The sequence below is a fragment of the Strix uralensis genome, chromosome 3, assembly GCF_047716275.1.
Source record: "Strix uralensis isolate ZFMK-TIS-50842 chromosome 3, bStrUra1, whole genome shotgun sequence".
NCBI lineage: Eukaryota > Metazoa > Chordata > Aves > Strigiformes > Strigidae > Strix > Strix uralensis.
The window spans coordinates 85,671,214-85,742,841 of NC_133974.1; the positions used below are offsets into that span (position 1 = coordinate 85,671,214).

At 40.4% G+C, this 71,628-nt stretch overlaps 1 protein-coding gene across 7 annotated transcripts; it reads left to right on the forward strand.

Moving 5' to 3' along the window:
* The first annotated feature begins 430 nt into the window (after window positions 1-430).
* Window positions 431-59,607, forward strand: MTR (5-methyltetrahydrofolate-homocysteine methyltransferase). 7 transcript variants are annotated; one of them, XM_074863206.1, is made up of 33 exons: window positions 431-524; window positions 6,096-6,310; window positions 8,347-8,436; window positions 9,240-9,309; window positions 10,243-10,335; window positions 10,428-10,534; window positions 11,799-11,858; window positions 15,384-15,478; window positions 19,474-19,574; window positions 19,924-19,985; window positions 20,821-20,888; window positions 21,975-22,051; window positions 23,181-23,293; window positions 24,742-24,882; window positions 25,544-25,729; window positions 26,319-26,498; window positions 27,497-27,613; window positions 27,713-27,853; window positions 30,993-31,082; window positions 31,690-31,842; window positions 32,402-32,509; window positions 36,184-36,284; window positions 38,258-38,325; window positions 39,177-39,297; window positions 42,235-42,316; window positions 43,080-43,178; window positions 44,763-44,838; window positions 46,027-46,182; window positions 46,883-47,079; window positions 49,550-49,750; window positions 50,717-50,909; window positions 51,665-51,777; window positions 51,910-59,607. In XM_074863206.1, exons 1-33 carry the CDS (start codon window positions 485-487, stop codon window positions 51,994-51,996), a joined length of 3,801 nt encoding a protein of 1,266 aa, XP_074719307.1. In that variant the 5' UTR covers window positions 431-484; the 3' UTR covers window positions 51,997-59,607. The 7 variants fall into 7 exon arrangements, 3 of the variants coding, with proteins under 3 accessions (XP_074719307.1, XP_074719309.1, XP_074719308.1); XM_074863207.1 differs by having other exon boundaries at window positions 457-524; window positions 6,099-6,310; XM_074863208.1 differs by lacking the exons at window positions 46,883-47,079; window positions 49,550-49,750; window positions 50,717-50,909; window positions 51,665-51,777; window positions 51,910-59,607 and having other exon boundaries at window positions 46,005-46,135.
* The last annotated feature ends 12,021 nt before the right edge of the window (window positions 59,608-71,628 follow it).

Here is a 71,628-nt window from a genome sequence, read left to right on the forward strand (position 1 = left end):
TAATCGCCACACAAGTGTTGTCGGCATTTGAAAGACATTCCCCGCCCCAGATGAGGGGACAGTTCATTTTGTTTAGCCCTGCCTGGCGCCAGAATCATCCCCCAGTCACGACAGGCGGATCTAAAGCTATCGCCGTTTAACGTTAGGAGCGCGCGCTAGACTACCAGGCTTTGCTTCCTCCATCCAGCCCTACATTTAAGAGCTGCCGCCCTCAGGCTGCCAAGGGGCAGCAAACCGCCCCCTCGGCCGAGTTTTCAGCCTGCTACTGCGGGGACAAACACCCACATCCCCCCTCACACCGCCCGTCCCCCCTCGGGCCAACGGCGCGGGCCGCCCGCGCTTCCTGCCCGCGCTCTGGGCGGAGCTCGCGCGTCAGGGGGTGACGCGGCGGCGCTGCCTCTCGTGCTGCCCTCGGGGGTTGCGCGGCGGCCCCGCGGGGCCCGCGGCGCGGCGGGGGGCGCAGCGGCGGCGCGGCGCGGGCAGCATGGCGCTCACGGGGCCGGAGGGCGCCGCCGACCCGCCGGGTAACGGGCGCGAGCGCTGGGGTGGCGGGGGCGGCGCGCGCGCGTGCACCGGGTGGCGGGGGGGGGGAGATGGCGGCAGCGGCGGATCGGGGCCCGCCACCGCATCCCTTCTCCCGGGAGCGGCGGCGGCTGGCGTGCGAGCGGGCGGCGGGCGCTGCGGTCCTGCCGCCCCCGCCTCAGCTGCCGGTGTTTGGCCGCGGGTCGACACCGGCGCAGGCGCCCCCTGGGGCGGTCCTGACGGGGCTCTGTCGGTTATCCGCCGCCTGTACCTGCTGGAAGAGCCGCGGCTGGCGGCTCGGCGCGCACTTCGACGGGTCGCGCCGGCCCGAAAGCGGGGGGTTGGTGGCGGCAGTGAGGAAGGGCGCTTGTGGCGGGAGCTCCCGGGCGCTGCGGGGCCGGGCCCTCGGAGTTGGCTTCGCTCTCCCTCGAAGGGGTCCGGAGGGTGCTGGGACACCCGCATCGCCCCGACGGACACGCTGAAGCGGGAAAAACAAAAACCAGCTGCGTGAGAGGCTGCAGCTTGGTAGTGGGAACGAGGTGTGCTCCAGCTGCTCCGGGGCTCTACGCCAAAAGTGCCATTTCACGGGTTAAACAGAAGTCGCTTGAAGGGGAGAAACAAAATGAGCTGCACGTTGTCGGTTTTAAAATGGACAGTTCTGTCAGTGGCAGCTTTCAGTGGTGCTGCAGAGATCCCGGGCACTTCCCTTTTTAATATTTCTGAGGGAATGCCTGCTGCTGAGCCTGCACTTCAGCCTGGGCTTTCATCCCTCAGCTTGTCAGACGGGCCTGCCCGCACTGCTCTCAGTGGAGCTGTGTGCGGCGCCGACTGTAATCAGTTTTTGTGGTCTGAGGTTTTTCCAGGTTCCTCTGGCAAAGCTGATGTGAACCTGCCCTGCCCTTTCTCCCGTGCCGTTTGAGGTCAAGCCATGACTAGCAACTGTTCTGCTGCTGCAGAACCGAATGGGTTTGTCTGAAATGGGAAACATGGAAGGGTGTTTCAGCAACAGCCTGAGAAGTGGTGGCAGCAGGAGAAAAGTTCTGCTTAGATGGAAGCAAAATTTGCATGCTGGTAGTGTTTGTGGAGCCCGACTGAACAGGCAGAAGGCCGTTGATGATGGTGTGTACATCTGGCAGGGATGCAAAGGATCTGTGTTCAGGAGCAGGCCGTTGGGAAGCTGAGCGGAGTGTTTCTCCCCAGCCTTTCAGTGGCAGGGCACGCCACAAAGCAAGACTGTGCTGGTCTGGAGGCCGGTTTGTTTCCCTGTGATTCCTGCCTGTAACAAATACTTAATAATCTCTTGTGAACAGTTTTGTGTCAGGAGATGGACGGTTGTGGTTATAACACAGAAAGCTTTCTGAGCCTGGGATTTGCATGTTTAGCTAGACGTGGTGGGCACAACTAACAGGACTCTTCTATTATTCTGAGACTTTAGTGACTTTTGTGGTTGTCATTTGCCTTTCAAGCTAACTTTGTAAAGGCTTCAGCTACACAAGTGTCTGTCTGCTATGCAAGACCTGAATGGTTCTTAAAACAAGTGCTGACACGGAAAATGTCAGCAAGGTGCACACAGGTACCCAAGGTAAAGCGGCAAGATCCAATGCTTCTCTCTTTGGACAGGCAGGTTAACAAATAACTTAGCAGTAGGGTGCTGCTGCTCACTGTTGTAGAGGACCTGTCTGCCATCTGTTGCTACAGTTCAAGAAACTCTTAATGGTGCCAGAGGGCATCCAGTTGAAGAAGATTTAATTAATTAAACACCAAGTAATGCTGAGGTTGTCATGAGCTGTCTGTGGCAGGCTGATAGCAGGAACATCCTTTCTATCTACTATTGTAATTTCTGTGTGCAGCACAGTAATTTTTTGAACGGTGGAGAAACTTGTGCTTGGCGCTGCTACAGGGCAGTGCTGGTTTGCTGAATTAGGATGTGCAAATGTGGACCTGGTCAGCCTAGGAAAAGGGGTACTGTAGGTGCCTATAGCTCCTTGTAGTTCTTCAATTTGTGTTGTTTCACATTAACATGACGAAAGTACTGTAATACTGTCGCAGCTGGGTTAATCCTTTATAAAGAACTTTGGAAGCAACTTGTAGTGCTTTATCCCCTTGCAAGTACTTGTATACCAGACTATACTAAGAATAATTTTTTAACTGAAACGCATAATAGTAAAAAAAAAACCTTTGGAGAATCATTGCAGTCATCAGAAAAATGTGCTTTTAAGCAAATTGCAAGCTTTGAAGTCCTGTTTTGTGTGGAGAACATGCATTTACCCCTTCAATTCTGCATATATGGCCTGTATGTGAGTTGGGTTGGGGTAAGGAGATGAAGGAACATCACCTGGCCTTATCCCCTGAGCTTTTGTCATGCTTTGAAAATGGAAGGTTACAATTGGGCAAATTTTATAATTGTTAGTTATAGAATGACTGGAAGGGTGAAGAGCTGTGCCAGAGGGACACCTTGTGTGGTATGTGAACTTACTTACCTACCTGTCTAGAAGGCATAGAAGTTGCAGCTGATAGAATTTCTTCTTTCCAGACTAGTAATTCCCTTGTTCATGTGGTTTACCTTGGGGAAGTGAAACATGAGGATTTTTTTATTCTGTGTTCTGTATCCCATTGACTTTTTAAGCCCATGCTGTTGGGTCACTTGTGTCTTGGTATGGTCTGCTAAACTAGTGCCAGCCCTGGAACACCCTGTGGTAACGTGCTTTATATTTTAAGTTTCAGTAGGGTGTAAAACCAAGGTAGTTTGTCCTGGGTCCTGTTATCACTGCTGGTTTGCTGCTATTTCTGTTATAGCTGTAGAGGCAGTTTTTTTCCTGGACACTTCTGAATGGAAGAGGGAGTCAGTTTCCCAAAGTTCACCAAAGTTCCCAAACATCACCAGTAATGTTTATAAAACAAATTTTTAACTTCTGGATGAACAGATGTAGGAGCAGGGTTTGTAAACTAACAAGCCAGAAAAGGGTGACCTGATTTTTCCCTGCTTAGGAATTTCTCCAAACATTTTTTCATTTATTCTGTAACAAACTCTTGCACCCTGTCTGTGCTGGAGAGGGGAATTATGTGAGTTGAATGCTGAATTAAGATGATGGTACTTCTTCAGCAGAGCTGATTCATAGCCTCCTCCTTGCTTTTCTCCCAAGGGCAGAGTTCAGCAGTTTCTAGCATGGCTTTATGGATTGAGCCTCTCTGATTTCTGGGGTCTTTCTGGATCTGTCTGCAGACTTTGTTTCCAACTTGAAAATTGTGTCATCAGCGTGCCAGAGCATGGCTTCAGGTAGTGCAGGCTCCTGATGGAAGAAGGGTCAAATGTTACCCATAGCAAGGACAGGTAAATTGGATTTTGGTGAGCTTGGAGATATGCCATCCATTTGTAAAACAGAGTCCGTGTACCTCTGGCACTGATGACCACCTTCATGATTCCCACCCTATTTCCTGTAGCTTTTTGAGATGCTGCTGAAGAAGCACAGATTTTGAAAGCTTCTTCGGAATAAGGCTCTTGCAGAGCTGGGAGCAGAGATGAGGCAGAAGTCTGTGCTTCTGTAGGCAGAAAACTATACAATTTGCATCTGTTCAGCGAGGCAAGCTGTAGAGAAAACAAAATGGACTACGTGAGGTGCAGGATTTAAAACCAAACTGTAAATCTTTGTTTGCTTCCCAGTGTGTATGAGGAGATTGTTGGGAAGCACGTAGGTAAAAGGGAGAGAAGTCTGTAGAAAGGAGGACTGGTTCTGGGAGGGCTCTGGTGGCCTGGCTTAGCTGCCTGGGCTGCAGCTCTCGACCTGAAGGAGTTGACTTTGGAGGCTACATTAAAGCAGAAGCAAGCGCTGATGTGTATGTCACATTGGGTTGTAGCTCTTGCGGAGCACAGGAGTTACGCTCCATGGGAGTCTGCACTGCAGACGTACTTTGATACAGTTCTTTGGGTCGTGCTTCTGAAAGCCTTTAGCTCAAGGACTGATTTTATTTTCATGAATTTTATGGTTTAACATGAGTAGGTTTAAGCTCTTGTATAAGAACCCACTGAGCCTGCCTGTGTGGTGTTAAAACTTTCAACTTGAAAGGAGGGTGGCTTGCTTTTTTGTGTTTTAATCTCCCTTCAAATGCTTCATACTTGTTATAGAGCAAATTTAATTTGGCTTCTCTTCTTGCTGAGACTAGATCTGATTTAGAGCTGTTTTTCCGGAGTGTTGATATAAATGTAACCATGCAATACTTTACTCTTGGCCTCATCTTCTCTCTGGCATATTCATTTTTAACAGTACTAATGTCAAAACAGGAGTTGCATTACAAGAATGCAGGAGGAAAAAAAAGTCACATCAGTTAGCAGTTGCCAGTGATTTTTAAGTACTACTGCGTGTAAGTTGTAATGAGACATAAGGATATTTTTGTGCTTCAGAAATCATTCATTTTTACAAGTGTTTTGGTGATAGTGCATAACCAAAATGCAAAACAGGTGTTTATTCAAAGTGAGTAAGCCCAAGCTGAATGAAGGAGGGAGATGAGAAATAACACATCATTCATCTACATGGTTGTGAAAGATAAGTAGGGTCCCACGCTTGTAAATTGTATTTTTCATAAAGAGGCTGTTTGATTATTTTGTTATATGTGTGCAAGCGTGTCTTCGTTCTGAAATGATTCTGTGTACGTTCTAAAGAGGAAAAGTAGGGTTACTTTTGTTGAGGTTTTTGAGGTTCTGTGGTGGAATTTTTTTTTTAATGTCTCAGATTATAGTTTTGGCTTTTTGTTTAGTGTTTGGGATGACCTTTCTGTGGGATCTTAAAGCCTTACAATACTGCATCTTCATTCCTAATGTTAGCTCTGAAATTTCTACAGTTTTCTGCTCAGTCATTGTTAGACTTACCCTGTCCAGTATCTTATAATTAGCATGTCATTTGCCTGATTTGTTTTCTTCTGGCATTGTTGTGGAGCAGAAGATCTTGCTGTGTTTGTGCAAAAGAAAGTAAAACCTGTTATCTCTTGGTGTGTGTTGGTGTTTGCCTACTAACAGAAGTGCAAAATTGTTATTTACTACTTTAGTCTTAGAAAGAAGTGAATTTGGGACTCAGCTGAAAAACTGTTTTTGCTTGCTGAGTTTATTTCTCTTTATCATTATGGAATGGGCAATTAAAATAGATTTTTTTTTTTTTTAATGGATTTTACTAGTTTCTGGTTTGCACTTGTGTACCACTTACAGTGCAGTGTCCGGTACCAAGAGACAGCTTGGCATTGCTGTTCAAATGTTGCTGTGATGGAAATTATCACACTTTTCAGTGTTTGAGAGTAGTTTATATAGAGAGTTTGATGTATGCCCTTGTGAACTTTTGATACTCTTTTCTCCAGGTGACTGTACTTAGGTGAAGGACCAATTGAGTCTAATTCTATTTAGATAGATGCAGCTGTTACTTGACATCAGGTGATTGGAGCTGTGGGTGAAGTAAACCAATTGCTGTTGATTTCAGTAGAGGATTTGTTATTTTATTCTGTTTCTTAAATGAGAAGAGCTCAGGTTGTACAAGTGTATAGCTAGGGAATTTCAAAGCTGCTTAAATATTGGATTTATTTTCTTACAGCAGATCCCCAGAAAAGTGTGGAAGATGAAATTGAATCGGTTCTGCAGGAGCGGATAATGATTTTGGATGGAGGTATGGGTACCATGATCCAGCAACATGCCCTGTCAGAAGATGATTTCCGAGGGCATGAATTTAAAGATCATTCCAGGTCCTTGAAAGGCAATAATGACCTTCTCAGTATAACTCAACCTGATATAATCTGTGACATACACAAGGTAGGTGGTTTTGAGTTCTATCTTTTGACAAGAGAAGGAAGAATTTGGCCTCTGTGCTCCCCTTTTCTATGCCGCAGGCTACTGGCTCTCCTGTGTCTTTTGGGGATAGGGAAGAGAGTGCTAGGTAACCATGCGAAAAAGAACGAGCAGATTTGACTGTTCTGGTTGTGTGAGCACAGTGTTCGTGTCTTGGTTCCTGATGTCACCCAGGCAGTGTTGTTTTTACATCCCTTTTTGACTTATGTCTCTGATGCATTGCTGTGAATTGTAGATTCTGATTCATTTCACTTTTCTTTTCTCCTCAACCAGCACTTGAAATGCATTTAAGTAGGACATATCTGAATTCTGGATGCGTGTTTCTATAATTGCGTATTAAAGAGCTGTTAAATGTGGCAGCCTGAAGCCGGCCTCTCCATAGTTAATGAATATATGTGCTTCCACAATCTTATTTTTTCCCTAGAATATTGATGTGTGGCCCAGAGAATAAACCAGTCTAGGATTGATCATTAGGAAATTGCAAATAGATTTTATTATTCTCCTATGTTCAATTAGGCTTTAAAAAACAACTTTCCGAGTGTTATATTTCTTGAGTTGAAGGTATTTGTAGGTCTTACTGTAACAATTGGATCATTTGAATAGCCTTGCAACTTGTTGATACTCAGTTGAAAGCTCACATCTGTTCTGGGTTTTTCCAATTTTTTTATTAAAAAGATCTGTATTTCATTGATTAGAATCGTAACTGGCTTATGTTCATTAAATTTGGTATGTAATCTCTAGTTTTATATTTACATTCTAACTGCCATTCTTTGGATTTTAAGAATGATGAGTAGAAAAGAGTCAAGAGTCTCTGACGTATAAAAATTTCAGGAGGAAATATTTGCAGATGGGGTTCAGTCCCTAGACTGTCAACTGAGCTGTAGTCGTCATGAACCTTGGAATTTATAATAGCTTGTGGTTTTAGTTGGGTAGGCTGGTTTAACAGTTGAATTTAGCAGGTTTAGCAAAGCAATAGTGATGTGACTTGAGAACGAATGTGTTGAGTCAAACCAAGTAGGCTGCTATCATCCTTCCAGCAGCCAGTTGTAGGTGCTTTAGGAAGAGTGTAAGAAAAGAACAAGTCTGTGGTGGTGCTCCTGCCTGTAGCAGCTTTTGAGTCAGGGGCTTTCTGAGCCATGGGTGGTGACTTCAGATTTTATAGCTACCAGTGGTTATTTCTTCTAAGAACTGGACAGAACTTGAAATAATACATGAAAATATTTCTACAAAGTAACTATAATCCCACTATGTGTATGGTGGTGGTGGTGGTTTTTTTTTTTTAATGGCCCAGTGAGTCAGATCTCACAGATATCAGTAACTTGAAAAGTAAATGTTAGCTGTACCTTGTCTGGCAAAGTAAGATTCAGTGGTAAGAGAGGTGATGTATTTTCAAAGGCAAAAATGATCTTCCTGCTCTGAGCATACTCTTTCTTTCTGTGGTGGTATACGATAAAGTTGAAGGGCTTTTGCTAAAATGACAGATCTGAACTAAACAAAAGGTAGTACAAAGCTGTACACATTTAACATCTTTCTTGAGTCTAGATGATTTTCAGAAGTAATGAAGCCATTCTGTCCCAGTATGCTCTTGTGCTGTACAGCTCCCTTCAGAATGTTTACATTTTCTAATCCTCAGTTGTTTAATTGGTGCCTTTTCTGAGTCTGCCCACAGCAGCCCGTGCTTGCTGATGGCAATTGGACTATGTCCAGACATGTCCCTGTGCAGAAATCTAGAATACTCTCCAGGTGCTGGACTCTGTAAATGTCACCTGTTAATAGAAAGTGTGGCTGATACTAAAACTCTGAAAATTGGTTGCATGGAACACTTCTATCGCTTTGGCCCTGTGCCTTTGAGTAAGGCCTTCAGAGTTTGATCTGCTGCTTTGAATTAGGAGATGATTTGTGACTTTTTGTCAACTGAATGAGACAAAGTAGTTGGGTTGCTTTCATTCCATATCTCACTTCTGGAGATGTTGGGAGTGTTTTTCTTTCATGTCTTGCAGGAATACTTGTTGTCCGGCGCTGACATCATTGAAACTAACACTTTCAGTAGCACCCGAGTTGCACAAGCTGATTATGGTCTTGAGCATTTGGTAAGAATGCGAAAATATTTACACATTAAAATATTAATCGAGATTTTTGTCTTAGCAGCCAAGATCAGCTTAGTCCCAGAGTCCGTTGGTATTGTGTTTACTGACTGTGTGCTGCCTCTTGAGCCACGTGATGGGGTTGTAACTCATTTCCGCTGCTGTGGACAATTGTACTTACTGTGTGTGACAGTCATAGTGTGCCTCTTGTTGACGAAGGCACGGGCAATAATAATTTGTCCTAGATTTTGTTTGAGTAGTCACAGAATGTCTCAGTTCTGTGAACAGAGATGTTTTGCTTCAGTCCTTCCAACTTACCAAATGCCACAATGGAACTGTTTTTTTCCTGGATGTTATTTTGCGTGTTGTTTGTGGTGCCTTTGTCATAGCTATTCTGTGTTACGTATTGTTTGAGAATTTGAGAAATATATACAAGAAAATACTTGGAAATATGCTACTTCAATAAAAAGTGAATTTAAAAGTAGGTTAATTTCGTCCTTGAAGTCCTATTCTTCAGCTTCTGTTGACTTCAGCGGGATTTAATTAGTATCTTACAGAATGAAATTTTTATTATTAGCAGCTGTACGCTGGGGCGTACATGGGATGAGACCTGCCATGTAACTCTGTTGCTGAGATGATTAGAGCTGTTCCTTTTGAAGTTTTGTAATAGTGCTTATATGCATTTGTATGGTTTAGAGAGCCTTCAGAGTGTACTGTGAGCTACTGAATGGAAGTGCTGTGTGTCTTTGAGGATGAGTTGTGCTGTACTGAACTAAAGGTTACTCAGTAATTGTCTGTAATTGCTCTAGGCATATCGGTTAAATAGAGTCTCTGCACAGGTGGCCAGAAAAGCAGCAAATGATGTAACTGCTCAGACAGGTAAGCAATATTTATTTTAATTTCTTACTCATTTGTGATTTTGACTGTCTTGCTACAGTCTTTGAAATGCTGCTAACTAGACGATAGCTTGATGGTTTACATCATGGGGTCATAACTCGCAGGCATTACAAGTTACTTAGGTTCGTACGGCACAAATCTTTGTACTACAGTAGCTGATTGTAGGAAAATGTGGATTGCCAGTTACTCCTAGTGTAAGTCTCACGGTTTGACTTTACTAAGCGCATTCCAGTAGCTGCTGAGTATGTGACTGTTGTCTGTAAATGTACAGTCTTTTACCTTATTGGCTTTATGTGAGAGGGTTATAGCTCATTTACACTGCTGTAGACAATGCTGTCTTTCAGACAAGTAATCTCCTCTTGTATTCTGGCATCAAACTGTATTTCAAGATAACAGTCCTGCTGCTGCTGTCAAGATAACACCTTACTGATGTGATTCATAGGATGCAATAAAAATGTAAGATTTGAAATATGCTTTAAAAAGAAGTGGGTTTTTTTATGAACACATGCCAGAAGATTCAAATCAGGCTATCTAGTGAAAAATGCCAGGACAGTTCTATACTGTGCATTTAAAGTAATTGAATGAAGCTTCCTCTGTCAGAGACAAATGATACTTAGAAGAAAAATTAATTGACCCAATTGCCTTTTTTATAGATGTTCTTCTGTCTCTTGTGTATACACTGAACATCTTGTTGGATAGGATTAAAGCAAAGAAGTCAGCTGTGCTGGGTAATCTTGTGCTGATCAAAGTCTTGATTTGAGACAGGAGTTTCCTGTTTTATAGTTCTTCGTCCCTGAATAATATGCATGTCTTGGTGTCCTTGGAGTTTTTTTTACATTGGCATGGCTATCATTGTAAAACCAGAGGTAAATTGTGTGATTTGGTTTCTTTTTTTCCTTCTGTGTCTTGGTTTAGGAATTAGGAGATATGTTGCTGGAGCCATGGGTCCAACAAACAGAACACTCTCTGTGTCACCATCTGTGGAGAGACCAGATTACAGGAACATAAGTAAGCATTTATAACCATCAAGTTATTTAATTTAGGTGGTGGTCTTGAAAGAAATGCCTCCAGATGAAATTAACATCGTTGCTGTTCTACAGCTTTTGATGAACTAGTTGAAGCCTATAAGGAACAAGCCAAAGGACTTTTGGATGGAGGAGTTGATATAATGTTAGTGGAAACCATATTTGATACAGCCAATGCCAAGGTGAGACTCCTGGAAAAAAATACTCGGTAATAGAAGTATTTGGTGTAGTACCTAAGGAAATTCAGTGTAGTACTTGTAAGAGCTATCAGCTACTGCTTACTAAATACATGAAAAGACTCTTTAGTCATTAGTAAACAGGTAGAATGTAAGCAAATGGTTTTTAACCAGCCTTTTCCAGAGTTTTTCCTTTGCCTTTTAATATGTGCTCTTAGTATCTTTCTGGCTGTTTGTGCCAGCTGTCTTCTTATTCCCAGAAGCTGTGCTGTGTTGCAAAACATCTCCAGACGCATCTGATGTTTGAATTTTTCAGTGTAAGCACGTCTGTCCAAAGGGTGCTTGTGATGCATGCTGGAGAGGGTATGTCCAGTGTGTCTGATTGCGGGTGCGGGAAAGCTTGTGAGACAGTCCTGTTAAAATGTGTTATTTTGGGGAGCTCTGACACTCTGCCATCAGCTTTAAAAAAGAACAGTTGGGAGTAGAGAATTAGAAGCGTAAAACAGGAGGAATAAAATGTTGAAATATGCCACAATTTGTGTGATTTTGACACCTCCTTTAATAATTGCTCGGTGCAGATGGGAGAGTTGTTAGGGCGCTTAAAACCGTCTTACAATTTTTCATGGAGAAGTCTTTCTGGAAATGCACACAGCATTTCTTCAGGCTTGTGCCACAGGCTGATTAACATGTGCAGTGGCATGATTTTCCCTTTGCAGATTTGACCAGTCAACATGGAGGTTTGGTTAGGATCCTATAGGCTTAACATAGTGCTGAGCTCATGTCCACATGCAACTTTCTTACCCTAAGCAGGAAATGTTCAGGACCTTCCAAGGGGTCACAGCAGACCTTACTGTTAAAATTTGTGGTGGTTAGAATCCTTTACAAACTGCATGTCTAAACAGATTAAAGGGCAGTGATGTGTGCGGTGGGGGTTGTGCTGCAGATGTGAGGGAGAAGTATGTGCTGATGTAATTTGGGTTTCAGAGTAGTTTTGGTCTTATTTGATTAACCCATGGTACTTGCTTTCTGCTTGTTACCAAAATGTGTTTTGGAACATCCAAAAGATGTTAGGTGTAAGGGTAAAACCTCTTCAGTATAGTAAGTTCTTGCAGGCTACATGAAGTGGCAAGTTTCGTAAACAGCCATAAAAAAATACTAAAAAAAAAAAAATAAAGGAGGGGGGGCAGGGGCAAAAAAACCACACAAACAAAAAACAAACTGAAGAACTCCTGAAATGTCCATTAATATTTTGCAACTTATTCTTCTATAGGCAGCTCTTTTTGCACTCCAGACATTGTTTGAGGAAGAGTATGCTCCCCGACCCATATTTGTAAGTATGTATTATTTAATGTTTTACATATACTTAAGCTTGATTTGTGAACTAGCGGAGATGGCAGTTGATTAAAGTGTTTTGAAGTGAGGGGAATAAGTGTCTTGGAAATGTACTTTTTTCACATGATTGTGAAAGGAGAAACTCTGATGTGAAGAGCTTTATCAAATCAGCCTTGGGTATCTCTGTCCAGCTTAACAATCTGAAGGCTAAGGAATGACTTCATTCCAGTGTGTATTCATTGTGTGTATTTCCACAGGAAAAGGCCTGATGATTATTTTTCAGGCTTGCTATTTTAAGGATAATAAGAGCCAGTGCTTCAAGGATTAAATTAAGCAAATTCTGCCATAATTTAAAGTAGAATATGAGTGGACATTTGAAGTCCGAAAAGGTCTATCTAACTCCATATTCTTTCTCTGACATGTCTTTTCCTGACAGTGGGCAGTCAGGAATGCATAGGAATTAGTACACAAAAAGAATAAGCTTATTTTAAAAGTTCTGATATATTCCAGTTTTCGGCAGTTTGCAGCCCAGACTTTCTGATCTGCAGTTTGTATCTGTTCGTATCTTTTTGTTGAATCTGTTTACTCCTTCCTTGAACCTTTGCTCAAACCTATGTGGGCCCCAGGCATCAACAAAATAATCTGTCAGTAACTTTTGCAGGTTATGAATGCACTGGTTTGAAAGTTTGCTTAGTTTTGGACATTCCACCTGATAACTTCTTTTGTGTCTTGCCATTTGTCTCTTGAAAGTGACAGTGAGCAGCTGTTCCATGTTCCCTTTGCTGCGTATTCATGACATTTATATTCCTCTGTGAGAGCCTACTTTAGTCATCTTTTTTCATCCTGAGGAGTCCTTGTCTGTTTAGCTGCTCCTTTTATTCATTATTCTTGTCACCTTTTTGTTTTTCACTTCCTCAAGTCAGAGGGGAATTAGAATAGCATGCAGTAGTCAAAGTGCAGACGTCAGGGATTTGTATGATAGCCCAGTGATGTCCTCTGCCTTGTCCATTCATTTCTTTGTAGTTCCTGACGTTTTACTTTCACAGAATCACAGAATCATCTAGGTTGGAAAAGACCTTGAAGATCATCCAGTCCAACCATTAACCTAACACTGACCGTTCCCAACTACACCATATCCCTCAGCGCTATGTCAGCCCGACTCTTAAACACCTCCAGGGATGGGGACTCTACCACTGCCCTGGGCAGCCCATTCCAACGCCTAACAACCTGTTCTGTTAAGAAATGCTTCCTAATATCCAGTCTAAACCTTCCCTGGTGCAACTTGAGGCCATTACCTCTTGTCCTGTCACTTGTTACTTCGTTAAAGGGACTCATCCCCATCTTTCTGCAACCTCCTTTCAGGTAGTTGTAGAAGGCGATGAGGTCTCCCCTCAGCCTCCTCTTCTCCAGACTAAACAACCCCAGTTCCCTCAGCCACTCCTCATACGACATGTGCTCCAGACCCTTCACCAGCTTCGTCGCCCTTCTTTGAACATGCTTGAGTAATTCAATGTCCTTTTTGTAGTGAGGGGCCCAAAACTGAACACAGGAATCGAGGTGCGGCCTCACTAGTGCTGAGTACAGGGGCAAGATCACTTCCCTGTCCCTGCTGGCCACACTATTTCTGATACAAGCCAGCATGCCATTGGCCTTCTTGGCCACATGGGCACACTGCTGGCTCCTGTTCAGCCGGCTGTCAATCAACACCCCCAGGTCCCTCTTTGACTGGCAGCTCTCCAGCCACTCCTCCCCAAGCCTGTAGCGCTGCTGGGGGTTGTTGTGGCCCAAGTGCAGCACCCGGCATTTGGCCTTATTGAAACTCCTACAGTTGGCCTTAGCCCATCGCTCCAGCCTGTCCAGATCTCTCTGCAGAGCCTCCCTACCCTCGAGCAGATCAACACTCCCACCCAACTTGGTGTCATCTGCAAACTTACTGAGGGTGCCCTCGATCCCCTCGTCTAGATCATCAATAAAGATGTTAATCAGGAGTGGTCCCAAAACCGAGCCCTGGGGGACACCACTCGTGACCGGCCACCAACCAGATTTAACTCCGTTCACCGCAACTCTTTGGGCCCGGCCATCCAGCCAGTTTTTTACCCAGCGAAGCGTGTGCCCATCCAAGCCACGAGCAGCCAGTTTCACCAGGAGAATGCTGTGGGCAACGGTGTCAAAGGCCTTACTAAAGTCAAGGTAGACAACATCCACAGCCTTTCCCTCATCCAGTAAGCAGGTCACTGTGTTGTAGAAGGAGATCAGGTTTGTCAAGCAGGACCTGCCTTTCATAAACCCATGCTGACTGGGCCTGATCATCTGGTTGTCCCGCATGTGTTGTGTGATGGCAATTTACTGCTAGTGAGCTTTGAAATTGCATTATAAAACTTTCTTTTGCTACTCAGATTAGTTTCTTGAGCAGTAAAGGCTAGTTTGGGGGTTTCATTATGTAGAATTTTTCCCGTGTTCACAACTTCATACTTGATCAGCCATGAGTTTCCACTTTTTTTATCATTCAAGTCAGCATTGAGAGTTTTCTGATTACGTAGAGTTGACTTTTTGTCTTCACTGTCCTGAACAGATTGGTCATTGAGCTTGGTTGCTTCATTCTTTGCTCCCTTTCCAGTTCAGTTTTGTTGAGAATAACAACCCTTAGTACAGCTCTCTCTAGGATTCCCCTGGTCACCTCCCTTCACTGAGTAGTTTAAAGGAAAGTACTATCAATATTAAAGCATGTTTTGGAGTAAATAAGGGATTTACTGTTGCATGAAGTCTTCTGAACTCATTCCATCTTCTGGAAAAAAGATTTGTAGACTTGGGAAAGCTTTCCTGGCTCATTCAAATGCCTTCTGAATTCTCAACTTTGTAGTTGTTATTTGGGGTCAAGTCATTATTTAGTATTTGCACATGTCTCTCTGTAGTAGTGAAGAAGTATGATTATCCAGGTTAAGACTTCCATCTCCACAATGTATTTACAATATCTGATACTCCCTTGTGGCAAAAGGAGTAACTTGTTTTAAAGGCTAGTCCTCTACCTCCCCTCCCTGCCTCCCCCGCCCCAAACAACCTAATAGCAGTCATGAGACCTGAAATACCATAAAGGGGCAGGTAGGGAGAATGAGGAGGATAGGAGAGGAGCTGTGACTGCTGATAACTGCCTTAACAGGTACCTCCTGCAGATTGGTTCAGAGGCCATCATGAGAATGATACTGGGGTGCTAATTCTACTTTGCTGCTGAATGGTTCATGGTAGTTTCCTCTCTCTTTTTTTTTTTTTTTTTTTTTTCTTTTTCCCCCTCCCTTTTTTTCTTTTTCTCCCCCCTGAGGAAGGGGGGGTCAAAGGTTTGCCTTTCCCCTAGCTAAATATTTAAAAGTTTATAGGGAGGAAAGAGTTTTATTTTTCTGTTTGGCTTGTGCCTCATCACTTTGAGTGGAGCACAGGTCCCTCTGTTTTGAGTTTTAGCAGTTCAGCCATTTGAATTCTTGTTTTTGCTGTTAATATACTTCTTCCTCTGTGTTCAATTGATATTTAGGTTTCTGGAACCATTGTGGATAAGAGTGGGCGTACCCTCTCAGGCCAGACAGGAGAGGCATTTGTCATTAGTATTTCCCACAGTAAGCCACTTTGGTAAGGAAATATATCTTTCTCTTAGTAAGTTATCTGTAGATTGTGATTGTTTTCTATTTTAACCCCTTGCTTGCAGCTGAATGGAAGCTATACTAGCTGTGATCATATTTAATCACGTGTACTGCTAACATGTTCTGATATTGTTCCCTCAGCAGAAATTATGTTTCCAAAGAATGCTGAATTTGTACAACATTGTTCTAAATAATCTGGGGTTTTGTGTTTACAACAGTCGCTGAAATCACAGTTAGGTCAAAGCATTAAAAAAATACAATTCTGAAACTGTAGTTTGCCATCTCCTGCTGTCTCAGGTTGTGCAAGGAGCTAATTCCTGGTATGGGCAGGGCTTACATCTCTTTCTTAGAGGGAAGCAGTGCCAGCTCAGAATGTTTCAGGGTGGCTTGGAAGAGAAAATCCTAAGATTGCACTCCAGTGTTCTTTTTACTGAACTGTTACAAAGATGTATATATTCCCTGAGTGTTTTTCTCAAGGATATGCACTGTTGTTTTGAGAGCTCCTGATGCCTTCATTTACTTGCATTCCTTTCTGTTCAGGCAGAAAAGTTGAAAGTATGAGACTAAGATCTGTGAAAATGCATAATATAGCAGATTTTGGTCATTGTGCAAGGTTTTGCCTGTTAATTTGAATACCGTTCCCTGTTTCTCTATTCTTTTGTGTTTCTATGCCCTATTCTACCTCTTTCTTGTCTCCCCTTCCCTCTTTACCATTTTTTCTCTCAGGTTGGTTCTTCGCACAGTAACTTACACCAGAAATAGATGGGTTTTTTCCTAGAATATTCGAACTTAAAACATTTAATTTGCTGTTAGCAGTGTATGCCATGCACATTGTGATGAGCCATTGTTTGTTTTTACAACAAAATTCCAGTGAAAACGTGCAATCTGTCATCTCAGTGATACAAAAGCAGAAGACTGCATTCACAGCTTTCCTGACTGCCCTTGAGGCTCCACTTTCCCAGACCAGACGGTGCTCCAGAAGTAACATATGGAGCCTCCTGGAACAGGGTGGTAGTTGACTCCTTCTCTCAGCATCACAGCCTTGTGATCCATATTTGGCATGAGTCTGTCTCAGATAATCTTGCTCATAACTCACTTGCCTCTGAAGAGGAGAGAAGGGCACTGGAGCAGAAATCAAGACTTTATTAAAGCATATTTCATAAAAGCTATCTTATGGGTCTGAATGGTTAGGGCCTGTTTCTCATTTATGCAAAGACTGCTATACAGGACTGTGGCAGAAGGCTTTTAGTTATCGGAGCAGATTGCATTTAATGTTTCTGTTGCCAAATTGGTACAGAGTGTCTTTAGGGCTGTGAAAAAGCTGATTAATAGTAGTATCCTAGGGATCATGTTACATGTGTTCACAGGTTTCCACCTGGGTTTTGTATGTCCCATTTAGGGTGATGTGTTGTCCTTAAGTCAGTTCGGTTTGGAGCCCTCCGAAAAAGTGTGTACTCTGTGTCTGGTTGATACAGGTAGTAGCTGAGAAACTTGTGAACTTTGCATAGTAAGTGCTGAAAGATGTGTGGCAAGCTGCTTGCTGTGAAAGGTGGCGTGAGTTCCCTTCGTGTTATTTTTGGATCCTGTGGTTGTTTCTACTGTGGTAGCATTAAGAAGACATACGCTGTGTTTAGGGGTCTAATGTGGTGTTCTGGTCCCAAGGGCACTCTGCAGCCTTAGCTTTCTCAGGAGCTGATGTGTGACTGCTGTGAAGTAATGAGTAAAGGAGGGAGGTGATGTTTAAGATGAGGGTGTGATGGTTATTACACTAGGGTAGCAGTGATAGCATTCCAGCGATCTGGTTCCAGGCTGCTGGCGTTTAAGGCATGGTTAACACTTTGCTTTTCTCAAATGTTTTCTTTCCTGATGCTGTTGAGTGCTGTGGGGAGATGATGGTGGCCACAGAAGCTGCCTTCTGTTTCTGAATGAATGTGCATGTCTGTGCCTAGTTTGACTTGGCAGTTTTGAAACAGGTAATGCCTGGATGGTGTCGTGCTCATAGATGTATTTATCAGTAACCCCTGTAGTGGGTAATCAGGCAGTCTGAGGGCCAGTACCCAGTAAGCCAAGTGAGAACGTCAGAAAGTGCTTGTTTAATGAGTATGCTGGCTGCTTTTGCAGTATCTCCCTGGTAAGGTGAGGTAGAGTGACAGGTGAGTTTGTACTCAGAACCAGGGACAGAAGGATGTTAAATGTGGTAGGGAGAGATGAAGCTGCCTAATACAGGAGAAAGCTTAAAAAGATGGCATGGGGAGTGTGAGCTGGAAGCTTATAAATTGAATGGCTTAACAGTAGGAAATACAGCAGGAAACAAATTGCATTCATCTGCATTTGATAAGGACAGTCTTGTTAACCATTCTTACCTTGCTTTGCTTTGAAAATCCTGAGGGATAAGCTCCCACTTTGAAATAAATTCCAGAGCCTCATTGCCATAATTAGTGTATTCCCTGTGCATGCTGTTTGTATCCAGGGGATCTGTAAGAAGGCTTTAAATGTATGTAAACGCCAAATAGGGAAATGAGAATAAAGGGGTTCTTTTAAAGTTTTTCTGTTTAAATAGAATGGGCCTGTGTGAGATGCATTAGAAAAAGCACTTCGAAGGTAGAGCTGGCTGTTTGAAAAACAAACCTATATGTCCCCCCCCCCCCCCCCCCGAACCCACAAAACAACCAAAAAAACCCCCCCAAAACCCCAAACCAAACAACCCCACCCCTAAGCTATTGGAAGAAGAGTTTGTGTATTGTTTGGTTTTGGTATGTGGCTGTGTGATATTCAAGGCCCCAGTTTTGGATGTTGCTGTGAGCCCCCCAGATCTCAAGGATTTGTCATTCTTGTCCAACAGGTAAATTTGTCTGCAAGCATTTACTGCTGCTGCTTGTACAGTTACCAATCCCCTGCCCACTCCTTGAAAACAGGAGAAGAGTCAAAAACCATTTTGTGCTCCCAGTCCTGTGCAGGGCTTTATTGCTTTTGACCTCTGAGAAACTAAGTGGACATATGCGCACTTTATTAACTTGGCTACCTCTGAGGCAGCCTCTGTGGCTCAATTAGTTGGAAGATATGGCTGTTATCCATTCCTGTTTCAGTGGGTAGCTTGCATCCTCTCCAAGACTGTTATTCCAGAAAGGAGAAAGCTTTTTTACATCTTCCTCTTCCAGCAGCACTGTGAGGACCTTTTGAGTTTTGCAGTGCTAATAAGATGGTTTCTAGAATGGTGCAGAGCGATCAAGAAACATATGTACAAGATCTCTTACATACTTTCTGAAAGAGAATTTTCCTGTTTTAATATCAGTGTAGATGTTTTGAGTACAAGTCACGTTCATGTATCTGTCATTGAATGGAAGAAAATGTGATTGTACCTCATATACCGATAAAATTGTTTGAGAAGCTTATTTGTGCAAATATACTTCTGCTGTAGTTCTGTCTTGGTTACTGAGATGTAGCAGATTCAGTTGCCCAAGCTTTGTGCTGCCATGAGGCATCTTGGGGGAGGCACTTGGTTTCTTCCAAGGTTGACATAGTTTATATATAATTTTAAAAGAATGATGAGTAAGCAGCTTGAAGGAGGTCTTGCTTTCTCAACCTATTTCATGCTTCTTCCTGTAACACAAGGCTCCTTTCCAGTCTGTCATTCTCATTCCACTTGTTCTCTTTCTCACCTAGAAAATACAGAGCCATCGTGTTGCTGCAGTTGCTGTCAAAATGCTGCCACTTTCTTCCTGGATGTTGAAATGAAATCTTGATTTACTGTTCCCAGTTCAATGCAGGGCAGCCCCCTTCCCCCTTGTGCTTTCCTTCCACTGAAGGTTCTCCTTTTACACAGTCTTGCTGTATTGATGATGATGATTAAAGAAATTGGAGATCAGGTTGGTTTTGTTGTAGATGATTGTGGGATTTAGCAGTTGCCAGCACTAACATTTGTCTGTTTCATGTGTAAAAGGTGTGTTTTTACCTCAAAATAATTTTCAAAAATTTATTTTTCAGTATTGGCTTAAACTGTGCTTTAGGGGCAGTTGAAATGCGACCCTTCATTGAAACAATTGGAAAATGTACAGCAGCCTACATCATCTGTTACCCCAACGCAGGTGTGTTGGTCCACGTGTTCCTATGCTTACAGGCAGATGAAACTTAACTAAACTGTTCCATCTCGTTAGCAATAATAAGAGTTGAATTAGCTTGAAAAGGTGATTGCTTTTACTATTAAAAAGAGATTAAGAATATTTTAAACTGCTGAAAGTAACTGTTATTAGTTCTGTGACAGTGAACCCAGAATGCTCTCTTGCGTAATTAATCTATTGAGTAATGATTGCAAGGGTGATGAGGCATTTTAGTCCTCATACACGTGTAGCTACTTTAAATAAGTCTTTTATGGAATTTAATTGTGTTCTTGTGGGATTTAAACAAATTGTAATACTAGAAAAATTACATTTCAAGGTCTTCCCAATACTTTTGGTGGTTATGATGAAACTCCAGAAGTGACTGCCAAGCATATAAAGGTATGGAATATTTGTCGTGAGTGTGTCATATCTGACATACTAGTAGACAAGAATTCTTTGCTTGTATTTTATGTGTATTTGTTACAGTATTGTGGTTGTGTTTTTTTTTTTTTCCCCTCAAATGGCTCTATATGTTATTTGGATTGCTTATAGATAATTTGGTGAATGATAGTGATTTGAGATAACAGGTTAGGAAGAACTACTTGGGAAACTCTGAAAACCTTAATTACTTTCATGTCCTACACTAAGTAGCTGTCCTGCAGCTTGATCTGTGGATGTTACTCATTTGCACTCCTGTGTTGTTACTTTTACATCTGGGAATTATTCAAAAAGCTGAGTGATTGTTATGAACTTGGCAGAATTTGAGAGTTGTCTGTATAGGAACCATTGGTGGTGGTGGTGTTCCAGTGCAGGGTGTCCTTCCACATGCCATTTCAACTGTGCAAGACAGAACTGTGTGTCTGGAGCCGCAGTGTGTCAGTGAGAACACAGTATCTGCTGTATGTTAATTCCCTCTTATAATACAGTATGGCTAGTCTTTGATACTCATCCATTTTCATCTACAGCTTCAGTATAAAATAGGCCAGTTTCAAATGTAGTTTCCTAAAATTAGGTGTTGAAATTGCTGGTTAGCCTTGGGAATCCACATCTCGAAACAAATTCTAAAGAGAAGATATATAGTACTGATTGTTTTTTAAATTATTTTTTTTCTAGTGATCCCCCTGAATTTCTTAACATATGGAGAAAAACACCCAGATAGATATATATTTAATGAAAATAATAAAAGATACCTTTATTAACTTGAAACAAAATTCTCTTTCCCTCCCTTTTACAGAATTTTGCTTTGGATGGTTTGGTCAACATTGTTGGAGGTTGCTGTGGTACTACACCGGCACATATCAGGTACCTCATCGGCTACTTTAGGCACACTGGGAAGCAAATTAAGTGCTGCTTCTGTGGAGCAATATTCCACAGCTTGTCTTAGAGTTTCCTGAAAAGATGGATCACTTGAATGCCAATAGCAGCAATACGCGGAGTAGAAATAACTTGGTTTTCATAGCCATGTGTATCATGAAGAATCAGTAGAGGCATGGTTCAAACAAGGATTATACCTCTGCTGTTTTGTCATCTAAAATTATTTCAGAATTACTCCTCCCTCTTTAATGCTGGATAGAATAGATTTCCTGTCTCTGCTCCCTTATGCCATATGTTCTTTCTCTCTCTGGCACTCTTAGCCACAAGGTGAAACTTAAGGTTTCCTCTGATGGTAGAAGGAAAGGAAGGTATGTGTGGGTGTCGGGAGGAAATCTCTGAATAGGAGATCTGGGAATGCTGTACTAGTGCTAGTCCTCGCCAGTCAGAATTTCATACCTTTGTCACTGGAAGTAGGTCAGTGGGAAAACCTCCCTTTTCCACCTGGACTTGAAAGAGAAGGGGCCCTTGTGATTGACTTTTTTTTTTTTTTTTTTTTTTACCCCAGTACAAACTGGGAAGAGGTGGCATATGAACAGCTAGAGGACACTGTGTGTCGCTTCTGACTGGCGTGAAGTGAAAGTGAACGTGAACACCATGAGATATTTGGCATCTGAGAAATGTGTCTCGGCACAGAACAATGTTTGTCACTTGGGGTTTTTTTTACCGCACATCAGCAATTGCTCAGCTCAGCAAATCATGAATACAGTAAGAGTTGCTGTGGTTGAGGACTGGTTCTGATATCCATCAAGTATCCCATTGGCACAGTATCTCATGTTCTGTATTTGATAAATCTTCAACTTTGTACATTCTCTGCAAACAGCTATGATAGGATCTTCTGGGAGTACGTTTTTGCCTTTGGCCACACAAAGTGAAACTGGCTAATTAGTCTTGTCTGCTACAGGGCAAAATTGGAGACGTGGGTATATGTCTAGTAAATTCTATTTGAGCCTTGTCTGGAGTGGTTTAATTTTAAATGAAAACTCTACTCTTTACTTTCCTCTTTCTGTGACTCAGGAAAATTGCTGAAGCTGTGAAATTCTGTAAGCCTCGTGTTCCACCTTCTCTCTCTCAAGGTTACATGCTGCTGTCAGGTAAAACGGAGTATAACAGTTTGAGCTTTAGAACTCGTGCAACCTTCCTTTATAAATTTATTTGCTGTTTTCTGCTGATTAGAATGGCACTATGAGTTTCTGGTTCTCCCTGAATCCAGCAAGCTTATAGGTGTATAATGAGATCTAAATCTTACTGCTTTGGCCAAAGGATTAATGGAACATTTTATTACAATTGTATAATACAACCAAGTTAGCATATTTTATTCTGCAAGTCTCAGACATTTTGTAATGGTGAGGGAGTATATCCTCACCTTGCAACAGGGGAGGGTCAAGCACAGAGAGATCAGGTGATTTGACTACAGTTGATGGCAGAGCTGGGATGAGATCTTTGCTCACCTGCTGTGAGAGCTGCCCTGTGTCACCTCAGATGTTGATCCAGTTGTACTGGGACAGTATTCCAGCAATATATCCAGGTCTAGAATGTCTTTTTTTAGCGAAGTCTAGATCTGTATGTTCCTCAGCCAGCCCTTCTTTTAAGCCTTTGGGCCATGTATCCAAGCAAAACAGTACCTTCTTTTTGGTCTGATATTTTAATCTCAAAGTGAAGTCAGTTTAGCATAAGTTAAATAAATCATTGTTGGCCTGTGGTTTCATGCATTAGCTTATTCTGGTCTGCTGTTTGTTTGCCTCTGAGTTGCCTGCTACCCGAGGGTCCCACTTGGCTTGTTTATCTGAACTTGGGCATGTGGTTAAGAGCTGTCCTTCTTTGTCAGTCAGTTCAGTGGGCTGCTTCTCTGGTGGTGCTAGAGTCATGAGATAACATCGTTGGAAGTTGGGAGAAGGTGTGTATGTGCATACACATAGATGTCCAAAGAATCGTAGCTTCGCGTCATTTTATATTGGACAAATAGGCTGTTATTTTTTTTGTGGGTCAGGTAAATTATTGACTGTCATTGAGGAAGGTTAGAAACCTTTGGCATATGTGTTGGAAGTTGTTTCATTGCATTTCTTTGCTAGTTACTCATTAGATTTGTGTACATTCTGATGTGCTGAGAAATCACTGTTCTTAAAGAGAGACACACATCTACTTCACAGTTTAGAAAATGGATTTTGCCTTTCTTAAAGTTTTTTCTGTTTTTACAAATATGTTCAAAAATATCTTTTTAAGGGCTGGAGCCATTCAGGATTGGGCCATACACCAACTTCGTTAATATTGGCGAACGCTGCAATGTTGCAGGATCACGGAAGTTTGCTAAACTCATCATGGCAGGCAATTACGAAGTATATATTTTAACAGTAATCTTTATAGCTGATGCTCTGATTTTTTTCATTGCTCCATTGCACTGTGTTAGTAGTTGTTTATTTTGCTGGCACAAAGCACTATTCTACACCAGTTACAAGAGTACGAAAACAAGGAGAATTTACTTTCCCAGTGTCCATTGTTTCTGTGCTTACCAGCTCCTAATAAATTTGTGAGAAGGGTTTTACAAGGGCTGTTTTTTGTATGGTTGTTTTTTTTTGCCTTGACTAAGTGTCACAGGAAACTTGACTTTCCATTTTGAATTAAGTTACACAGCTGATGATGGTTAAGAAAATGTCTTGGTCTGTGCTGTATCTAGGAATGGATTTACAAAGGAGGAAGGAAGGAAGGTGGGTGTAATCCCTCCTTCCAACATGTGGGGTACATTTGATTTGGGATAGATTGTGTCCCTCTGCAGCCCTCACTTTCTTTCCTTTCCTTCTCCAATCCTGGTCAGCATTATGGTTGCATGTAATATTTATATACTTTGGATCACTGGCTCCAGCATGCTACATGAGAGTTGCTACAGAAAAAGGTGCTTGGAAGGTAACTGCTTTCTTGAAACAGCTGCAGGGCAGAAATGAAAAGGCTGGAGGGGGCTCATTCTTTACTGGTGTAACTTGTTACTGTCACATTCAAACAAATAGTAAAGTGACACTTCTTGAGAGTTGAGACTCTGTCCCAGAGTGTGCTCAGCTGTTCTCGTTGATGCTATCAAAATTAAAGCATTAGTTTGTTTTTTAAGGAAGTCTGACTCTTAAGCCCTTAGAAGTCATGAAGCAGGTTAGACCTATTAAATAAAGAGAGCTTTAAATATAGGTTGTTAGGGACTGTGAGCCACTAAAAACCTTTTTCTTTTTTGTCTCCTCAGTCTGCAGAGTGACAAAAAAGAGCAAACGAACAGACATGGGTGTTCAGATAATTATGTGGGCTGGAGGGAAAGCTTTAATATTTCCTTCTTAGCACTTGGTAATTATTCTGCAGCTGGAAAAAATGTCAAACAACCTCCAAAAATTACTCGGTGTTATAAAACAGCAGAGCTTGTGATGCAAGACCTTTACTTCCCTTATTTCATACCATTGCAGAGACTGTTTTTCTGTAATCTTGTGCAGTCAGAAGTCCTTGTTACCATGCAAATCTTAAATTCAATTAAGCATATGACCAGCTGTCTAAAATCAATGACACTACCAGCACACTGGGTCTCTGGTGTCATGTTTTTGTGAACAAATTAGTTACCAGTTTTTGCATGCTAACAACTTTTTTATGTTGTTGTACATCACAGACCATTTCCTTATTCTCTTATGGGATGTCTTATAAATTTTTAAATTTTTGGCTGCGTGCTTATTTTGGAGAAGTGAAATGTTATCCTGAGAATGACTAGGCTTTTTTTCTACTGACTGTTGTTTTGGTTTTTAACTTTCTTCTTTAGGAAGCCCTGAGTGTGGCCAAATTGCAAGTTGAGATGGGGGCCCAGGTTCTTGACATCAATATGGATGATGGGATGCTTGACGGCCCTGCTGCAATGACCAGATTTTGTAACTTGATTTCTTCAGAACCTGATATTGCAAAGGTTGTAATTGAGTCACTCCAAAGCGCAATAAAAGAACACTTTATTGAGTTGGAAATTGCCTTTCAGAAAATGTTGATATTGATATATTTAGTAACCAATTTAGGTGCTTAATAAGTAGACGTAGGTGTCCCCCAAGAGGAAAAGGTACTGTAATAGGGAAGACCTTTGGGGGAAACAGAAGTTGTAACGTTCTCTGTTGGATTTCAGCTAAATATATGCCAGTTCTTTTCATTGGTTAGAAAAGCCAAATTCAGGTGCCTTTTGCAGCAGTTGTGAGCCATAATCTATATATTGGCAGTGCATGACGGTATTGCTTTCCACAAAATTTAAAATTTCTATGGGTATAGGATGGTTTTAAATGATAATTCTGTGATGTGCATTCTCTAAAAATGAATATCTAAATCAGAAATGCAAGGCAATACAGGAAGTAGAGGTCTCTGTATAGTATGTGATGGACTTGCCATAGAAGCTCTAGAGTTAAATTTGCTCCAAATTTTGCATTTAAAGAAAAGTGAATCTACAAATACCATCTGGAAACTTTTTATTCATAAATACTGATTAATGTTGTGTGTATTTTTATGTCCAAATGGGCAAACAGCATATGGAACTCTAATTCATAACTTGTATGTATTCCTCTGGCTTACTTCCCTGTTATTTACAGGTGCCGTTATGCATTGACTCCTCAAATTTTTCAGTGATTGAAGCAGGTTTGAAATGTTGCCAAGGGAAATGCATTGTAAACAGCATCAGTCTGAAGGAAGGTGAGGAAGACTTTTTGGAGAAAGCAAGGAAAATTAAGTTGTATGGAGCAGCTGTGGTTGTCATGGCTTTTGATGAAATGGGGCAGGTGAGTATTGCTTTAAAGGAGAGGTATTTTTCTTCTGGAGTGCAAGGCTTTCTTACTCTTGTGCAGGACAAAATTGTTTTGTTTCATTGACACAGGTGGTTCAAAGAGGTCTGTATAGTCTTAGCAATAATTTTGACCCTGATGTGTAAGCATTTCTTATGCTGCTCACATGTTTGAAGAATCCAAGTACTGCTCTAAGATAGCTCTGCCAGCACAAGAGCGTGTCTCTTGCTATTCAGCCAGGCTGAACTCTTCCTTCCTTCATAGAAGATTTTTTTTTTTTAGTTCAGAAACTGAGTTTTGTATGAGAGTGGAATCTTTGTGAATTAATTTAATTATGTCAAAAAACATTAAACTTTGCATAGGATGACAAAATATTGGGGAACAAAATTGGTTTTAATGAGTTGAGTCAAAATTCCAGGTACAGGTGTGGTGATACTTCTAATACAAAATGCTTATATATTATCCTTTTTTAATATTTGTGGTGTTCAGATTGTCAGTCTTGAGTAACTGGAACTGTAAATGATTTCTGGGGAGTTTATTTTTTGTTGTCAGTAAGTTTCATGTCAGAATTCTTTTTCTTCACTAGGCAACAGAAACAGAAACCAAGATTGCAATTTGTTCCAGAGCTTATCACCTCCTCGTGGAAAAAGTGTACTTCAATCCAAATGATATAATATTCGACCCTAATATTTTGACCATAGGAACTGGAATGGAAGAACATAACCTGTATGCCATGAATTTTATCAATGCTACTAAAACCATAAAAGTGAGTTGTAAACTTATTTTAGCCTGAACTATTTTACTGAGATTACTTAATAACCCAAACCACCCAAACCAGAAAAACATCCCCAACCCCAAACAACAACAAAACACTGCTGCAAAATGATAGACATTTTAAATTAGCAAGGGGGACTGTTCCTCTGGAGTGCAGCCACTCCCCAGTATTGCTGTATTTCCAGTAGAAGAACTTCAAATAGTTCTATAAATATATTTCAATCCATTATCTCTACTGTAAGTATGCTATATTACTTAAATGAGGTAAAAATCACATTCATGTTCTAGCTAAAAGGACCTCTTTGAAGGTACGTGAAAGCTGCCTTTTTAAATTAATAAAATTTTTGTTACTGTGGAAGGGATTTGTGCATTAACTTGACTATTTATTTAGCCAAAATGTGTGTAAGGAAGTGCAGCAGTGAAAGCATCATGTGAATACAGCCAAGGAAGCTGCGCTGTTGTGTTTCACAAGGCAACTTGATGGTCTGGAGATGCTCTGTCAGTAGCAGTCTGGGGCTTGAACATCCCACAGGCTGTTTTGTCACCACAGGGCTTCTGGAAGGGAGGCTGTACCCTTGAAGTTAGCTGCTCAGCTACAGCCTGGTCCTGAGACATACGAGCGCAGGCAGGTTGGCTGTTCCTGTTTCCAGAGGAGTGGGGGATGAGAGCCATAAGGAGGTGTGCATGGGGAACATCTGGAATGTTGCTCTGGGAGGACTGGTATGTTTAGAATAGCACCTAAGACTGTGGAAACTGTGGTAGTTGCTTACATGTAACTAGGCTGGATCTTTCCTTGTGTGTTTTTCTACAGATACTTGAATTGCTTTTTATGAATTTGAGTGACTAGAAGGATCTGGAACAGGAAAGAGAGAAAGGATGCATGGCCAGTACACTGCAGTTCAGGGGCAAACTGTTTCATGGACTGAATGCTTTGTTTAGGTTTCCCTTTTGGAAAGCACTTTCCTAAAAATCTATGTGCAATTCCTATAGGAAACACTGCCAGGAGCCAGGATAAGTGGAGGTCTTTCCAATCTGTCTTTCTCCTTTCGAGGAATGGATGCCATTCGAGAAGCAATGCATGGGGTGTTCCTTTACCATGCGATTAAGGTATGATGTACTCTTGGCTTCACTATGTTTGCACTTGGCAGATCTGCAGTGCTGTGTCTGACAGCTCTGGTTGGGGGATTCTGTATGGTTTTTTTCCAGTATGGCATGGACATGGGAATTGTGAATGCTGGGAATTTGCCCGTATATGATGATATCCACAAGGAATTGCTACAGCTGTGTGAGAATCTAATCTGGAACAAAGATCCTGATGCGACAGAGAAACTTTTACATTATGCTCAGGTAACTTCGAGTTTTAAGCTTTGAATAGTAGTTAGTTTAGCACCTGGGCTTTAACACCTCCCTGCTGATGATAGGTAGAACAGCCTATAAACTGCATGTGTCAATCTAACAGTGGATGTTAGAAGTTACTGATGATGCTACTAGTGGTTCAGTTATTAATATAGAATAAAATGTGAACTCTGTGATTGAGCCTCTCCAATTTCATAGGTGCCTTGAAAGATCCTGCACCAGAGTTCTTCATATGGTCAGGAGACTGTGCTGCGTAGGCATTCTTTTTAAAAAAAAAAAAAAAACCAAAAACCCAAAACCAAGAAGCAGCAGAAAACCCCAACCAAATTCCTCCCCGCCCCCTCCAAACATTCTCACAAACAAACAAAAAACCTAACAAAAACCAGAAAAGGCCAACCCTCAAGCAAAGCAAATCTTGGTGCTGAACCTTAACTGACAAGTGCACTGTGGCAGACGAAGAGTAAACCTGTTTCTCTGGTGGTAATGGTTTGCTTGGAGTGTATGTCAAAAGTTGCTTGTGGTTCCTGGCTGTGCCGTAGACTTCCAGTTCATGTAACTCATGTCAAGAGTGAGGATCAGCTATTTAGTGTTTTTGAGATGCTGTAATGATGGTGGTGATAAAAGGCAAAGATTACACACCAGAAGGTTTCCAGATTATCAGCTGTAAGACTGGTGAAATCCTGTTCAGAACAGAAGAACATACAGCATAAATCTCTCTGAGTTAGGTGGCTCCTCGATTTAAGTGCTCAAGAAGATCTGCATGCCTGTTTTGTAGCTCCTGGAAGTGTTATTTCTGTGCACAGCTTCATTTGGTTTGTAGTTTGCCCTATGGTGGTGTGTCCTTTTTAGGAACAATGGCAACATGTTGAAAACCAGTACAGGAAGAATCTCCCTATCCCTTGTGCTTAGGCTATTTTAGATGGTGCTCTTAGTGTTGAAGCAATTCACGTGGGAGTGATCTTGTCTGTATAAGCAGAGTTTTACCATCAGGGTTGCATAAAGAAGGGGAATGAGAAAGGGATTGCTTAAGCAGTGTTTCTGCAGAAGGCAGAATGTGAATTTAAATGGGGCATAAAAAGTAGAAATGGAAGTGGATGACAACTCCTTCTAGGTTTAGAAGTTTGGGAAGCCATTGTTGGAATCTCTGCTCTTATTCGTGGTAGTAGTTTCATTGTGGGAGTAAAACATCCCCCAATTGCAAAAAAGAGACACTCTTGATTTAAAATGTCTTTAAAAGCTTTGTTAAAATTTAACATAAAATATTACAACTTGAGGTTTTCACTGGAGATAAGCATCCTGATTTGGGTTTCATCTTGGCTCTGGACAAATGTGAGAGTCCAAATAGATAGTGACTTACAGCCAGTGGGAAGGATTATTACATAAGGTTTTGGAGTTTGAGGCATATTTCAAAATATTTATTCAGACCTTCCTCTGATATAGTGGAATTGAAGGCTCTAAGTTCTTTTGTCTAAAGGTGGGGTTTTTTAACACGGAAGTGTATTCATTGGTCAGTAAGTGCATATGTTCTTTTTATTTCCAATTACTGCAGTTTATTCTGCACAAAGAACATAGAATGTGCAGTCCCATTTCAAGTATCGCACCTCTAATAGAGCGCCAGTGAAGTTTCCTTCTAGTTCCTTCAGGTAATAGTAATGTACCTTGCCAGTTGCTTGAATGCTAGACCTGTGGGGTAAAACAAGGAACTTAATCCTTGCAGGTTTGGGGGATCAGTCTTCATCTGAACTTTGAGATTAAAACCCATTTTCGTTAAAGTGTATAGCTGCAGACATTCTCAGACTAAAACTTTGTCCCGTTTATGGCAATGGGAGTTGTTCTTCCAAAGGCAGATTTTTTTCATCCTCAGCATGCAGTATAATCATCCTGTTTTTAAAGATCTGCATGTAGTGCTTGCCACTGTGGTCCCTGCATGCCCACCCTACAGCTTCATGGATTGTTTTTAGGTTGGAATGGTTCCCTTGTTAAAGTGTCTGACCAGAGGTTGAAGAGCACTTGGTACCTTTTCATTGAATCACAGAAAGGCTGAGGAGGGAAGGGACCTCTGGAGATCATCTAGTACAACACCATTGCTCAGAGCACAGTCAGCAAGAGCAGGTTCCTCAGCGCCATGTCCAGTTGGGGTTTTAATACAGCTAAGGATGGAGACTGTACAGCCTCTCCAGGCAACATTTTCCTCCTTCTTTCATTCCCTTTTTACAAACCAGACCTATGAGGCGAATAAGGTTTGGCAATGAGAAGCTGTGAAGTTAGCTAACGTTCGTATAAACATGAATGAAAACTTGTTCTGGTTTCTGTTCCCATGAGTGAGATCTTTTTTCCATCACTTTTCCCATGGCTCTATCTTTAAAAACTTGCTGATGAGCACTCAAAAGTATAGGAGGTTCATAAAGACTGAAAGATGTTAGATTATGTTGAATAACCAAGGAAGGAAATTACTTGCCTGAAGTGTGGTGGTTCAAGTAGTGGACAGGGTGCTTTTCCATGAGCCTTCCTGGGGTGGGTGCTTACAACCTTTCTTGCACTGTGAAACCCTTTTGGCCTTTGCATTCATAGCAAAGGAGAGCGTGAGTGTGAGGCGAAGAGGCTATGCGAGGGTTTGGGATGGTCTCTGTGCATGAGAAACTGTAGTTCTGTAGGCCGCTTGGTTGAAAACACATCTGTGATATGGAATAACATAACCTATTCCAGCAGAAACTGGGTTAGTGCCAAATTAATTAGAATTTTAAAATGAAGTGTAGTGTGTGGGCCAGGAATCAATTTAAATCATGCTCCCAGAAGTAAAACCTTTAGGATTAGTCATTTCACCATTTTAAAGAATGTGAAAAATTATTAAACTACTCCCTCTCTCCCCCCCCCCCCCCCCTTTACTTTTTCTTTGTTTTGTTTATATCTTCAATGAGGTATATACTCTTTGGGATGTAGACCCTCTTAAGTGTCTGTAGTGCATCACAGGAATTTGCAATATGATTTGCATGTATATAAAGCCATCTTTTGAGTAATCTAAAATTATTTTATGGGTCAGTACTTGAAATTATCCTCACTTTTCTAGAAGTAAAGTCCACAGTTGTACTTCTTACTCTTGCAAGCTCCTGTGAATGTCGTTCCTTTTCAGAATCATGCCCAAGGAGGAAGAAAAGTTGTACAGACTGATGAGTGGCGGAAAAGCTCTGTGGAGGAAAGGCTGGAATATGCTCTCATAAAGGTGAATCTGTGCAGGAAACTGTATTACCCATCAGCTCTCAGACATGATTTCAGCTCAGACTTTAAGGGACACTTTTGGCTTTAAAAATTCTTCAACTGCCATTCTTGTAAAAGCCATTAATTAATAATGAAGAATGTATCTAATTAACTTCAGTAACAGAGAAAATTGTGGTACTTTGGTTTTTAAACTTCACAAGTTGAAGTCTTTGACCTGTAATATTTTATTCCGCTGGTGTTGGTAGAAACACTAACATACTGCTTTTACTTTCTAGGGGTTTTTTAGGTCCTTTAACAGTACTGCACTGCGTGGCACTTGTGCTGAGGAAGCAGTTTTTGAATGATTAGTTTTTCTTAGGACATGGTTAAGAAACACGAACCAATCTGTTAATACTGGGAACTCTTGCTTTGAATAGCTTTATATGCCTAAGAACTATGGTGTTTTGTTTCCTAAGAAAACCTATTTTAAATACACTTCTGAGGTATTCTTAAAGCCTAGCAGTATCTAAAGTATCTGTTTGTACTTTCATTGTGATTTTTTTGGGGGGAGAAGGCAGCTAAATAGAAGTTTTATTTCTAGCAAGTTAAAAGCTTCTCAATTTTTTTCCCAGGGCATTGAGAAGTATGTCACTGCAGATACAGAAGAAGCAAGATTAAATCAGGAAAAATATCCTAGACCTCTAAATGTAATTGAAGGGCCTCTGATGAATGGCATGAAAATAGTTGGTGATCTTTTTGGTGCTGGAAAGATGTTTCTGCCTCAGGTAATGAGAAAATGATTTCATATATTTTCCTATTTTGCAAAAACTAGTATTGTAAAATGTAGCCAAAACATTCTATGCTGACTGTTTTTCAGATATAGCACATGAATTGTGAAAATTCTGGTGCTGCTAAGAAGCAGCCCTATTTTTTTCTTTACTTTGGAACTTGACTTTCCTTATGTAGTTTTACAGGTTTACTCCCTTTCTTGCTGAGTGTTTTTGCTTTAGTTGAAATGCAGTTTTAAGTCTAGGCCAGTGAAAAAGCAAGAGAGAAAAAAGATCTAAATAAAAATAACTGTGTTTATCACCTTCCAAGTCTGGGCCTGTTTGTAGCTTCCAGTGCTGTTGTGAGTGGTTCAAGAGGTTTCACTGTGAAAGCGAGTGTCATGTGTAGACAGTCCAGGAGGGCCAGCAGCCTGCTACCACAGAATGCTCTGCGAAGCTGGAATCTGGGTTTGCAAATGAAGTTTTGTTTGTTGTTTGAATGGATATAAAAGAAAGCTAAGAAAAGTCTGAGGCTATTCTTAACACCCAATCTTTATTGTTTATTTTATCTATGCAGGTGATAAAGTCTGCTCGAGTTATGAAGAAAGCAGTTGGCCACCTTATTCCCTATATGGAAAAAGAAAGAGAGGAAAGGAGAGCCAAACGAGGCAGCATAGAGGAAGAGGCAAGACAGTCCTTTGTGCTGTAGCTCTTTGATAGCATGCCATGACAAAAATTGAAATTATTTTTTGCTAATGACACTTATTCAGCTTTCATTCTGGAGAATTGATGCAGTCATATGGAAACTCACAATCTTGGTGTAATTTGAAGGAGGTCTGAAATTCGTAAAGTGCAGTTTTTGTGGAACTCTGCTTGGTGTGTGCCTAAGCTGTTGTCACATGTTTCCTGAAGGATGCCATAAGCCTTTGTAGGCCCTTTATAGCAGTGTTACTTATTTCTCGTATTTTTGTAGGCATTTAATTCTAGTGTTATTTATGGTACTTCTTACTTTATGGCAATTTTTGCTGTTTGCTTCTACTACTTCTGCCCTCAGTGAACTCTGGAACTCCCTTTTGCATGTTCAGAGGCTGTTACCATGCTTCTCTTTATTCAGCTCTTCCCTTCCCCCTAGCCCTGACCATTCTCCCAGCTAAACAAAACAGTTCTCGCATCCTTTTTCTTCATCGACTGTGACTTCAAGACCTCTTGTTATGATAGAATAGTATGCTTGTTGCATGTGTAGCCATGACCAAGTTACAGGGGACAAGCATTTATGAAGAGGGTCTGAATATAGTTGTCTTTTCATATGTGTGCTTTTTCACTAGTGTCTAAAGACTACTTTTTATGTAGTGTATAGAATACATATAATTGAAAATATCCAGTGATTTTCAGATCCTTGTGGGATTTTCCTTTATGGCATTTCCTATTTCACAGCCAACAGTTGGTGATGCCTGAGAATAGTTGTATCAACTGCCTGTGCAAATACTTGAAGTAATTTCTTCTAAATTTGGTTAATGGAATATGTGATAGGAGCATTGGAAAATGACGATATAGAATGTCCCTTGTTTATCCATACTGATGAGATTCTCTTCAGTAGAAAAGAGAGTTCAGATGAATTGGACAAAATCCCCTTTTAAATACTCATGTCTTCTGTTTCCTACTAGATTTATAATGTGATAGGTGCTTACAGTTTTGGTTGTTAAATATTTTTCTTCTTCTCTTGTCTTTGTCTGATTATCAAATTGAGGTTTGATATACATTTATTTGTCTTTAGTCCTGTGGAGCCTTACCTTGTGTTTGTGAGTTCTCAGAGACAATAGCTGTTACCAGAATCTCATACTTAACACACACACACACACACAAAAATGGAAGAATAGCAGAATTTCTCTAAACTGTGATACTTGTATATTTCCTTTGGTTTCCCTTCTGTGGATTTTTGAATGGTTCCTGATTCTTCCCTTGAAATCTTCTTACACTGTATCTTTCCATTTGCTGTGGATCTGTTACATGAATGTTCAGCATAAATATAATGAATACAGAAAATAATTTAGAAAGAAGAATGACCTGATAATCAAGCCTGACTAATCTTAATGGAAGAAGGATAGTCTCTATTCCCATGTTGTTTCTGGATATGAAGAAGGTGTCTTCTCTCCAGTATCTCAAGTGGATCTGTTATCTGGCTGTCATGAGTCACCTTTTTATGTGTCATTTCTCTCCTGCTCATGCTGTTCTTTTTTATTTTAATTGAGATGACAATGCTGGTATTTGGCACTTTCTGGTTTGTTCTGATACTGTTTGAAGTCAGTGAAAATCATTACCCCATTGCTTCCACGAGCACTGGATTAGGATCTACTGCAAACTCTGACACTTAATTCTCTGGCTAAAAAGTGACGTGGAATTTGGGAGGTTCTTAAAAATACAGCAAGCACTCTGAAGAGATTGTGAGATATTCTGTGTGGCTGAGGTGAGCAGGAGGGGAAAAACTAGGGCTTCTGTCCTCCTGCTTCCTCTACCTCCTGCTGGGCAATGGATGTGGTGCCTTCCTCTTCAAAAAAAATGCTGTCACTGTATAGAGAATTGGAGAGAGAGGAAAAAACAGCTGCATCTATCTCCGAAGTTAGATTGTTGACTTGAAGGAAAATTATTTGCAGACTGTGGTAGCTGATCTCTCTGATGTTACCCAGGCTACTGTAACCTCCAGGACAGTTTTAGTCACAGCCAGGAAATACAAAGCGTTGATAGTTACATTTGAGGATAAATAGCTGTGGCTGTGGATCTCTATGAGGATTAAAAAAACTCAGCCCTTTGGATGTGTGCCCAGAACTTGAGGACCTCCTTGCATGAGACAATTGAAATCAGTGTGCCCTAGATAGGGTTTATGTAAAATGGCCTGTACTCTGGCCCATGTTTTCTGTTTCTCAGCACAGATTTTCCTTCTTATGTGCAAATCCGTTTGTTTTGGTGTTTTTTTTCTTGGAGGTTAGTCACTAGTTAAATCATCAGTAGTTACTGGGTATCATAGATGTGGGGAGTGCTTCTTGTTCTTCCCCCAGTCCTTGATTAATCTCTTCCCCCGTTTTCTCTTATGTTCCAACAGTATATTTTCAGCTGCAAATTTTTTTATTGATGTACTGAGATGGCTGACTTACAGACTTCCATTTTGCCTTCTTTGCTCCTCAGTCTTCTGTAAAACAAGAGCACTGGGGAGATAATAGATTTTAGTAAACAGCAGCATTTGTGGGGACCCAGGGATTTTGTTCAACAAATGTGTTAAGACCATGGAAAATGCTAGTATCAGTCTTGGTAAAATATAAGGGTTTTTTTCCCCCAGAAAATTGCGATGGCAGAAGACAATGTAGGTTGATGAAGTAGAGAGCTACTTGATACTGTCCAGAAATACAACCTGCTTCACAGAAGGACCTAATCCTCCAGTTCTGCAATCTGCAAAGGAGTTGAGATACTGGTTGGAAAAATATTTTGTAGTTTCACATAGAATATGCTCAGGTTTCCACTTCATTTAAATTCTGTGCAATTTAAGTAGTCTGTTACTGGCATCTGATCCTGCACCAACTCAGACATGGCCTGTGATATCCTGGAGCTGCCCCAAGTGACAACACTGATTATACAACTAAAAATGTAGTGCAAAGGCCTGTGTCGTGGTAGAGAATTGCTATAGGCAGTTCCACTGTTGCCCTGCTGGTAGGCCCCCTTCGTCAGGGCTGAATGCTGTCTAGTCTAGAACCAGTTTGTGACAGTACAGTTTCCCTTCTTCAAGGAGATCCTTTTTCTGGCCTGTTTGTTCAGCTTAAGTAGTCTGACGTAGCCTGATCACTGCACTGAAATGTCTCCCTTGCTATTTGTGTTGCATAAAAAATTAGTCTCTTCTGCTTTTGCTAATTCCTCTTATTCTTCTCAGTATTGCATTGAAAGATTGTTCTTGATGCACAAGCAGGCATGTGTTTGAGTGGTCATACCCTTTTGTTCCAAATATTCTATTTAAGCTCTTTATTGATGAAGTTTATATCTGGAGCAGAGGTACTTTAGGAGTTCAGTTACTGCACTGCACGAAATGTGATCCAGATCTGAAATTTTTTTATGCTATTGTGGCTTTTTAAACACAGATTTTTTTTCAATAACATGCATGCAATTTGCAAGAATAATTCTTGTGCAAGTTTTTATTACCTGGGTCTTTTAAAATAGTTTTTAATACTGACTGTATTATTTCTACTACATTTTGCAATTACTTGTACTACACTAGGAGTCTTGGTCATGGATTAGGATTGCACTGTTGAAGGATCTGTTCAGACATACTGAGGCTTCTGAGTAGTTTAACTCTTGTGTTACTTGTTTGACTTTTAGGATCCTTATAATGGTACTATAGTACTAGCAACTGTGAAAGGAGATGTACATGATATCGGCAAGAACATTGTGGGAGTTGTTCTGGGCTGCAACAACTTCAGGTAAAGAGACTAATATTAAGTAGCTGGGTACACAACTGTATAAGGCTAGCTAATTAATATCTTAGGCTAGCTGCAGCTGTGGTGATGGCAGAGGTGGGCATTTCTTGAACTGACCTCTGTTCCCCAGATTGTGGTTGGAAACACAGATCATATCAACTATTACTGATGGGGAGGCAAGGGGGAGTATAGCCTCCTCCTTTAATACTTTTTTACCTAATAAATTGACATCTGAGGTGAATACAGTTTAACATCAACTGAAACATAGATGAGAGCATCAATTTTTGTATTTGTTTTATATTAGTTAAATAAGTTAAACATACAATGATAATGTCTGAAGAAATGAGATACGACAGTTGCAGTAGTCAAGACTATGTGTGGGTAGTGTGTTGTGTTGGGAAAAAGGAAGTCTTGTAAGATTCAAATGACCCTTTTAGTGTGTTTTTCATGGTGTGTGTTAACTGAGGTTTTAAAAACTTGCTGGGATATGTTTTGTTAAAGAAGAGATGAGATTCTCATCCTGTTTCTGAGCTTCAAAAGACAGAACTTCAAGAAAAGTCAGCTCTTTCAAGGCCTGCGTACATGCAGCAGGGCTGGCAACAGTGTTGGAGTGATGATCATGTTTCCATCAGAGCCCTTTGTCAAGTGTCTGTTAAATGTTGTGCAAAACTGAATCTGCTTTGGAACTCTTGTCCTACCACTCATTCTTTTAGTTTTGTTTTTGACATGGGGCTGTAATTTGCTCTAAAAAGAGCCGAAATGATCCCTTTATTTTAAAACACAAAGGGTTGAAGCCAGTAGCAGTGCTGTGTATATGCAGTATATTCTGTTTCATTATCACTTGAAATTCTGTTGATTGGTTTCAGGCTTTCTTGAGCTTTATTTAGACTTACTGAACTGAAGCCATAGTGTTTTCTGTCACCGTAAGTGTGAGTGAGGCTGAATGAAACTAGCAGGCTGGCATGGCTTACTTGAAAAAAATAAAAACCTTGGCAGTGTCTAGGGTCAATAGGAGTAAAATGGGAAGTGCAGCGTCTTGCTTCATAAAATGTATGCTTTAATAAGACAAAAACCCCTTGATATGAATCATCTTATGTTCCTGATATAAGATGTGATGTCCACAAAACCTTTTCGTATTGTCCAAATAACTTCAGAAATGCTACTACTGTTGGTTAACCCTGGTAAGCAGCTAAGCACCACACAGTCATTTGCTCACTTCCACCCAGTTAACCTCAGTGGAATGGGGAGAGAGGAGAGGAAGAACAAAATCAAGAAAAAATGTGGGTGGGGATAAAAAAAGTTTATTAAGCGAAGGAGAAGTGGAAGAAGAGAGAAAGAGAAACCAAAACAAGCGGTGCAAAGAAAATCAGTCGCTACCTCCCATGGGTAGACTGATGCCTAGCCAGTTCCTGTGCAAAAGATGGCTAATGCCTGCTAAACCCTTTCCTCTCCCTTTTTGTTGCTGAGCATGACATCAAATGCCATAGGATATTTCTTTGGTTGGTTTGGGTCATCTGCCTGATTGTATCTAGTCCCAACTTCTTGTATACCCTCCAGTCTATACCCTGGGAGATTAGTGTGAGAAACAGAGAAGGCCTTGATGCTGGACAAACACTGTTCATCAGTAGTTAAAACATTAGTGTGTTACCAGCATTGTTTTGGTCCCAGATCTAAAACACAGCACCATACCAGCTGCTCTGAAGAAAATTAACTCCACCTCAGCCAGACTCAGTACAACCATGAAAAAAATTTTTTTAAAAGTTTCTTACACTTGAGTTTTCTTATCTACTGTATCACCTGGATCTCTGATGTATTGAAAATTTTGGCAGACCCGGAGTTATTTCCTATAATAAAATTCCCAACAGAGGTCTTAAGAGAAACAAACAAAAAAATCTCAATTTTAATGTATTTGCCCTTTAGCAGAAATTTGACCTGTTTTTTAAAAGAATCTTGTATCATTTCACTTCTTTTCACAGAGTTATTGATTTAGGAGTCATGACTCCATGTGATAAGATATTGAGAGCTGCTGTTGAGAACAAAGCAGGTATAGAGATTTCATCAGTACTCCTGAATTGTTTGATTTTTAAACCCCACTTGCATTTTCTATTGCCACTCATTGCATTCCTATGCTGTCTATGATTTGGTCAGACTATCTTCAGCTAAATCAGAACTTTTTCATTAACAATAGTAATTTTTTAGTACTTAGTGCTTCCATGAAACTTAGCCTGAGGACCTGAAAATGTGTATCAAAAGGACAACTCCAAGAGAAGTATTTTAGTATTTGTTTTACAGATTGATAAATGGAGACTTGGAAAGGTTAAATAACTTTGGGTCTTAAATCAGTAAAAGAACCTTGGCATTCAGCCTGTCAGATCAGTGAGTGTGAAATCAAGAATGAATTGTTCTAATAAATAATGAACTTTCTGAAACAAGTTACAGTTGCTTTGAAACAGTCTGTTGCATCTTGGAAAAAACTAATTGTGTGGAACATAGGTGGTGAAGTTTGAAAGTGTTTGCTGTTTCTAAGGGCAGAGCTTACAATTATTTTGTCTTATTTCTCTCTTCAGTGCCAAACTTCTGAGATTTGAAGCTTGCTAATCAGAAGTACTGTGTATTTATTGCTGAAACTAGAGCAGTAGATGTTCAGCAGCTGTGAAGACTGTATGAGAAATATCTTAAACTGGGGATTTGGAATTGCTTTCATTCTTGGAAAGCTTTCACTTTCTAATTAGGTCAAACCTCACTTCTAGTGACTACCCTGCTTTTTATCTCCCTGTTTTCTGACACATGAAGCTATCTGATGTATGAAAGAAGTCTTTCTGTATTAATTTCTGTGTCTTTCTAGAGTGGATTTGCTAAACCTTTTGTGTATGTGTGTTTGTAAATTTGCAATAGATATAATTGGCCTGTCTGGTCTCATCACCCCTTCTTTGGATGAAATGATTTTTGTCGCCAAGGAAATGGAGAGATTGGCAATAAAGATTCCTTTGCTGATTGGAGGAGCAACTACTTCTAAGTAAGCTATCTCAGTTGGGAAGATGGGAAATGTGTACAAAAATAGTGTTAACCAAGGTAAAATAAAATTCGTAGCCATTTCTCTCTCCCTCTCTCTCATTTTCCCCCAACACACACACTGCTATGTATTTACTTAAGACTGAGTGTTATTTCTTATATCAGAAGTCCTAGAAGATAGAGGTAAAATGTGATTGGGACACAACAAATAATGGACATCTTAACACTCACAAAAATGAAATGTTTATGTTATTTGGCAAGTGTATATTGTATGTGGAAGTACTGTTATTTCCTTCTAAAAGTTCACCTGCATATGCATATGAATACAGTTCTGTTCTTCTACGGGGTTGAATGATCTCTTTCGATTCACCAAAGCATTCTGAAAATGTAGGATTTTGAGACTAGAAATGGTTGTGTTGACATCAAGGAGCTATTGTCCTAAGAAAGTTAATGTGTTTTCCTGGATCGTTGTTAACCACTGTGCTGGCTGGGTTGAGCCCCCAGTCCTCTTCAGGGAGGCTGACAGAGGATAAATTCTAGCTGCTTGCCTTTAAGCAGTTACCATGTTGTTTTTGATAGGCTGAGCTTTTCTGTTGAGATCTTGTTCTCTCAGATGTGTTCAAAAGAAATAATACAGCTGCTACAATGTCCTGAAGACCGGTGTTGGCAGCCCACTGACACCTAGTATTAATGTTACCGCAAATGTGTTTTGGGCACGTGCAATGGCCTTGGGTCACGCTTTGCTAACTGATGTACAATATGCTTGAGTAGGTGACAGCTCAGATGACTGCAGAGGTCATTTCTTGCATAACTAGAACCTGTTAGCAGTGTTGCTTTCTTTATTAGAGCAGCACATACAGTAGCAGAACCATTGTATTCCATATTTTTGGCCTTAGTGAATCATCCCATAATTTGACAGACAATGAAGAGTAGGGTCACTACCTGTCCTTATTGGTTCTATAGTTATAATGCACGGTTAACTGTATCCTTTTTCTCCTTCTCCATGTGAGTCTTTTTTCCTATGTCTTTGATACTGAGAACAGACATGAAGGGTTTTTTCTTATAAAAAAAGAAAAAAAAGAAAAGCATTATTTCAAGTGGAGGTCTTAGGAGAGCCCATTCTTCAGATCTTTTTAGTGTTTGTCCACAGGGCATTGTGGCCTAGTAATGGATGTCAAATAGCCAGCACCAAACAATTTTGTTGAATTTATTCACAGAGATGAGCATAGCCAACAGCAAGGCAGCACTAGTTTTATCTTTGCATATGGAAATTATTGAAGAATATATGTATAACTGATGTATAAATAATAATTTTATTCATGTGAACTGTATTTAAATATATACTTATGCATATGCCCAGACAAATACAGTTTCTATAAAATATATGTCAAGTAAAGGTATTCTTTATGTAAGACTGGATTGGTAATATATATTTAATTTTACTTCCACAGTTTTAAGTTTAACCTCATGTGTACATTCTCAAGGGTTGTGTACATGTCAGAGGTTGCTAATGAAGAGCAATCTGCACTTTTTTCTGTAATAAATAAACATTGTTATTTGGAATAAGGAGACCATAAGTATTTGGAAGGGTGGAAAGTCAGGTTATTTTGAAAAAGAGGCTGCATTTTGTCTACAGAATCTGCATAATGGAGTTTCTTCACAACTTACAGTAATGCTGATGTTTTGTGTTCTTACTATACTGCTTTGGTAAATTCAGATACTGAGAAATAATGGTGACAGTTTTGTTGTGGTAATATTTATTTTTAAAAAATATGAAAATTAGTATGTACTAATTGATACAGTGCCATTGTAGGACCATGCCCTGTTTATTTCCTTTGTCTGTTCCTGTCAAAATAGAAGATAAAATATCTTTTTTAGAAAAAGGGAGCTGCCAAGATCAAAAGTGTGTTGCCTGGAAGCAGATTAAGATGATCCTGGACAGTTGGTTACACAGCTGTGTTGCCCAGTCATCAGTAACCTCCATGTCCAAGTGCTTTAAATATTTGACAGACCCTGAAGAAAAAGGAGATCTTATCTTTGCTTGGAAGATCACTTCCTGGGCTCTGATTTAAATTATTTTAAAAAATGGTATTTGACTAGCGTTCAATAAAGCAAATAGAGCTTTGGCCTGCAAGGTCTTTGTTCCTGCACTTGCTTGTACAGTTTGGCAAGACTCTGAGCAACAGGGGTAGTCAGCTGCATTTCACATGATCACTTAGGCCTCAGTTTAGGACTCCAAACTTTAATTTGATCAACAAAGTACTATAATATGGAAGTGATTTTTCATTATATGCTGAAGTGTTTCAAAGAGGACTAAAATATGAATAAATGCTAAATAATTGGATGAATTGGGAATTCATGTGAATGACCTGACTGAGCGAGCAGGTGCAAGTTTGTAATACTTATTGGCCATTGGCAAAATTCCTTCTTCAGGTGAGTAGAAGATATGTGCCTCTGGTTTTGAAGTAGAGCATCATAGAAATGGAATAATCATCACTGAAATATGTTAATGCTAATCCATAGACCCAGAAACTAGCATGTGGGAGGGAAAAATGTAAGGTGAGCAAAAAAGATTAAAAAAAACTTGTTAGTTCTGGGTAGGCTTAGTTTGGAACATTCTCACTGAAATTTTCTGAGATTCAAACTATGAGTTACTGATTTTTAGTCAGCTGGTGAAACAGTGAGGGAATGTGAGTTGACACATTATTTATAAAGCATTCTGATACTCTTTGAAGAAAAGTGTTTATGTACCTATTATTAAAATCTGTGTTTAATCATCCGTGCAAAGCAGATGGATGAATTGCTTTCTTCTTTTGAAGTTCTGGTCTGTGCGTTGTCAGGATTTATTTTGCTGTGGGTTTTGTCTGATTTTTATTGGGTTTGGGTTTTTTTTTTTTTGTTTCAGTTGTGAAATGCTTACTCTTTTTCTTTTCCATTGAAGAACACACACAGCTGTTAAAATTGCCCCACGATATAGCGCACCTGTAATTCATGTCCTGGATGCGTCCAAGAGTGTTGTGGTTGTAAGTTCTAAATTATAGTTTCTCATCCGTGAAAAAATACATGCCCTGTTTTTCTGTTGTGCCTCTCATCCTTTCCTCTAAAGCTTAACATTATGGGAGAGAACTGAAGAGGCATGACAGAGACCAGTTTCTAAGCTACTGTTGCTTCAGTTATTTTTTGCTGCCACATGGTTATCTCATCTGACTTGTGTCAGCTATTATCACTGGATACCTCTAAATGCCTATTTCTATTGTGAGGGTGACTTGATTCACTCTGTGTCCTTGCCTGTAGTTTTGAGATGTTTTATAGTGTAGAGAGATGGGGCTAGATGTGAACTGCTGTTCTCTATTTTGGATGTATTTCTGACATTAGTACTATGAAACGTGTGTCTAGAGTTTTCTGGGATGGATGCTCTATCTGTCAGACAAATGGATAGTCTTAGCTGGCAAATACCTGCTGGAAAGAAGTAGGCCAAACTGTGCGTTGTTTCTGTGACTATTCAGTCTCTAAAGTCTTGGAGTATTCTCCTCTCGGGTCTTTGCAGAGCCAGTCTTGGCTCTGCTAATATTACCTGTATATTAGGGCAGTGCTCTCGGTAATAATTGTATTCTTAAATATGTTTTGAATCTAGTTTGCAGATTAGTGGTAAGGCTTAGTTTAGTGTTGTCAAGTGTAATTGGAAGTGAGCCCGAAAGACAGATGGCTTAGTCTGAAGTTCATATTCTGTCCTTGCTATAGTATGTTACAGTATGTACTTAGTGCTTTCTCATTCCTTTTTTCCAGTGCTCCCAGCTCTTAGATGAAAGTGTAAAGGATGATTTCTTTGAAGAAATATTAGAGGAATATGAAGAAATTAGACAAGAACACTATGAGTCTCTCAAGGTACAAATGTAATTGATTTACTTTCTTTTCTTGTTTGAAGTGGTTGGTACTGGCCTCATTACTAATTCTCTGTTTCAGCTTCTTATGAAGCCATTCAGGTATATTTGTTCTGATTTAAAACATGTAGTAGAATTGATGGAGAACTTCCAGAGGTGCTTATGAAATCAGTTTTTTTAACCTATAAGGGAAAATTCTGCATGAGTCTAACACATGCTTGGCATATTCTTGGTTGTCCTCAGTGGGCCGTCAGTGGTATCTAGGACATCTCTGTGTGTCCTGGTTTAGCCAGGATAGGGTTAAGTTTCCCCAGCAGTGGGGGGGAAGCTCTAGCTGGATTATTCATATATCATGCTGACGTCACATCCTGGCGCGAGCGCGGGAAGAATCGGTGATCGCGTGGGCTGGCGCAGCCGGTTCTCTCACTGCTGTATCGGTATATACTTTGCTCTGTTCATTGTTATCACTATTACTGTTATTGTTATTGGTGTTGTTTGCTGCGTTGCTGTTGCACTACTGTATTAAACCTTTCCTTATCTCAGTCTCGGGGCTTTGTATTTCACTCCCTTTGTGGGGGAGGGGCAGTGGCTGCGTGGTCTCAGACCCCAGCAGGGGCTAAACCACCACACTGTGGAGCTGGCAGTCATGTCAACCAACCTACAGGCGACCAGTGCTCTCCTGGAGCAGTAGCTGGAAACAGGGAGCTACCGTGGGGTAATTAAAATGGTGCTGGTTGCTTTTGTTGGTCCTAAGCCACACTGAGTATTTTACAACACTAGACTTTCCTGATGTTCATATTGTTTAGGTTAGGGATCTGAGCAGTCTCAGAGTAGAAAGCTGAGGCTGCCATTTTAGGAAAGTGAAGAGGAGGAAGCAATGAAATATGGAGATGGACTGTGCAAATTAACAATGTATGTTATTTGTTAGCATCCTAACTCCTCTGAGGCTGTCCTTGTGGGTAAACACAGAAGCAAGCTGAAAGTCATCTGGCTCTTAAGTGGTCTCTTGATAAAGAAAGATAAAGCCTGAGTTCTCCTGCTGAGGACATTTGGCTTGACCAAGTTTGAGACTGTCTTTGCACAGGGAGCCAGTCCACTAAACTGAGATCAGTGAGTGCAGCACTCTCCTTTAAGCAGAGTTCGGTAGTGAATTCATGGTCCTTACTGAAGTTGCTGTAAATTTCCCGTGCCTTTCAGAAGAGCCAAGTAACTTGCCCGGAGGCATGCTGCAGTCACTGGTGGTGGTGGTGTCACTGCAATCCTAAGCTTTGTGGAGGCACTAGGAGAGTATCTTGCTGTATCTGTATTTTCATATATTTTGAAGTAATAAAGGAACTTCTGGTGTAGTTCAGAGGAACTAGAAATCTTGTAGGCAGTTTCATCAGAAGTATATAGGAAAAAATAATGGTATGGCTGTGATATAATCTTACTTTGCACTTGTGAACTGAGAGTTGTTGGAACTGAAATTGTCTGTTGTCAGATTTGTCCCAAAGACTGTTTTGAGTAAAACTCTAACATCAAGTCAAGTTACAGTTTGTCTGTCTGAAAGATGGCTGGCTTTGTGAAATTAACCTTTATGTCCATACAGGAAAGAAGATACTTGTCTCTACAGCAAGCTAGAAGAAAAGGTTTCCATAATGACTGGTTATCAGGCCATAAACCAGGTCAGTTTAAATGTTGTTGGCTGTTGTTGTTGTTGTTATGCCTTTCCTTTATTTTATGTATTGATATATATATTTTAAGTTAGATTATGCTTCAGGATATAGTAGTGTAACAACTTGAGTAAACTGGTGTTTGTCTGAGCAGAGATTATTTTTGTGTGTAAATTGGAGCGTTGTGTTTCTGCTTCATATTTTTCACAGTATATTTAAAAACTAAATAGTTAATTAAAAAATTGGAAAAAATCCAAAACCAATGAGTTATCCATAACACCATATAATCAAAGATAAGTCTAATGCCTGCTTTGCAAAATAATCAGACTGGTTCATTATATTGCAAAGCTTACTATAGCATATTTAGAGAACATACGTCGTGACATGGCATTTCTATCGAATTCCTCCTTAGACATTTTCCTACCCTTCCCCCATCAGTTTTTATACTGTCTTGTTTTGGTAATATTTTTTTTTAATTAGAGACTAGAAGTATAAACAGCATTCCACAAGAAGTTGCATCCTGCAGTGACGTTAACACTTCACTGCTTTCTGTCATTTCATTTACAAGACTCAACAAGATGTTAATTTTCAATAGCTCATGTTAATAAAGGTGTTATAAAGTGTTGAACAGTACAGACAAAACAAATGTAAAGCTTGTGGCTACATCATAACATCGATCCATCTTGCTTTTTCATTTGTGCACATACATCTGAACAAGTGTGTAGTAGTTGCAAAAGTTATTATAAATTACATATTAATTTAGAGAACTATTTTCCAGTACCGTAGCACACAATATGTCTGTGTACAGAAAGAGGGATTTGTAAATATGAAAGGTATATGCCCATAAAATATGTTAGGTTTTGATAAGTTGTGTAGGTTTTTTTGGTCTTCTGTTTTGGCCAATATTTTGGCCAATGAAATAAGTTCAGAAGTCCAACAGCTAATAAGGATTGATTTATATGAAAGAACAAAAGGCCTTAAAATTTCTATTTCAACTTCATATACCTTTTTTTTTAATCACATTGTAACTGTGGAGTATGGTGTGACTTGGGAACGATATGACAGTGAGAATTCTAAAGCAATTACATTGGAAGATGTTATTTGCAGTGGTGGAGGCTGGTGAGCATCAGTTATGCTGCACATGTAAGAGCAATATTAAGTTATTTTCATTATGTCAGATTGTACTTCTGATTCCTACAGTTAAACCAAAATTCATTGGCACAAAAGTCTTCGAAGATTATGACCTGAAGAGGCTGGTAGAATACATTGACTGGAAGCCTTTCTTTGATGTCTGGCAACTGAGGGGAAAGTATCCCAACCGGGGTTTCCCTAAGGTCTTTAATGATAAAACTGTAGGTGAGTATTGAAATCGCATTTACTTTATGTAAATAATCCTAATAGGCCTGCCATGCTGCATTAAGATTCTGAATGTTTTGAAATATATAGGAATAGCGGAAATATGTGGAAACTTAGTGTCACTGAAGTCATTTGTTTAAAGCAACACTTAGCAAACCAAGCATTGGCGTGCAGGGCTGAAAAATAAATGGGGAAAAATGCTCAATCATCTTCTTTAGCATTCATCTGCCAAAACTCAGGGAGGTATTTTAATGACAGAAAATGGCAGCAGAGCACTTAATATATCTGTGTCCCTGTTGTGGGTGAAGATGACAAGAGGTCTCTGTCTCCTTTTGAAACTATTCAGTAGGCCTTGATGTACATGATAAAAATGCAAGGGTGACACTGAAATCAGTGTTCTGGGTCTGCTGCACTGTGGTAATGTAGGTGCACACACGTGTTCTCTGTGGCTCATTTTATTCTTTATCCTCTGCCTCTACTAGAATGGTGCTGGCTGAAACATTTATTTTTCAAGATATATGTTGTTTACAGCTGTATAGACATAATCACACTGCTATCTCTCTGTTTGCTGTAGCTGACAGATTGTTGCAGTCATCAGAGAATTATGTGGAAAATGAACCAATCTTCAGCAATTCTTAAACCCATTTAGCCAGTTGTGAAAACATGCCTTTTCTAAGGGTTCTCTTTTTTTTTTTGATAGGTGAAGAAGCAAAGAGAGTTTATAATGATGCTCAAAATCTGCTGAAAACGTTGATTAATCAAAAGAAATTACAAGCCAGAGGTGTGGTTGGCTTCTGGCCAGCTCAAAGTGTTCAAGATGATATCCATTTATATGCTGTAGAAGAGGCAGTGGGATCATCAGAACCAATAGCAAAATTTTATGGCTTGAGGCAACAGGTACATGACAGAACATTTGTTAAAGTGATTATTTTTTTTTCCTGAATTACAAAAATGTAACAGAAGTACCCTATTAAAATCTGTGCAGAAAATTGTTGTAATCTGTCTGCAGCCATTCTCTTGCCATTTCTTTCAGTGACAAGATCTTGTTTGTGAACACCCAGGTGATGGTAATGTAGTGTTTGTAGTATTTTGCATTGTAGTAGTTCTACAAAATGCTGTATAGATTTGACATCTTCAGATATGATGTGCATTTTCTGTCTTCATTTTAATATTTAAGATGTCCTAAAGCACTGTGCTGTATAAATTCATCACAGGGATCCTGTGTGCTGAATTAGAACCTAATGAACCTTAATTCTTTAATATCCCTGGATTCTACCTTAGATGAGAAATTCTGCTTGAATGTGTTAAAGGTTAAAAACACTTACAGTTAAAATACCTGGAAAATAAAGCTCAATGGAGATAAGTGGTTTTGATAGTCTTAATTTTTATGTAGAATTCTCTATATGAAGGGGCAGGTTAGAATTAGTTGGCTGCTAATTCTGATTGAGAGAATCATTATTTTAACTATTCATGCTTGACTTGAACTTACCTAGATTTACACTTATTTTGATAAATTGAACATTTTCAAGATATTCTGCTTCTCCTTCCCTGCCTTCTGATGTGGCTTCTGCATAGTTCACAAATTCAGAGTTATCAAACATAATAGAAACAAATCTAACAAGTATCTAAATTTCTGGACTACAGTCTTCTATGACGACAGTCCTGTGCCGGTATTTCAGGACTGTACTAAGAAATACATGACTTAAATTTATCTGTTCCAGTTCCCTGGAACAGATCATCTGTTGCATGGAGAAGGATCTAGTGTATCTTGACAATCCGTGGCAGATGTTTATGTAAACAGTTCTCACAAGCATTCAGGCAGGGCTGTTCCAGGGCCTTACGACCTCGTTAAACATTTTGATATCCCATGTAAATCAAGCTTATTTTCCTGGCCTTTTCCCAGGGTTCTTGCAAGGAGAATATCTGATTTGATGTCTTTGTAATGGTTTTTACTATTGGAATACTGTTATTTTTCTTAGTCTTTTAGTCTTGTATATTCCAAATTTATTCAGGCTTTCCTCAAAGGTTAAGCCCATGAAACTCTGTGCTATTGTGGGTACTGTTCTTCTGGACTCTGTGTATTTTTGCTGCATCTCTTTCAATCTGTTGTGTGTAGTAATTCAGCAGAGATGTCACCAGAGCAAAGTAGAAGAGAATAATTGTCTCCTGTTTATTATATAAAACGTTCCTTCAGTACACAGAGTTCTCTCCGTGACATTGACACTTAAGGATGTGACACAAATGTAAAAGTTGGAGATGCATTTAGTATTTTCCTTAACTGTAATCATTACAAAAGAACCTTAAAATTAACATAGATTTCACCTGTGTGGAAAACAGATATTTTTTCAGTTTTATGGTACTTTCTGTAACCTAGTAGGTTATAGAAACTAGGGGAAGAGTTGACCATTTTTCTTTGTTTTGTGGTGGTGATGGTGTTTTACTTGTTTTTTAAACTGCAGTTGGGAGTGGGTGGAAAGTATTGTTAAAATACTGTCATGGAATAAGAAAACTTGGAGAGGAATCTTCAGTTAAGTGATAGCCATGAAATAATTTTTATCTCTCTAAATTGGGTAGATTTATAAGAGCTGTGCTGCTTTTTAAATAGCAGTCATATTCTCACAATGAATACGCTGATATGATCCTCAACTGTAAAACTTCTTGTTCGGTGCTATGGCCAGCATTCAGTCACCTCTTGATTCCCTTTTTTCCATTTTGGGAAAGGATCCAATGAGCAGGATATTTCTTGAACTTCGCTCAGGATTCAACTTTTCAGTGGTGATAGATGCATTTTGTTTGTATTTGCATGTGGCTGGTGTAAACCTATGTCCTGGGGTGCTGTTTTGTCTGGATTACTGAGCACATGGTTTGTAGCATAAAAAATTAGGAGTGTTTATAAACTCACAGCCATTCTAAAATGGGAGTTGCTAAAGAATTCTGCAGTTTGCATAACTGGGATGTGAACTATCAGCCATCAGTTTTGCTAACAAGTGTGGAATCTGTGAGTGCTAGGGATGGAAAATTTCTCCTCTTACCCAGTGGTTGGCACAAGAGTGTTCCTTATTTTGTAATAATTTGTTTGCCGAATAAGCTGTTAAATCTTATTAGCTGTAAACAGAAGATAAACATCTCTGTGTGTGTGTTCAGCACAGCATCTCTCTTGACATTTTGCTCTTCAGTGATCCAAACACTGAGTAAGAGAGGTGTTTTTCTTCTAATTTGAGTACAAGAAAGCCATTGTGGATCAAAGACTAGTTAGGTGTTTGTCAGAAATGCCTTAAGCCCTTTAATCTTAAAAATACTGGTCTTTAGTGCGGTAATAATATATATTTTTTAAATGTTCTGATTTGTTGCATTGTTGTTACTTTAGGCTGAAAAGGACTCTGCCTGCACAGATCCATATTACTGCCTCTCTGACTTCATAGCACCCCTGGATTCTGGCATTTGTGATTACTTAGGCCTGTTTGCTGTGGCCTGCTTTGGTGTAGACGAGTTATGCAGTGAGTTTAGGAAACAGGATGATGAATACAACATCATAATGGTAAAGGCTCTTGGTGATCGATTGGCAGAGGTATGAGGTTTTATCATGTGTTTCCTTGCAAATTTTCTGACTGTGTGCTAGATCTGCTTGACAGGTTGCTGTTTCAAGTTTTAGCGTAAACTTAAGACAGTTGCCTGTAACGTATGCTCTGCATTAAATCTGAAAGTGGACTGGTTCTACTGAAATTGTCTTGAGAGGAGAGTCCTCTTCTGAGCCAGAGAGGACTCTGCTGTCCATATCTTTCAGCTGCAAAAGCATCTTTGAGCTCTTTATGAGGGTTTTGATGATTGATAGAATTTACTAGATTTTAAAATGAGACTGTTAAACAAGATTTAAAGACAGTTCTTTTTAATCTACATAAGAATGTGTTTGTCCCAGGTGTGACCCACTAATTACATTCTTGAATTGCAGACATGCCTTCTGCTTTTAATGGTGACTATGCAGATGTATCCAGGGTACAAGTCTTTTGACTTAACATGCTTTAGGCTTAGACAGACATGCTCTTAAAGCTCTAACTGAAATGGTTTAGAAAATGCCATCCCTTCCCTCCTGCCCCTCTAGCCCCATCTGCCTGCCCCCATGCTTACACCTAAGTAATCATGATAAAACTTAGAGCAACTTCAGTGCAATGCAGATGGGGTTAGCTCTAGTTGTGTATTTCAAGCTATAAGAGAGTTTCCGAAATTGTTATTGGATGCCATCTAATAAAGTACTTTACAGTTACTTGTCCACATCTTTACCTCTCCTTCTTTTAAAGAAGGACAACCAAAAAAACACTGTCTACCAATAAGAGAAAAAGCTAAAATACTTGAATTAGCAAAGTAAGTATTGTATGTGAATTTTAATGCTATCAAATTTCTCACCGATGATAAGAGCTTCTTTAAAAATTAAAATGGGAATGGGGAGAAAGTCTCTGTCATTGTTTGTCTTAGCTATTGTATCAGTCTGCACAAATTAAATAAATAAATAAATAAATACTTTGCATTCCATTCCAAGGCATTTGCCGAGGAGCTCCATGAAAGGGTTCGAAGGGAGTTCTGGGCTTACTGTAGTACTGAGCAGCTAGATCTCTCTGACCTACGCAGAATTAAATATGAGGGAATTCGCCCTGCCCCTGGATATCCAAGCCAGCCTGACCATACAGAAAAACTCACCATGTGGAAACTTGCAAACATTGAGGAAACAACAGGTACCTCTGTCTGCTTTACTGAGATTCTTAAACTGTTTTTATGTAAACGAAAGATTGAAATGCCAACATAACAGCAAATTTGGGTGGTGCAGAGCTGCATAGAAAAAACAAACTGAAGTGGTTCTGGGAATTGCTGCCTTCCTCTTGTCATTGCCATTCTTATTTTGCCTCATTCAAGGAAGAATTTGCAGACTACTGCCAGTGCTTTTGGTGAAGGAGTTATGTCCCTAATTAGCAGATTGCGTGCAAACATGGTTGTGCTGGACAGATGAAAAATTCTAGCATCTTTATGGTTGCAAGAAGACATTCCAGGTATAAACAGGAAAAAAGCCAATTCAGCAGTGTATTTCCTGATCCACAGAAACCTTGAGGTGGTAACTCTTAAAAAAGGAATGAATTCCATTCATTTTCCTGTAATATTTTACGTGGCAGACATTTCACTTCTACTTCCACAATTCCAGAAATACCTTCCTGTGTTTCAAACTCTCTAGTTACCCATTTCATTTGCCAAAATGCTTTTTTTCCTTCAAACTGTACAGTTACTCTACAGTACTACTGTAATGAAAATCTGTAATATATTTAAAGCTATGTGTATTTTTTTTAATTAGTTAACAAGTGGAAAATGGTTTTTGTTTTAGTTCATCTGAAAGCTTTTTGGTTTTGGAGTTTACTTGAAGCTGCCCAGCAAAAAAAGGTTCTGAATTGATATTTATTAGCAATTCAGAGAATAAGAAAATTCTCATTCTCTTTTCCAGGAATTGGTTTAACTGGATCGCTAGCAATGATACCTGCTTCTGCAGTTTCTGGCCTCTACTTTTCCAGTCCGAAATCAAAATATTTTTCTGTTGGCAAGATATGTAAAGATCAGGTAACTTGCACTGTCCATTGTGGTAGCATTACAGCATTCAAAAACACTTTGTGAGCAGATGTTCCGAAAAAATTTGAAAGAGTAAAAGCTGAAGTTTCCAAATCTTCATCATGTTTTGTGGTCCCTTTTCAGGTTGAAGATTATGCACTGAGAAAAAATTTGTCTGTGGCAGAGGTGGAGAAATGGTTGGGACCCGTTTTGGGATATGATACTGAATAACTGTGACACTTGTGAGCGAACATTTTCCTTTGATGGTCTATTCACCAGAAGGAACAAGAAAATCCTGGAAAACAGCTTCCTCTATCCATCCCAATAGTTTGTCTGATTCTTTTTAATTTTGGTCGAGGAACTTAATATTTCCAGTCTGCCCTGTGCTCTTGACTTGGGACCATTGCAGATCTTTCAGTCATAGCAATATACTTTTATTTATTTCTTGCTCAAATACTCTAGCTGAGCAGCTAGACGTAGGGTGAGATATGGAAGCTGCAAAGCTCTCCTGTCCTTGGGAAGGCTTTGAAATGAGGGGCAAGAATTTCTGTCCCATTGGCTGTGGATATATGTAGAACAGAATTTGACTGTTGTTGTTTTCATGTGTTTTGGCAAGTCCCAGTACAGAAACACGATGTAATTTTTCTGTGAAGTCAGCAAATTTTTGATACTGAGTGATCAAGAACAACTTAAGTAGAACATATCTTCTTGTTTAAAATCTGCCTGCTCCACGTTTAGGTCTCGTGATTGGGAATACATGTTGTTCTCTCTGACTAATGCAAGGATTTTAAATTACTTTATGATTATAGTTGGAACTATCAAAATAATACAGTGTGTTGGAGCAATATCAGAGATGCTGTATTATGACAGAACATGAAATGGGATGACTGAGTCCATGGAGTTGTCCGCCTCATGCTTCCTCTTCCTTTCAGCAAGCCACAATCTGTTTCTATTCTGTATAAAGGGTAATGGCACTTCCTACCTTACAGTTATGTTCTGAGGCTTACTTCATATTGAAACAATCTTTTATATGTGAAAAATATGAGAGAAGCATAATTGTTACTATAGACAGACAGAAAGCTTGGAGCTAACTTCAGTGTTTTACAAACTCTTTAAGCTTCCAGGTACCTGGATTTTAAAAGCAAATAGTAGCAATACTGTCCTAAGTAACATTTAATACCATAGGCTTATTCTTCAGATTTAACTCTGAGTGAGCTAATTGTTCATAGCAATTGTGAGTGAGCAATTGTTCATCTGTTAATAATCTTGAAAGTGCCTCAGGTATTTAAATTCTAATTTAGTAAAATAATATGACAGAAACCCCTCATTTTTCTGGTCTCTAATTGTAAAGAAAAGACCAATATTATAAAGAGAATGTTCTTTTAAATAGTTTATCTGTAATCTATTAATAGCTATATAATTTTTGTAATGTCTTCATCTGACTTAATGCTAAAAGAATCATCTTATATCAACAGTTTAATAAAGGTTAAGCTGTCAGTGGTGTTATCCTATTAGAATCCTTTAAATGGCAACGATAAAATGTGTGCAATAGTCTGAACAGATAATGTCAAAATTAATATGCACATTGTACCATGAATCTGAAATTACAAAGGCTGCTATGGGGTTTTTAAATTAGTTGAGTAATTGTGTTCTTAACTGAATGTTTTAGAATGTCTCATCGTTTAATGACTTACAAAAAATAATTTCTAAATGGATCTCCCCCCCACCATATCAAGGGACTTGAGACATGCCTTGCTGATCAGCTGATTCTTGTTGCTGGAAGAGTTCCTCAGTAGAACGCCCTTTTAGATTGCCAAAAATACAGTAAAAAAATTCTTAATATAAAGGCAAATTTGTTCCTGAAACATGTAGTCTGTAGAAATTTAAATCCTTTTTGCTTTCTTTTTGGTACTGGTACTTTTGCAAATCAATTTAATGCTTGGAATATCTCCTCTCCACCACTCATCCATATTCTTATATTTGGAAGCAGAGTGCCTTATTAGTTTGAAACTTTGATCATATGAATCAGGTCAAAGTTTGACTTGTACGGCTTGGTTTATTTATTATTTATTTTCCAGAGATCAGTAGCACATAGTTCAGTGAGCGCAGCTTTAGCAGACTCAGACTGACAGAGCAGTGGGCGCAGTGCTGTGTAACAGTGGTGTTACCTTGTGTACAAGCAGAGGGTTTCAAATGGTGTGTGATTACTTCCCTTCACACATGGCATTCATAGTGAAAACCTGTTTGGAAGAATTACCCATTGTTACTATGCAAACGTTTTAACCAAGGACAATTTCTTTAAAAGTTTGTTACTTCAAATTGTCAGTTGACACTTTGAATAAGACAAATGTTCATTCTTCTCTCCAGAACAAAGGTAAATTGTGAAGGAAAAGGGTTGCATAGTTCTACCACGTAAGACTTTTACTTCCATGAAACTATATTGAAAAGCCAGGGTAAGAATATACTTCTTTGAAGTAATGAAATGGAGTGGATATTGCCGAGGAAAGACCAACAATTTTAGAATGCATAAAAGACTTTTTGTGGTGCTTTTCTAGGTACTAGTAACAAAGGTACAAGATGTAAGATGATGAAAAATTAAAAATTCTAATAAACAATTCTGGTTTAATTCTTGTGAATAATTTACTTTGGATACGTTTTTGTTTGTTTGTTTTTTTCTGTAAGTCAGGCCAGCAGCCTGGAGATAAAGTTTTGAGGCATGTATCTTAATTTATGAGTGTCAGGAGGGAATACTGTCTCTAAACCTGCCCCTGCATTATGAGGTCTGTTGTGGTGCTGCTGTTACTCCTGGGAAGATTATAGTGCAGTTTATTTTGGGGTGAGGGTGCTACCATAGGTCAGGCCATTCCTCAGAAAAAAACCCCAAAACTCATGTAACTTTTGTGCAAGCATTTTTTTGAGACTCTTCTGCTTCCTTGTTCAACAACACAAACCTTTCAGTTAATTTCTGCTTCTTACAACACAAGTGATGTCCAGAAACAGGGGAATAGTGAGAGGCCTATGAGGGCCTTGCTTTTTAGAAAGGGGCTAGTTTACTAGTAGCTGTGCCTGGGTTTCATGAAATGCTCTTCAAAATCTTTGACTTGTTTACCTGAGCATGACATGAAAAAGTGGATTCAGTGTCTTAAAAGAGTTCGAAGAGCAGGAAAAGAAATAATTAGTGCAGATGGGTGGTTCTATTCAGAAACAGCAGCGTGTGTTCTCAGTCACTGGAGAAATAATTTCTGTGCCCTGAATTACCGTAGCCTTGTCAGGGCAAAGCCTATTCAGCCCCTGTACAGAGTCATTTTGTCTGTTGTCAGGTGTCTGTAGGTGCCAGTTTTCCAGTGAAGATACACTGTGAACAGAATAGAAACACATTTATCCTGCGTTCACACATCATTTGTATTACTGTCCAGTTGAAGGCAGAACTAAGAAACCTATGGAGTAAGCATCCATGTTTGTTCTATTAATACCACCATGGCTGAATATCCTGAGATTTTGGACTATGCCACATGCCTGATATAAATAGCTGCACAAAGTGGAACTCTGCTGAGATTACCAAACTTGGCATTTTGGATTTCTGATTCAACTTGAACCAGGATGGTAAAAGCGAGCTGGTAATTATCCTGGCTGGCCTGAAGCTGCTGTCACTACTGGGAAACGAAAGGCCCCATTTTCTGCCTTGCTGCAGGGCCTGTGCCTAAATCTCCCAATCTCATGCCAGGGTGGTCTCTGCCATTCCTTCCTACAGAAAGAGCATGAAATAAGTGGAGGGAGTGTGGCAAGTCAGGCTTACCCCATCTTAGTTCTTAGCTCAGGGTTTTTCTACCCCATCTCCCTGTTGGATCAGCCTCCTCTTCCTCCTTTCCCTTCCAGCAGTCCCCCTTAGCTGCATGTCAGGGTCCTCTGTAGGTTCTCCCAAAATGGAACTGTAGAAGGTTTTAAATAAGTCTCTTTTAAAGTCTAAATCAGTTAGCTGTTCCAGGAAGAGGAATTTTTGCCTGGCAAGTGTTGGACAACATTATTAAAAAATGGTGCTAATACCTCTGCCTATAGGAGCCTTATACTATATATGTTAATCATAACAGCTGAGGAGAAGGCCATGAGATGTGTTAAACAATTCCCTATGTCTTAACTGCATCTTTAGTTAGGTGGTTGTTTTCATCTAGATAGCAAAACCAAAGTGTGTATTAATTGCATCCTTTGGCAGTGTAATGTTTTAAGCCCACAATTAATAATAAGCCAATAATAATAATAAACCAATAATAATAAAATTAGATAAAACTAATGTAATTTTCAACTGAAGTATTTTAATGATATGAATTGTTAAGACGAAGTAGAGAATTTATCTGTGTCTTGCTGTTAAATGCTTTTAAAATTCTTTAGGTAGTTGATGACAATTATGATGAAAAATTTGTCTTGAGTATAAAGTCGGGTTACAAAACACTAATAATTTGATTTAAAAGGCTTTATCACTGCTGTCTAGAAATACCTGATAAAATGATTTAGTTAGGAGACTGGAAAGTTTGCTGCACTACTCAGAGAAATTTCTATGCAGCTAGGATCACCTACGTGTAATGAAAGAAGCTAGAGTGGTTATCACAGAGGATAACTTAATTTCAGAAGAACAGGCAGTTCTTTAGAGAGCAGCTGGATGTTTAAGAGTTATGGCAAACATAATGTCTCTTAAAAAAAGCAGGTATTGTTAGTATTAGTCTTGGTACTAAATGAAAATAAAAGCTGTAGCCTCTACCTTATGTATACCATCAGAGTATAAGACATACCATTTGAGAACAATTTTTAAGGAGCTTTCATTAATGCATGCTTGGGATTAATGAGTTATATTTGCATGTTTATGAGTGAGAGAAGGTGGAGGAAATAATAAGGTTGTGAACTTGTTCTAGGGTTAAGTAACAAGCTGTTGGGGAAAAAAATACTCCACCTCTTGGGAGTTGTTGGAGTTGGTACTTAGATTAAAGTTTTTGACAGAATTTTCAGTTGACACTGGTGTTCTCTGACTCTGGCAGAATATTGTGATATGTGAAAATAGAACATTCTGCTTTTTCCAGGACTTTCAAGGATGTTAAACCTCTGCATCAGCTCTATGTCTGCACATAGATGTTAGTACAATTTTGACCTGAGAATTACTTGGGTCTAATAGATAAAGTATCACTGGGTGTGGATTATGTTTTTTCCTTACTCAAGATGTTTAAAAGATCACTTTTTTTCTCTGTGTGGGAGAGCAACTTCCATTGGATGTTTTGTTCTCCACTGTTTTATATAATTGGTCTGTACAATTTTTCTCTCTTCCTGCTCCATAATACAGGTGTGGAGATGTAACTTGGAGTTCTCTAATGGCCTGCGAGTCCTACATGTTGTTTTGTACTTTGTTTTTTTGTGGAATTTCAGCAAGTTTCTTGCCAAATGTCCTCTTCTCAGAAAGTGGACAACTTTATTCCTTTTAATTTGGCCATCAGCTGGAAATCTATGTTGAGGTTCAGAAGTGGAGTGCAAATATGAGGTCTCAAAAAGTGTCAGTTCTCTGTGGTTGGTGGACTCCTGCACTTCTGTTCCTGATATGACCTTGTGAGAACAAATACATACATACCTTTCTGTAGATTGGGGCAGCAGTGGTACAGGAAGAGAGATAAAAAGCTGCCCTGTACGTCCAAAAGACTTTTTTAGCCAACTGTTCTTTAGAGATGCGTTGGTACAACGTGTACTCTAGCTACTGTCATTGATCAGGATGCATTTTCAACTGCTGTCTCAATCTTGTCTGTACTCAGTTGCTTTTTTTTTTTCAGGAATACTACTCATGAGATCTCATGCTTTGCTAAATACTGTACAAGGCCCTGCTCGCTTAATCAGGCATTTATAGTGAATTACTTTGCAGTAACTATCTGTTGTTACATTTTTGGCTTTTCATCAACCTTTCTGTAACCAAACAGATGTCTTTCCTCAGAATACTATTACAGAGAAAATAAATACATATGAGCTCTAAGGCCCATAAGATCAGATTTTATTACCAACACCCAATCTAACAAGTTTATGCATGTGGTCAAGGGTTTGAAGACCAATCTCGTTAGTCAAGAAGTTTGCTACTTACAAAAAACATGACCATGTTTATGTGCATTATTTAGGAAATAACTGTAAGCACTTAATTTTTTTACTTTCACTTTCTTCCAAATATTGTTCCTGGCATCTCTGGGCAGCTAAAGGAATAAAAGTTTTGATTCAATTTTTATAATACCATCTGTACATGTATGGTGAGAAGCACTAAATCAAGAGATTCAAAACTTAATATGATGTATAAGTGTACAAGGTACTTCCTGAATATCATCTTGTCTCTTCAGATGAACATTAGGTGAAGATGCTGTAAGACAGGAGTCAGCAGTCAGCTAAGGCTAAGTGAGGATTTTAGACTTTCAGACAGTAGATCAGCAGCATTTCCTGTCACTTTAGGCATTATACTGCATGCTTTACCACCTCCTTTTGTGTCACTTTCTTCCACAACTGAATCCTGCTGCTGCATCCAAATTTCTGGTTATTCCACAAGAGTGTTTGATACGGATTTTGTTGAAGATTTTGATGTGCATTTCCAGGATTATTTTTCCAAAAGAGTTTAAAGCACCACACTGTAGATGAACGTTTCAAGTTCTTGAACTGTAAAATACTTGCTTCCCCTCCAAAAGTCTCCAGGTACCGATGCATTTTTCACCACTTGGTGAACTGAATCAAATAACCTGCATTTCCTCATAGCTCCAACCATGTTGGAGGAGGGAGTGAAGAGTGAAAGGAGTTTTTATGGTACTTTTAGTCTCAGTTCTTGATTGGTTTATCTGTCTGCTGTCATATTCATTTCTTGGGAGCTGAAGTGAGCTAGAGCTCCTTTTAGCAGGTGTTCTAGTGTCTGATCCAGCTGCTATTAAAGTCTGTGGAAGAATCTACTTACCCACACAAAACTTTGATCAGTCCTAATGCAATAATCTGGAAAGAAAATTCAGTGTTAAAAGTCCTGTGAAAAACACTTGAGGACTAACAGGATGTGCTGGTAAGCCTCCTTCAGTGGCTCAGCTTCATTGAAATAGATGTCTGGGACTATGAAAGTAATTTTTACTCTCATTCTGGAACCCATACCTGACAGAAAGTCACACCCTATCAAGCCAGGAACAGGTGAACCTTCTGGCTGTGGGACCAGTGTGATCAGTTGTAACCATCTATCTCAGGGACATGTGAGGGAGATTGCCAAGCAAAACCAGCGGCATAGGTATTGATTCTGTTTTGCAGTCGGGATGATGGAAGGTGTAAAGGTGTCTTGATTCGGCAGATGAGGATTGGCAAATGCTCTGAAAACACTTTCATGATTTCAAGTCTCTTGTGATTTTAAAACAGTTTAATGAGATTTTGAGCTTTATAGTCCTTGACAGTCATGTGAATATACATTGTGCTAACTTTCTACGTACTATTGGAGTTTCATCTAGCTGTTTTTAAAGAAGAGCTGCCTTTTACATTTCCTCCATAAATATATGTTTCGTGTTACATAATTATACAAATATCAGCAAAATCACAGCATTGTCACATCTTTCATGCTGTTTGTGTGCACAAAATGCTGAGCAATGGCAAGGCAGCTGCTGCAGTATGGCTATTGCTAATCAATCTGAATAAATTTGAGAATTGTCTTACGGTTTCTCTCCAGAAATGTCAGCATTAAGTATTCAAAAATCTCTTGCTTTTGTAGCTCATATAAGGGCTGTAATGATGTGAAATTCTTGATGTTATGTAAAACATCTTATCATGTGATTTCTTGATCTGTCAGTAAAATATGCCTTTATTATAAGTAAACATAGTTTTTTCATTTTTCTCATGGTACTTTTAATGGCTGTATACTTACTTTTTTGGTACTGGCAGGTTCATTCATCATTTTTTGCTGCTGCTACTTCCATTCTTGACACCGGAGTCTTTAGTTAGCTTCCAGACTGTTATAGTTCTCTTCCACTCAGGCTTATTTGCCAAGTAGCTTGGAAGTCAGACTTACTATTTTGATACCTTCTCTTGGAAACACCACCAGTTGTGAAGAGGCCATGCTTTGCATCAGGTTTACTGTTGGTGGGAATTTCTAAGCCATCTGCCCACAGTATGTCTTGGCCTTTATTGGCAGCTGCATTTCTTCATGAAGTGTGAAGGTAAAGGACGGTAAAATTAATTCCTGTCTCTGGGCTACAGGTTGGGTTCACTGTTCAAATATGTAGATTTCAGAATCTACAAATAATAAGAAACAACAATGCATTTCCTGCTCCACCCCTTCCCGGCAGCAATTGTAAGGCAGCCATGGCACTTTACACTTCATCTCTGTAGCCTTTGGAGCGAAAAAGCAGCAGCGCCCATGGAGCTTTTGCTGGAGCAGCTGGAAAAGTGACCTCCTGCACAGAGCTGGTATCCTCCCTCACTTGGCTGAGGAGTTGAGGGAGCTGGAAAATGAAGGACCAAGTGAGTGTGTGAAGGATGTAAGTGTTTATTTCTATTTGGCTGGGTTACAGGGGTCTCTTTTCCCAGAAGTAGTCTTAATATTCCAAAGCCTGTAACAGTGCATTTGCTGATTGCTAAAAGCGCATGGACTGTTTTTCTTTGTCCCTTTCCCAGGTAAGAGTTTATTTATTTACTGCAAAGCTAGTAACAATTACAGGATTGGAGGAGATTGAACATGATACTGCTGCTAAATTGAAATGTAGCTCTTTACACCGATGTCTGAAAAGCCAGAACAGTTAGCTTAAGAAGAAACACATGCGGTTTTGTTTTCGTCTCTGAAATAAGTTTTCAATAGGATGGTTTGTGGGTGCAGCAGCATGGCTGTTTCCTCTGAAACAGAAACTGAAGCTCTTCATACGTCTGTCACAACCATTATAAGCTTTTTAATATTTGTGAGGGAGGATTTTTTTTCTGTGCTGTAAAGTGTACACCTATTGCATTGATGGGTATTGGGCAAAAGCCGTTATTTAATGTTCAACATTTTGATATAAATATTATAATTACAGCTGTTAGGGGAATGCTCCCTACTCACGGTGTTCGGCCTCGCACCCTCCCCATGGTGGCAAGCAGCAGACCTTTGCTAGAGGTTTGCTTGGAGGTCGGTGTTAGGTGTTGGAAGTGTGGGAGAAGCAAAACAATGAAAAATCTGCGAAACACACGTTTCCTTGATACATGGTGCCCAGAACAAACCCAGGACAGGATGGAGATCCAGTGATTTGTTTGCTGTGGCACCAATGAGGAATGCGAAGCGAGGTGGAGGCCGCGCTTATCTCCTCTCAAGGACTGTTTTGCAGTAGTCTGCCACCTTGTCTCTCACCCTTCCTCTTCTCCCACAAAAACCAGCGCACCCTCGCACCAAGGAATGTGCTGTGTCGTTATTCAAGAGATAATGGCTTGACCACAGTCCCAGCCACTCACACATACATTCTATGATAAATACTACCCCAAGTTTGTACCTAACTTGGGAGGACAATAATCCTACACCAAATAGGAGGGACAGATCAATGGGTTTGTGCTCCTCCCCCCCTGCCCCGAGAAGGGACGCCTTTTGGTAAGATTTGAGCCCTTGGCTACGCCGAGTGATTACCCGGGAACTAAGTATGTGTGTGGTTGGAATTGTTTTCCTTTTTGTGTGTAGTGCTATATAGCCAACCTGCAGTTTGTGTGTTTATCGCAGGCAATCTTAAAGAATCTATAAATGTTGCATAAAAAATAAACCGTACTATTTGTGAACCTGACTGCTTCTCTTGAATGCAACCAGACCTACAGCATACGGGCTGTTCGTGCATCTGGTGTCAGACCTATAGTCACGGCCCCAATTGGCATACCTATTAAGAGGTAAGTCCAGCCACCCCTAGCCCCTCTAATCTCTGGGGATTGGCTGGAACGCAAGGGGATTCATCTCTTACCAAATTTAGCCTCACCTTAAATGCAACAGTCGGTATGAGCTGAGGAGAGAGAATTTTCGCTACCCCTCTTCCCCACCTTTGCTATAAGCAAAATCAAAAGGCACATGCCTTGCAGTAGCCCCAGGCTGCACTGACTCCTGCAGCTTGTGAAAAGGTGTGCAGTTTTTCAGGATTCTTTCTCAGCTATGACTGAAGGATAGTAGGGCCCTGCCCACAGACTGCTGTTCACAGCCTGAAAGTCCCACATTATCATAAGTGAAATTTGTCCAAAACTGGTATTGAACTTTTAGGCACTTCATTCAAGTATGCTCATTTTGATCATCTGCTAGTTCTCCCCAGTACTGCTGACTGGTCCTCCAGTCATCATCTGCTTTGTCAGTCCCTGGAAGCAGCCATGTAAGTAGGGAAAGGTTTCAGATTAAGAACAGTAATATCTGCTACTGGGTTCATGACTGGCAGATACGTTTCCATCTTTCAAAGACTGAATTCTAATAGTCACAATGGCCACTTTCTGGGTACAGTAGATCTGGCTACTATAGAGTAACGGGGTACCTATATTAAGCAGTGTTTCATTTTACTGGGAAAATGTGTGGTTACTCTCTACCAACAGAATGTATTTTAAAGCCAGGCCAACTGCATTCTAAGATGGATCAGGTTTATATTCCAAACTGGGAGTTCAGCCAATGTTCAAGTTTTGATTAAAGGATCAAAAGATTACAGAGACTACATTATCTATGAGTATTTAATTAATGAGTCATATTCATTGGGTTTAAAAGGCCCTTTCTGGGGCTCAAATTGGAACACAAATTGCAGGCTGGTAGGACATATCTCAAGTGCTCTGTTGCATGGTTATCCAGCTGCTGATTCCCCACTCCTTTAGGTAGTGGTATCTCTCCGCACTGTGCTACACTAGTTGCTTCTGCAGGCAAAACTTTCATGATTGTTGCAGCTACTCTGTGGCAACAGCTGGTCAGGAAGCCCAAGAATCAAGACTAAAATTCATGCAAGCTATTAGAAGAAAGCAATCTGCTTTTTGTGCTGACAATTTTGCTTGGTAGCTTTATAGTAAATCAAAAGAGGGGTCATACGGGAACTGGATTTCACTGATCTCTAGCCATCAGACAGGGTAACTCTACATCGTACTCCAAGTGCAAGCTTGGCTCTCCTCCCCATGCTTGGGCATACAGCCATGCTGAAGCTGAGTGGACGAGCAATTCTGCGCATCCTGCAGTCAACATTTAGCCCATTTCCCGTTGCAGCAGTACTGCATAGCAAACACTCACCGATTTGGTCATGACAGCCTGGGCTTAGCGGGCTCTGCAGCATGGCTGTTTGGGCATCACACATGTTGCAGCCAGCAACGTGGTCCTTGCTCAGGAGGTACCACGGGCTTTCGCCTGTGTCTTGACCTGCACCTAACATTTACACAATTGAAACAGCCAAGTTCTGCAGCTGGGGTGTGTGTGTGCTTTAAACACTGTTACTATGACTGGTAACAGGTCTGAGCATGTCCCACTGCCTTTCTGACATCCGCACTGTTCTGGAGCACGGCTGGGAGGAGTCACCGTGCAAACTGTTGCCATTCACAGTAGGTCTCCCTCCAGCCCTGATGAAGTAGCAGCTAGGCAGGCTGGCAGCAAAGTCTTGTGGCTTTTTTTTTGTTTTTTTTTAAATTGGTTGGAAACAGAAGTGCTGAGGTACTAACAGGCTAACTCCTGTTCTTACCTCTGCCATCAGAGTGGTTCCAAAGAACATTTATCACTATGGTGATAGGTGCTTTATTCACATAAATACTGGCTCATTGTCACCAGTAGCAGACTAGGAATAATTTTTTTTAGAACATTCCCATGCAAAGACAACTGTTACAGTTTCACGTGTATTACATAGCTGCAGATGAAGAGTGTAACAGTTCACAGAAATACTAACTGGACTCAACCATCACAGACTAGCCTGGAAATTGGCATTTAAATTGATGGTTGTTTGCTGTTCATTTTTTGTGTTGGCTTGTTTTGTTTTGTTTTGTTTTTTCATCCAAGACTCACAACCATTTAAATATGTAGAAGTAGAGGCCCTAATGACTGCAGTCTTCCAAAAAAAAAAAAACCCAAACCCTGAATCAGAACTCTCCACCATGTTGTGTAGGTTGTGTTTTATTAGCCAGAGAAACTCCTACTGTGATCCCAAAATTTGAAATCTGCTGCATACTTTTTAAATTCTAGAATGCACAAACAGTAGATGTTAGGTTACTAGACACAAAGAATAGCCAAGCATGTTATATTTCCAAAGGCACGATAATTTTAAGAAGTAACTTGATGGAAAAAATGATGTATAAGCATAAAGTATTTCCTGCTTTCAGAAAGATAACTGGACAGTATTTATATGAGCAGATGAGGTAAGTACTGTGTATGCACAGATTGGATTTTGTTCCATAAATACGTATTTAGCAGTTGTGCCGTTCTACAAGCACAGCCTTACGCTCCATAAAGGAGTGCTAGAGGAACACTGTGTAGTTAATCACCAATGCTTGTGTGGATCAGCATGAATATTCTTTAGAAAGAGTGAGAATTCTGTAGTCAGCTTGAAAGTTTACAGCTTTTATACGCTATGCCTATGGAGTATAGCTAAGCACAGTTTGTAAGTCTTCACATGCTTTGAGGGGGATTGTATTCTTCGTTGCTTGTGAAACAGAGAATACCAGCCTCTCCTGCAACAGAAATGTTAATTATGATAATTATTTTTCTACTGGAGTGTGAACTTAGTCTTACCACATTTGATTATGTAAAGGATCCAAGTGCCATATAAGGAATGGATAATTAACAAGAGATGTCATTCGTATGGGAAGAACAGCATAACTTTGTTGACACTTTAATTATCAAGGTCCTTACTGAGGAATTCTTATCATTCATCAACCAAAAAGATTTGGTTTCCACTGACAGCAACTCTGTTTTGTTTCCTTCATCATCCTTGATGTTGCAATAAATACTGCAAATTTACAGGATGCACTTCGTTGTCAGGTACACATCTGAGAAACTACTTAGCATCAGTGACAGAGGGTAAGCAGACAAATAAATGCACGTACCATGCATGTGGAAGTTGGATAAACAGTTTCTAGCTGACTGGAAACATTTTGAGATATCCATAGACAAACTGCGAAAAGAGGTGGGTTTTTAATACGTTTCCACAGATATCCTCTGAGCGGGGTTATCTGCACCCCTTTACCTTTACGTTAGTAGTTATTTCAGCAAAATGCAATTTGAGTTCCTTTGTTTCCAAAACTTCTCTTTTTGAGATTGCATAACTGAATTTCCATGTGTGTCATTATCATAATAGTTTCGTAGATTCTTTGTATATGGTTTAAAATTGCTTATATTTTCTGTGTTTCTTAAAATTGGACATATACATGTCTACTGAAACACTATGGCTTACAGTGGAATTATGTGAAAGAGTGCCCTGCAGTTTTATTGTTCAGTAATGAAGACAAACTCCTAGGAGTTTCAAGATGACTTGATTTACTTCTAATACCTAACGTGGTACTGAGTTGGATCAGATCACGTTCAGATATATATTCTTTTTTACTACTTGTAATCCCATTTTTCTGTTTTTCTGATTTTCACTGCACTGTGATAATCCTATTGAAAGCACTGGAATGTTGTTGGGAAAGTCTGTCACTAGAAGCACAATTCTTGAGGCTTCTTTGCCCGGTTGCCTCCAGAATTTTGCCTTTCTTTATTGTTTCCTACTTGAAATGAGATGTGTTTAGTACGGAATGAATGATGACATTAAGGAGGGAGATGCTCTTGTATGAGGTGATGCGAGGCTTGCCAAATGCCTATTTAGACGGCACTAATGCACAGCGGGTTGTTCAAAGTGGAAGCCTGCCAGTGACCTGCTGGTGGTGTTCGTGCCTGGAAGCTGGTGCTGTCGTTGCCTGGCCCCGTCCCCAGCCTCAGCGCTCATTCCGACTGGCACCAGTGCCTGTGGCTGCGGGGAGGTGCCTCAGCGAGCTAATGTGACTGCAGAACTAACCCTCTCCCCACCCTGCCTGGGGAGAGCCAAAGCAGCTGAAAAGTAACCCCATCTTGTTTTACTATCCAGGTGCTTACTGTGAATTAAGAATGTCTGAGAGACATGCAGAGAGAAAGGTGGGCAAGGTGTGAAGACTGCTTTGATTTGGTAGGAGTGAGTGTCAGCTTAAATACATGTTAAAGCATAGCTCAAGCAGTTTGCTAAATGGCAGTTAGTACTCCACAGTGGTTAAGGTTATGAATGTGGGAGGTAGGGCAAAAGCAGCAGTGTCTCTTAATGTGGAGGGTATAATGCTACTGCTAGGACACCTAACTTACCCTGCAAATGTTTGTATTCCTGGTTTGCTGGTGATGTCTAAACTATTCTTGCTTGAGAAATGTGGTAATGAGATCTGGCTGGAAAGTTTGCAGTTCAGATGTATGCTTTTCTTTGACTAAAAGGGTAATTGACTTAAACTGATTTTTATTGCTTGAGTTTGTTTATCCAGTTTTGAACCACTGTCGTCTAAGGACTGTGTTTCAAGTTATGGCATTGCAGTGAATTAAAAAGCATAGTAAAAATACCTGTGGGAGGTATAAAGTATAACAGCCAGAAGTACTGTGTAAACAAATATTTTAGGCTCTCAAAGCTTTGTCGCATTCTGCTTGTTCTAAGCACTGAAAATGAAAGGCGTCAGAATCACTGAACTATTTGAAGGATTAAATGCAGAAAGAAAAGTCTTGACAGTTTTGCAGAATCTTTTCTTGTGGGAAGAAAGACTTCTTGATAAGATGTAAAATGAAGTCCTACCCAAATGTGGTCATGGAAGAGTGCATGAGCATAGTGATTTTCACAAGAGCAGAAATGTTAACAGCAGCCATGTTTCAGTGAGGGCAGCTACATTCTTCCCGTATTCAGCACACTACTCCATAGCCCTTGTCTTAAATAGCTGCATCATGTTTTTGTGAGCAATCAAACATCTGCCACCCTGCTCAGCTGCAGAGGGGCTCTGCTTTACACAACAGTATAGTAAAATTGCTCTGTACACTACAGAGAAGCTATGCCAAGACCAGTGCTGCTTTCTTGGTGCAACTGTGGCTGCACTCAGAGGCTTGTCTCCCAGGCTGTGTCAGGGAGGACCCCACCTCCTCCTGCCGATCTTGCAGAACTAGGCCTGCGGGAGCCTGTAGGTCACATTGGAAATGAAAGACATACCTTTTTTTTTTTTTTTTTTTTACAGTCAGGGTAACTACCCGATGAACAAATCACCAAGTGCTAAAATAGTAAGGATTTTCTAACATATAACTTATTTACTGAAAGATACCAAACTTTTCATCTGCAATTACTGTGCAAGAATGACGTAGTGAAATTTCTGTTGTCCTACAGAGATGTCAGATAATATGGTCAAAATCTGAAACTTGAAACTGAGATGGTACATTGCGGTGACTGTCAACACTTTGCCTAATTTTAGGCATGAACTTGTTCCCTTTTTTGCTTATTTTATCATAATAGTACGTATCTTTGGCCAGGCTAACGGACTACTACCCCAAAATACATCTCTGCTCACTTACCATAAGTGAACCAAAAGCTTCCTAGTGTGGAGACAAATCTCATGAGTTTAAGCTGCAGAGTAAGTTGCTAGAAACAATGAGAATGAGCCCTAAATAGTGTACTTTGGAGCATAGTACAAAGACAGTAATTTCACAGTTTCTCCCCGCCATCTCCCCCAGCAGCAGGAAACGGAGACAGGCACAAATGTTTAAAAAAAAAAAAAAAAAAAAAAAAGCTGAAATAATTAAACTTCATGCAAGTCCAGATCACTGATATTTGAATTTGTTTATGCCTAAATGTTTCTCTATAAGGGTCCTATCAGCATATGTCAGAAAAGGTCCATCAGTGTTACCTACTGTGTGGGAAGGAAGGAAATTAATCTTAGAGGGAGGGGACAGAGGTTAAAAGGACAGGGAGGGCCAGCTCTAGTTTGAATTTGCACCTGGAGTGTGGAGGAAATGTGGGCTGCTGCAAGGGGCCTCCTTCCCCAAGCCAGTATCTGTTGCCCTTCCTGATGCTGTTGAGGGCCAGAAGGATGGTTCTCAGTGGGTTTCTGTCCTTACTCCCTGGGTTCTGCGAGGAGCAAGGTTTTCTCCTCCTCCTCCTCGCACAGAGGGCTGCATAGGGGATACTGAGGAGGTGAGACTGAGGGGAGGCTCAGGGGAAGAGGGAGGTGACAGAGGGGCTGTACCCAGACTGACCACCGTGCCCTGCACCCCATCATCCTACTCTCCTACCCTCATGGGGTGGGCTGGAGCATGGGGTATCTCCCTTTCCGTGGTTTCCTTGCCAGAGAAACATGCCAAAGGAGGACTGTGGGGCTGAAGTTGGAATGTAGACAGTCTAGAGTGAAGCTCTACAACTGCTCCCAGGTCTACTGCCTAAAATGCAGCCCCGCACAACAAATCCCTGGAGCTTCCTACACTCCTTGTAAAACATCAGTCCTCAGCCCTGAATCCTGCTATCCCCTTTCCTGTATTTTCACCTTCTTCATACTGCTGTCACGTCTGAGCTCTTTCTTTCCCCAGCCTAAAGCTTCCCCTGGCACATCACGCTGCTGGCAGCTCTTCTGGGAGAAGAGTGGTTTTACAGCACAGCAAAGTTACCCCAGACATACTCTATTGTTCTGGACCTGTGTGCATTGGCATAAACGGGTAAGTGCAGGCACCTTTCGTTGATTCTCCCCGACCTTACTGCAGCATGAGAGAGAGCGCAATTCTTTTCTGGCCTCCCAGCTGGCCATGTAAGGCAACAGCTTTATAAGTGAAAAGTGCTTTCTGGCAGATCCACATTGTTCACACAGGTTTCAACTGAATGCAAAACACTGCCACTGCATGAAACAAGCCTGCCTGGGAGAGTGCACTCTGCTATGTGCTTCAAATGGCAAAAAGGCAGCCTCGGTTGTGGGTGTAAGTGCATGCTATTCTATGCACCAGAGTAGTCATGTTGCGTAAATTCGGCCACCTAATTTAGGAACATAACTGTGCTAGGTTCCCTGTATGGGCTGTGGAAAGAAAAATCATTCCTTGGAGAGAGATTCAGGGCAGCAGCTAAACTGCTCTTCCATTCAGCATAATAAAAATGACATACTAAAAGCTCTAAGCAAATAATTGTTATAAAAGGTCTACACAACATTAACTGGTCTGGTAAATGCAGACATTTGCTGTCTTATACACACAGCTGTAAGATCTGTGTTCCTTTACAGCTTCTTCAGTCTGTTTTGAATCTTCTAGTGGACTGTGGCGTATGGAATGGAAAATTAAAACTTCTGATTTATGTGTTGCTGCTTTGCCACTTTTGGCCACAGTAGAATACTTATGAATGTGAGATGACAACAAATATTTAGTCGTACAAGTAACTAAGATGGTTATATCTGGGAGCAGAGGGAATGGATAATTCATCAGTCCAATAGTTTCTATGTGCTGGGAGAGACTCTGTGGTTTTGTAGCAGAGAAGTAAATAGAGAAGCACTCCTAGTCCCCCAAGCTGCAAAGACCAGATAAAAACTGAGCTGCTGCAGAACAAGTTTATGTGAGCGTTGCCAGCGTGATGGACACACTAGTAGTCAGCGAAACAGCAAGTGCAGCAAAAAAAGACAAACCTGTGTGCGTGAAAAATCTTGATGATACACGCATCCCTTTCCCTAAACTTTGTGTGGGGCCGGTTCTCTAACATTTTCTTTTTTCAAAAGTTTCAGCAAATGTTTTGAAAATCTGTGCAGTATCTATATTAGCTTGGGACTTGTCAAACAATGTCAAAAGGCACTGCAGGCCTGATGATCAACTTTGGAAAAAAAGCAGAGCAAGGCTTCCATGGTGTTTAAGCTCAGAAGAAACTATTAAAATCATCACTTACTCTAATCTCTTCTACAGGCTGTAGAACCTTATCAGTTAATTCTGCATAATACCTTTACCTCCTATTTAAATTACAACATCTTTCTTAGAAAGCCATGTATCTATAGGATTAAAATCTCTGTCTTTAGTTGGTGCTTGATTTTGTTTCAGAAGTAGAGAGCTATAGATAGTATGATTCCTCTTACGTGCTTGCAGACAGCGACACAGCTGAAAAGCTCCAGCTAAACTTTTCCCCTCCCCATCGTGCAATTCAGTTCTGCAATTTATTTTTTGTGAGTTGTGCTCTGATAGTAAGGCAGGACCAGGGAAAAACACTAGGGGCATTTCTTGCTAGCTTTCTCAGTCATCAGAGTCTGTTCAGGGTCACTCTGAGACCTCTAAATAATACTTATATAAGAGGAGAAAAAGCAGTTATAAGACTTCACTTAAGCAAGTTTACTGGGAGGGAAATCTTAATATGCTTAAGTTAACTTTTGAGAACTAAAGTAATCAGATTTTTCTTTAAGAATTTCCAGGGGCTTTCCATTATGCAATTATTTATCAGTAGTCGGAAAAGAAAAGATACGGTATAACTGAATTGATTCTGTACTTATTCCCATATTTCAAATGTTAATTTTTCTTGATTACAGAATCACAGAATCATCTAAGTTGGAAAAGACCTTGAAGATCATCCAGTCCAACCATTAACCTAACACTGACCGTTCTCAGCTACACCGTATCCCTCAGTGCTATGTGAAGGCAACTCTTAAACACCTCCAGGGATGGGGACTCCACCACCTCCCTGGGCAGCCCATTCCAACACCTAACAACCCGTTCTGTTAAGAAATGCTTCCTAATATCCAGTCTAAACCTTCCCTGGCACAACTTGAGGCCATTACCTCTTGTCCTGTCGCTTGTTACTTCGTTAAAGGGACTCATCCCCATCTTTCTGCAACCTCCTTTCAGGTAGTTGTAGAGGGCGATGAGGTCTCCCCTCAGCCTCCTCTTCTCCAGACTAAACAACCCCAGTTCCCTCAGCCGCTCCTCGTACGACATGTGCTCCAGACCCTTCACCAGCTTCGTTGCCCTTCTCTGGACACGCTCGAGGAATTCAATGTCCTTTTTGTAGTGAGGGGCCCAAAACTGAACACAGGAATCGAGGTGCGGCCTCACCAGTGCCGAGTACAGGGGTAAGATCACTTCCCTGTCCCTGCTGGCCACGCTATTTCTGATACAGGCCAGGATGCCATTGGCCTTCTTGGCCACCTGGGCACACTGCTGGCTCCTGTTCAGCCGGCTGTCAATCAACACCCCCAGGTCCCTCTCTGACTGGCAGCTCTCCAGCCACTCCTCCCCAAGCCTGTAGCACTGCTGGGGGTTGTTGTGGCCCAAGTGCAGCACCTGGCATTTGGCCTTATTGAAACTCCTACAGTTGGCCTTAGCCCATCGCTCCAGCCTGTCCAGATCTCTCTGCAGAGCCTCCCTACCCTTGAGCAGATACTCCCACCCAACTTGGTGTTGTCTGCAAACTTACTGAGGGTGCCCTTGATCCCCTCGTCTAGGTCATCAATAAAGATGTTAAACAGGAGTGGTCCCAAAACCGAGCCCTGGGGGACACCACTTGTGACCGGCCGCCAACCAGATTTAACTCCATTTACTCCATTCACCACAACTCTTTGGGCCCGGCCATCCAGACAGTTTTTTACCCAGCAAAGCGTGTGCCCATCCAAGCCACAAGCAGCCAGTTTCGCCAGGAGAATGCTGTGGAAAATGGTGTCAAAGGCCTTACTAAAGTCAAGGTAGACAACATCCACAGCCTTTCCCTCATCCAGTAAGCAGGTCACCCTGTCGTAGAAGGAGATCAGGTTTGTCAAGCAGGACCTGCCTTTCATAAACCCATGCTGACTGGGCCTGATCATCTGGTTGTCCCGCATGTGTTGTGTGATGGTACTCAGGATGAGCTGCTCCATCAGCTTCCCGGGCACCCAAGTCAAACTGACAGGCCTGTAATTTCCTGGATCATCTTTCCGACCCTTCTT

Coding starts and splice junctions, on each gene's coding strand:
- MTR (XM_074863206.1), top strand. CDS start 485: ATGGCGCTCACGGGGCCGGAGGGCGCCGCCGACCCGCCGG. Junction 27,614..27,712: donor TCCTTTACCATGCGATTAAG/GTATGATGTACT, acceptor GTTTTTTTCCAG/TATGGCATGGACATGGGAAT. Junction 42,317..43,079: donor CGTCCAAGAGTGTTGTGGTT/GTAAGTTCTAAA, acceptor CCTTTTTTCCAG/TGCTCCCAGCTCTTAGATGA.